The sequence below is a fragment of the Pinus tabuliformis genome, chromosome J (genome assembly GCF_031772625.1).
Source record: "Pinus tabuliformis cultivar Carrire ecotype Pingquan chromosome J, CPIR1, whole genome shotgun sequence".
Lineage (NCBI taxonomy): Eukaryota > Viridiplantae > Streptophyta > Pinopsida > Pinales > Pinaceae > Pinus > Pinus tabuliformis.
The window spans coordinates 41820345-41892433 of NC_142295.1; the positions used below are offsets into that span (position 1 = coordinate 41820345).

The 72089-nt window shown below is 35.9% G+C and overlaps 3 protein-coding genes across 3 annotated transcripts; 1 reads left to right on the forward strand and 2 right to left on the reverse strand.

The window, feature by feature from the left end:
* The first annotated feature begins 22838 nt into the window (after positions 1–22838).
* Positions 22839–23525, forward strand: LOC149225386 (uncharacterized). The gene has a single exon (XM_089379921.1). It carries the CDS (start codon positions 22839–22841, stop codon positions 23523–23525), a length of 687 nt encoding a protein of 228 aa, XP_089236047.1.
* Positions 23526–30316: 6791 nt separating this feature from the next.
* Positions 30317–33311, reverse strand: LOC149225387 (bark storage protein A-like). The gene is made up of 6 exons (XM_089375081.1): positions 32953–33311; positions 32798–32865; positions 31591–31746; positions 31148–31396; positions 30874–31050; positions 30317–30756 (listed from the first exon to the last, which is right to left on the reverse strand). Exons 1-6 carry the CDS (start codon positions 33284–33286, stop codon positions 30604–30606), a joined length of 1137 nt encoding a protein of 378 aa, XP_089231207.1. The 5' UTR covers positions 33287–33311; the 3' UTR covers positions 30317–30603.
* An 11674-nt stretch (positions 33312–44985) lies between these two features.
* Positions 44986–45945, reverse strand: LOC149225388 (bark storage protein A-like). Its single transcript, XM_089379922.1, has 3 exons — positions 45745–45945; positions 45402–45593; positions 44986–45284 (listed from the first exon to the last, which is right to left on the reverse strand). Exons 1-3 carry the CDS (start codon positions 45943–45945, stop codon positions 45132–45134), a joined length of 546 nt encoding a protein of 181 aa, XP_089236048.1. The 3' UTR covers positions 44986–45131.
* Positions 45946–72089: the final 26144 nt, after the last annotated feature.

Sequence of the window (72089 nt, forward strand, 5' to 3'; positions counted from 1 at the left end):
TCACAGCTTTGAAGCCAGTTTTGTCTCATAAGAAATTAGCTCCTAGATATGTCCATAAACAGTCCCATAAAAAAATATACATATAGAGATATCCTTAAGCATAGGAAGTGATAAAAGTATGGCTAAGAAGATATCTTGCTTCATAAACAGTTTTCAAAAATGTCAATATGACAGCCCTATCATGGTCATTCTGACATATATTGCAGGTTTGAAACCAATTTTGTCTCATAAAAAATTAGCTCCTAGATATGTTCATAAACAGTGCCATAAAAAAATATACATATAGATATTCACATTTAAACAGTCCCATGATTATATCAAAAGTGTGTCAAGACATTCCATGAGCTACCCTTCCACTTTCTCTTGAATGATCCAAGCTCGTGCTACCAAGTGTAATCTAGCTTTTGACAGTCCATCAGTTTCCATGTTCCTGTCTTTGTAAACATGTTGAAAGATAATGTGTTAAATACTCTGTTCAAGCAAGTTGAATCTGCTAAAATATAGGCTGAAATTTATAATTATCCAATGAATTTGTTCCATTCATCCAATTCACCACAATTTGTGAATCATCAAAGATCTGTAATTTTTGGGCATCTTTTTTCACGTGCCACAATTGGCAACAGTCTTGGGACAATTTGCTCAGGTAGACTGTTGCTGTGTTTGCCAAAGCTGTCCTTTGAACATATTACATGTTCATCATTTATATGAATCATACCTCCAGCATCACATAATGATGGATCTTCTTGACAAGCCTTATGGAAGTACGCTTATGCACTACTCATATCTGGTTCTCAATGGCTTGTTTGGGTTCCTTGATCCTTGAATTCTGTTTAGATCCATATAGTATAACCATACTCTGATACCGAATAACAGGAAACTTTTTACCTTGAAATATATTGGAGTTGCAACCTAGCACAAATTGGAGACAATACTTTTTATATTTTGACAGTTGAATTGGTGCACCACTTATGCAAAACTCATAAATAGCCTCACAGTTATTTTATTTCACAAATGCAATTGACAATGATGTTAACTTTCAGAAATATTCTTAAAGTTATGCTGCATTTCTTCATTTTTTCTTTCCATTGCTTCCTTTTGTTAACTTCATTTTGTCTTTCCATTGCTTGCTTTTGTTAACTTGCACAAATATTCTTAAAATTATGCTCCTTTTTTTCATTATGTCTTTGCATTGTTTCCATTTCCAACTTCTTTGTTATTTATAAATATGGCTTCTTGCTAGAAATTTGATATTTGTTTAGCAACATAATGCAATAGCCTATTTTTTTAATATACATACATTTTGTTCAAAACAATCATGTTCAGTTTTTGCTAACTTCATCAATATTTTTTGCAAAGTTGTACAAGACAATTGCGAAAGGCAACTCTGGTAAGCAATTGCAAATGATGGAAGAAATAATAGATGCTGACAATTACAAATTCAGATTGCAATGCATTTTGTCTGAGAACATTGATATTGTATTAAAAAGAAATGGTCTTTTTAGACTAAATGCATTTTCATATACTGTAGGAGATTGTCTATTTGACTCATTCGAAATGCTTCTACATTTTCGTTATACTTCAAATGAATTGCGAAATGGGTTAATAGACCACTTTCTTTTTTGCTTAAAGAACAATGACGTTGAAGCAATACAGTCATATCAGTATGAACTAGCACCTGACTTCCAATACAAGTTACATGGTGTTAATGATATTGGTACATATCTTCATAAAATGCGTTATTCTGCATCTACAAATATAAAGGAGTCTGACCGAGGTTTATGGGGTGATACCTTTTGCATACGTTGGTTAGCTAAATGGCTAGATATATCAATTGCAGTTTGGTCATTGACAAGAAAAACGAGATATTTGCTCTTTAATCAACATGAAAATGCAATTCCATATTGCATTCTCTTTCACGATGCAAATCCTGTTAGTGGTCATTATGAACCATTGGTTTACCAAAAGTTTCCAATTTGCATTTGCAACCAGTCTAATATCTACCTGTCACCTATTTGCAAAGATATTGAAAGCCATTGGATGCACATTGCAAATAATATGCTTTTAAATGGACTAACAATTGCAAAGCAAGTGACATCTAATTGTGGTGACAGTCTCTTTAATGCAATTTGCTATTTAGTAGCAACATAATTCAATGCAGAGTGTTTGTGACTTTACATTGTGCAATCTTTTTGCAATGCACTTATGCATAAGAATCAAGAGGCATTGCATTGTTTAGAGCAATACCTAGTAGTTGATGCGATACACTATACAATGAATAGCAACTGGAAACAATATCTGATAAATCTGGCAATGCCATATGAAAAAGGACAAGTGGAAGGCGGACCATTTTGTCTACAATGGATATGTGTGATATTCAAAGTCAATATCCAAGTATGGTCCTCTGTTGCTAATAACTTTGTCAATTACAGTTCCGCTTATTCGAGATGCAATGATATTGTTAACATCTTGTCATTCATGACAAATACATCACATATTCACTACCACGCAATGATACAAGAATATGTTCACAGTTCTCAAGAACTGCACATGGAAGCAAATGACGTTTGTAATCAATTGCGTCATAAGCATATAGTAGAAAAAGAGCAATGTATATCTCAAGTACATTTTAGCAATAATATTGCATTTGAGATAGCATGTCATTTAGATCAAATGCAACCAACTAAGGATTGTAGGCTGAATTATCACAAGCTAAAGCAATTCATACGTACAAAACGCAAATGCAATGACAAATGCAAAAAACCAATTTCTAATAAGAAGTCAAGAATTACAAGCAAGAAAAATGCAATACAAATTTATATGGAAAAAGTTGAAGACACGCCTAGGAATACATGTGCAGTTTGCAACAAATTGCATTTTGCAAAAAATATTAGATTCTTCACTATAGATTTGCAAGAAAAGCATATGAATTTGACGTTGAACAATAGGACCTTTAGCAATGAAAACATACGTGTTTCTTGCAAGAAAGTGCTCGAGAATGGAAAGCTACCACAATTTGTAACACCTGAACAAATAAGACGTAACATTTCATTGCCAACTGTAAATATACTTTTAGACCTAGAAGAAAGACTTGTGTCATTGAGAATTGCATTTGCACAAATCAGACAATGGGGACCTTAACAGGATCAATTATCAATGTACCAGTTCATATGGACATTGTGCAAAAAGCATTGCCACAATATCTAAATGATACAATGACAATTGCAGTTGCATTGAAAAGACGATTGCAATACAAAAATGCATACCAAACAGGTAAAGTATGTCCAATTATTGTCATGAAGGCATTGAACGAACTATGTTCTAGAAGTCTTTATAAAGCTAGCGACATTTGTATAAATGAGAATTGGACCCATGTTTTACAAGAGAATAATAAATACATTGTACAAAATTCAAACAGTGACAATGAAAGTGATACAGATAGTGATGCAAATAATGAAACACCTACTGAAACATTGGTGCATGGATTAATAGAATCACAACGCATCTACGATTTGCAAGACAAGATTATTGAATTGGCACCTGCTGAAGGACAACGACCATTAGGCATTTTCAAGGACAAATATGCAGAAGAAATGAACTTTCCAACATTATTTTATGGCAATGCACGTGATCATGACATCACAAATAGGTTTAGTTACCAAAAAATTGTGCAATGGGAATTGTTACAAGCAAGTGGTGACTTCCAATATCATACAACAAATTTGTTTTTCAAGACAATGCAAATAATAATTGATAAAGTGCTTTGTTGCATATGGGTACGAATAACAAAAGGACAACTAAAAGGCAGGAAAATATTAGCAAAAGATGTCAAGTATCGAGTAAATTTGGAAAATTTATTGAAGTCTGACATTGGATACATAGATTTCAAAAACATTCGCATATCTTCTGACCATTTGGAACAAATTAGGAAAAACATATTTGCAATGATACGACAACTGGGGCCTCCAACTTTCTTCGTGACATTAACAAGTGCAGAACATCGATGGAAACCATTAGTAGATACACTCGTCACATTGTTTAGAAATAAAGCAAATAAAAATGCTATTGATATATTAGAAGATGATGACATTGACTACCTTATAAGAAAATATCCAGTCACATGTAGCCAATACTATAGACATAGAATTAATGCTATAAAGCAATTGATATCTCAAGATACTACATTCATTGGAAAAATATCTGATTACTATTTCGTAACAGAATTCCAAAATAGAGGAACTGAACATGAACATGGACTGTTATGGATAGAGAATGCTCCAATATATGGAAAAGAAAGCAATTCAGAAATTGAGAATTTTCTTGACAATTACATCACTTGTAATACAGATCATTTGGAGCCAGATGTTGCTAAATTGCATAAACATCACCATACAAAAAGTTGTAAGAAGCGAAAAAATTCAAATTGCAAATACAACTTCCCCATGCCACCAATGAAATCAACAATGATCATTGAACCAACCAATGCAGAAAATAAAAAAATCGTAGAGAAATCAATATTGTTTTTTGCATTCTTGGAGCAAACAAACTACAATGATTCAATAACACATGACAATTTCCTCCTAGAAATAGGGCTACTAGAAAATGAGTACATAGAACTATTACAACATACAATAAAGCAACCAACAATTTTCCTGAGACGAAAACCTTCTCACATTTGGAATAACAGTTTTGCGAAGGCTATGCCTACTTTATGGAATGCAAATACAGATGCACAATTTGTGCTAAATGCATATGCTGCAGCGTCATATTGTAGTTCATATATGACCAAAATTGACAAGTCTATGACAAATGCATTTAGAAGAATACGCAAAGAGCATCAGAAAGATGAAATTGATGCTATGAAAATGATTCGTAAACTTGGAAATACATTACTCAATCTACAGCAAATGTCATCTCAACAAGCAGTGCATATAGCACTTTCATTGCCATTGAGTTGTAGTTCGAGGGAATGTATATTTGTAAACACGTCTCCAGTTGATGAACGCACATTTATGCTTAAACCGCCTATTCTTTTGAAACAAGAACCTGATGATTCAGAAGATGTTATGTGCCATTCCATTGTTGACTACTACATTGGACGACCAAGTTCCATTAGCAAAATCTGCCTTGCAGAATTTGTATCAAATTATAAGAAAGATGGCAGACCCATATCTAAAAGGAAAAAACCAAATGTTATACGATTTGTCAAATATAACAAACACAATGATATTGAAAACTTTTGTCAAGAGAAATTATTGTTATATATGCCATTTGAAAATTGTGAAGATACATTGAAGCAAGAATTGCCTACATGGCTCTCTGCATATACATTACATGAAAAAAAAATTCAAGTCAATGAAGCCAAATTTACATATAACATCAATCCAACATGGGGTGATTTAGAGACTACAACAAATGAGCAAATTAGTTCTTTGAATAGTAATCAAATGAATATGCAAAACCAAGAGAACAATTCCCATTATGAGGAATATGATTTGCAATCGGACTTGCAATTTCCAAAACAATTTGAAATGAAGAAAAAAATCAATCTTGGATTTCAAATTACTGCCCATCCATTTTTAATGGAGAACAATGAATATTACAAACTTAGAAGAATCTTGAACAAAGAGCAACAAGCAATTGTAAAAGACATTGCAATTAAAAAAAAAAAAACCCCAAGGAACCAATTTACCTTTTTATTATAGGTGGAGCAGGTGTAGGTAAAACGCTCACAGCAAAAGCGATTTTCCAAATGCTTATACGAATTTATGATTCACAAAACACAACTGATCCTATGAAACCAAAAGGTCTAATATTAGCATACACAGGAAAAGCTGCATATAATGCAGGTGGAACAACAATCCATTCTGCATTGCTAGTGCCTTTTAACAAGTCTCAACTATTCTCACTGAGCAAAGAAGTATTGGACAACTTATCAAAGCTATATCAAGAATTGCAAGTAGCTTTCATAGATGAGATATCGATGATTGGAAGTCGGTTCTTATATTCTATTGACAATAGACTCAGAAACATAAAACATGTCCATACGAAATACTTTGGGAACATTGACATCATATTTTGTGGTGATTTCTATCAAGCACAACCTATTCAAGACTCTCTTATTTTTGAACAACCAACAATCAACAATCAAACAATAACACATGATTTCTGGAAGGATAATGTCAAGTGCTTCCAATTGCATATGACGATGCGACAAACAAATAAGAGATTCATATCAGTGTTAAATAGAATGCGAACAAATTGTCAAACATATGACGATATAACATACATGAATACAAGTTGCATGCGCCCTGTACCAAATGATCCAACATTTCCCTATTTATTTTACAAAAACAAAGATGTTGCAATGCATAACAAGAAAATGTTGATGCTGATGCCTGGCAAAGAAATTTTAATTAATGCAATTGACGAAAATGAGAAGAATAACGACAATTTCCCAACTCATCAACATACGGCTATTTTGCCTCCGCACCTTTTGATAAAGTTGAACATGTTAGTTGAAATGTATGCTTGCAATTATGATGCACCAGATGGGCTAGTGAATGGTGCAGATGGAATAGTTAAAGCATATACCCATACAGATAAGGTCGATGTTCTATGGATTAAGTTCCATGACCCTAATATTGGTCGTCGACAATCTAGAAAACTAGCTCATTTGTATACTTCAGAGATAGCACATGATTGGACACCAATATTGCGAATATCAAAAGCAATGCCTATGACATCAAAGATGGCGCCATTGAAAATACGAAAACAATTTCCAATTCAACTTGCATGTGCACGCACAATACATAGATCACAAGGCTTAACCTTGGATAGGCTTGCATTCGACCCTACTGGAGTACAAGTGCATGGCCTAGTATACACAGCACTATCACGTGTCAGAAACATAGAATCATTGTATTTGCTTAATCCTCTTAAACATAATAATTTCAAGGTCAAGCAAAAAGTAAATTGTGAAATGCAACGTAAGCAAACCACTGCAAAATGGCAATTAGAATATGACTCTTCATCAATACAATCATTGCGATCCATGTTTATTCTTTCATTGAACACTCGCAATCTTCATGCGCATCTTGCTGACATATGCAATGACTATGACACAATGCAATTTGATATCTTGTGCTTACAAGAAACACATATGTTGCTGTGTATGGAAAATGAATACTTCAAAAATTTCAATTGCATCTCAAGTTGCATTAAGCATGGAGTAATGATATTGATAAAGAAAAATATCATTATCCTTGAACATACCCATTTTGAAGATTGCTTTGTAGAAGCATTGCTCGCAAAAATAAAAGTTCACACATTACAAATTGCAATACTCAATATATATGCATCGCCACATGCAAACCTAAACAATATCCTCAATGTCATTGCAAAATCTTTATACCACTTAGATCTAAACAATATCATAGTTATATTAGGGGACTTCAATATTGATATGGTGCATTGCAATCAAAAAACAAAGCAGCTAGAAACCTACATGCAAAACTACAATCTTCATTTCCTAGTTGACAAAACTAATAGCATGCACAAATCATTGATTGACCATGTTTGGGAAAATCTAGCTAATATAAAATATAGAATTTTCGTATTGGATACATATTGGTCTGACCATGATACAATATCTCTTGTCCTTCAACTATGATATACACATGAAACAGTTTACAAAATTCCAAATTTTGACATTTTTGCAATACCTCATTGGTTTTACCATATCTATTTTACTAAAGCATACTACAATATCCTTTTTGTACTAAACAAAGTGATAACATCATACATACTATGCATTCTATTGTACATTTACATATATGGCGTTCTGTATTGATCAATGCAAGTTATGCCAAAGACAGCCTTTTCAATTAACCAACACAAGTATCCTATCATAAATTTGCAGATATGACCTCATCTATTTATGAATGTAGATTCTGCTAGTAAAACCCTTTTCAATTGAACAGAACGACCAAGAAAAAAGAACAACAACATGCAACATAAACAAACAGAGTATATTCTTTTTGCCTTTCCTTTCCTATGGATCTTCTGTTCTTGTTCAAGTTTTACTTTTATATGTTCTTTTGACTTGCACTAAATATGTCTTACTATTCTATAACATAGCATAAATCTTGAAAAAGGAAATGAAACAATTGAAGAAATAGACTGCATAAGCCAATTAGAAAGCGCAACCCAACCACTTGTCTTGCAAAGGTATGTCTATGAGAACTACACAAATATGCTAATTTGTATTTAGAATATTAATGTTTACTATATATGCATTCTATTTTTATTTTTACATATGTATGGTTCTATGGTTTTAATGTTCTTGTTCACTTTTTACTTCTAATTTGCACTAAATATATGTTACTATTCTATAACATAGCCTAAATCTTCAAAGACGAAAAGAAACAATTGAAGAAATAGAATGCATAACCCAATTAGAAAGGGCAAGCCAACCACTTCGTTTGCAAAGGTATGTCTATGACAACTATACAAATATGCTAATTTGTATTTAGAATAATAATGTTCACTAAGGTATGTCTATGACAACTATACAAATATGCCAATAAGTATTTAGAATATTAATGTTTACTATATATGCATTCTATCTTTACATATGTATGGTTCTATGGTTTTAATGTTCCTTGTTAACTGTTTACTTCTATGTGCTCTTTCAAATTGAACTAAATATATGTTGCTATTCTATAACATAGCATAAATCCTGAAAAAGGAAAACAAACAACTGAAGAAATAGAGCGCATAACTCAATTAGAAAAGGCAAACCAACCACTTGCTTTGAAAAGGTATGTATGACAACTATACAAATATGCAATTTTCTATTTAAAATATTAATGTTTACTATATATATCTTCTCTTTTTACATATCTATATTTAAATGCATATATATCAAATTAATGTTTACTATATATATATTCTCTTTTTACATATCTATATTTAAATGTATATAAATTAGAAAATCTTGGACGAGTGAAGAAAGCACTAGTAGTAAGTCCCCCCAAACAATGCAGCAAGAAGACATGTACAGGTTACATATCACAATTTCTTTATTGATTGCTTATCACAAAATACACGTGATAATAACCACATCATATTGAACCATGCCTTTGCCTGTGTTAGTCCAATTAAAACAATCATAGCCAAACTTCATTCAACAAATGTACAAAATGATACATCAAAAAGGTATGCATATGAAACACAACACTCTAATCTATTTCTACTTATTCAGTCTTTAGGAGAAACATACTATTCTACAAATGTTTATAGCAATTTCTAACTAAGCAATTTTAATAGGCAAAAACAGATACTGCCAATTAAAGTATCAATTGAAGATCTCAATAGTCATAAAATTGGGCAGCGATTTGTTGGAGACATAATGGTTGTCTATACTGCATTCCTTGATAAAGCAAACAAATCACGTCAAGTATTGCGAGCTGATTTGACAGATGCTCAAGGAATGATGACTATAATGTTGAGTGTACCTGCACATTTGGTGGAGCGACATGAACACAAAATTTTGCAAGGCAACAGCATCTCAATTACAAATTTTAGGATATTGCCTAAAATTGTTTATGATCGCGGTGACTGTGACAAAATAATATTGCTTAATGAATCAAGTATCATAGAAACTGTACCTGAAGTTTGCAAAGAATATTGCTTCATTCCCAATACAACCACTAGGCAATTTGCAAACAAAAAAGAAATGTACCCAATTGGCACAATCGCTGCCGTCGTTACACTTGCCAAACGAGTTGGATTGCATTACATACTTCATATCAAAGATGGAGATTTTGAAAACGACAATGCAACTGTATGTATTCAGATGTTACTTATTCCTAATTTTCAGTAGATAACATGCATCACTTCAATACATAGTTGTTGTAATTTTTCTATAGTTTTTGTAATTTGTCTAGTGCAATTGCAATTTTTCAATGCATACGAACAATGTATTTGCATATTACTTTTTGTATTTTTCAATACATAACAATTTATGTTTTGCAGTTGCAACTTTTTGACACATATGAACAATTTTTCCTTTCAATGGAAAAACAATTGCAAAAAGGACACTTTCTGCTCATCCTTTTCAAAAATTTAACAAAAAAGGTAAACACAAAAGAAACAATATTCAGAGCATCGAAGTCAACGTTCATGACTGAACTTAACACAGATGCACTCAACAATCTCAGAAAACTAACTACATCTACCTATGCTGTAAGTATAGCAATAATAATGTTTTTGCTGCCTTTGCATTTGCCATGTAATAATGTAAATTAACGCTTGAATGTCTTATAAACACGTCGAAGGTATTCTGATCGCAACAAATCCATATTCAACTCCTTTCGAACCTGTTTGTGCAACTTGTAACTCCCCAGTGAATTCATCCATAGCAATAGCCAATGCAACAATTTTCTGTTCACAATGCAATGATAATTGCCCTTTCCTCTACAAGCATTGTATAAATGCTGTAATAGAATCCATTACAAATAACTTTGTCCAATGCATTATCAGGGAGCCCTTATTACATGGCTTGCTTCCTGATTTAAAATCAATGTCATATGAAACATATTTGCAACAGAAAGCTACCACTGTTTACATCTTATGTGACTTCAAAATTCAGAGCAAGTTCACACTCAATGAAGATAGTGAGCTATTACATGTCAACTAACAAATGGAAGGTACATGAACATATGCCTTAACATGTTTTCTCTCAAATATGTCCTCTCTTCAATTTACAATGTTATCATTTTGTTCTAACTAACCATTTGTTATACAGATTACAAAATCCAGGAACATGGCAGCCTTCACATCCACAACAAATGCAAAAGTAATATGAATATGTTTCTTCATATTATGCTCTTACTATAATACAAGTATTTGACTTGCAATTTTGACTCATTTACAAAGAATATGTAACGCAACGGTTGATGAAAAAAGGCTAGAAAGTCTTTATGCATCTGTGTTTGTACTGTTTCTGTTTCTGTTCTCTATCTCGAATGGAACACATTCTGCATCATGCTTTATATCATTGAATACAGCAAATGCAACATCAGATCAGCAATAATTTTGTATCTACAGATGCTGAATGCAAACACCAAAGATTCCATAGATTGATTAAACATGGCACTTATTATCTACTCAAGTTAAATGACAAATTGTATATTGAATCGGCTAGTCATTTCTGTCTCTTCCTATGTTATGGCTGAATGCTATGTTAGTTTTTGTTTCTTGCATACTGTAGGTAACGATTTAGGAAACAGGGCTAGAAAGTCTTTATACATGTCTGTTTGTACTGTTTCTGTTTCTGTCATGTATTTGAGATCGAATGCATTCTGCAACATGCTTGAAGCTAGACTTTATAAATAGCACCAAACTATATGGACTTTAAAATGAATATATGTTGTTTGAAAATGGAATTATGGCATAATGCATTTGGTATTATTAGTCCTTCCCTGGGACTATATGCAATTGATCAATTGCTGACCATTGGTTGACCGACATGATTTTTCATTATAATAGCATTATAACCTAAGTCGAACGAAAGTTTTGGGCTCGAAAGTTTTTGTTTTATTTTACCTATGTTTCTGTTACCTATATAAGGAATGAAAATCTCATCTAAACATAAGTTTCATAGAGGAAAACAATGCTGGCAATGTTGCTGCAGCACTGATGACTTGGCTGGCTCCAAAGAGCAAGGTCTGTTCACTATCTTTTGTATGAGTGGCAGCCCCAATATTTTCAGTTTTCTATCCTGGTTTTTGAGGGGAAGCATGTAATTGGATGTTCAGAATCCTCTTAAGATCATGGGTGCTGCAGTTTTAAATTCCTTGGTCAATGACTTAAGACTTTGAACTTAACAAGTTCTCAGAGATGGACAATGGAATGAAGAAGATGCAGCAATGCTTGTTCTTGGTGACATAATCAGCATCAAACTTAGAGATATTGTTCTTGCAGATGCACGTCTTCTTGAAGGAGATCCTTTAAAGATTGATCAGGTCTTAATCCAATCCTTTTCTTTACTTCTTATTTCTGATTACAAGTGCTCAAATTTTCGGTATGCTTTTATATCGTTTCTGGGATTAACTTCAACTGTTTTGGTACTTTTCCTGAGCCACGCTTTATGACAATATTTTTGAATGTGTGTAGTCAGCCCTCAGTGGTTAGTCATTACCAGTAACAAAGCGTCCTGGCAATGGGATTTATTATGGCTCTACTTGCAAACAGGGTGAACTTGAATGTGTTGTCATTGCTACTAGGATCCATACCTTTTTTGGTAAACCAGCACCTATTGTCAACAGTACAAACCAAGTTGGCCACTTCCAAAAGGTTGGTATTTATTCTGGACTTCTGATTCTTTTTTTTTTTGCTTTCTCTTATTTCATAAATACATAATTTTTGGTGATACTGCAGTTGTACTAAATTGGCTAGTTAAGGTTCGTGGTAATATCGGATGATCCAGTACTGTTAGCTTCCTTCAAACAAGTATCAATTACTAATTGTTGTCATGCATAGGTTTTCACGAAAGGATATGACAAGGATGTTGTTGTCTTGATGGTTGCAAGAGCATCCAGAACAGAGAATCAAGATGCCATTGATGCAGCAATTGTTGGGATGCTTACAGATCCTAAGGAGGCAAGTATTTTTTTTATGTCATCATATTAAATCTTAGTTGATAAGGAGGCCTATGCTTATTTTACTGATTTGTATCTTTTTTTGTGGATTTTAACATCCATGCATCTAAAACGCACGGGAAACCATTCAAGAGGTCCATTTTCTTCCTTTCAATCCAACTGACAAGAGGACAGCTCTCACTTATATTGACAATGAAGGGAAAATGCATCGAGTTACTAAACATGCTCTAGAGCAGGTATTATTCTTTAGAAGTTTGACCTTCTTCATTAGACCTCTTACATATATGGATCATTTTCTGGATCTTTAAATGAATCAAAAGAATAAACAGCAACAGGTCAACAACATCTCAAGTACAACGTATTGATATTTTCCAATATACGGATATTTTCCAATTTTAAAATGATAGAATTGATATTTTATGGCCTAATATAGATGTCCTTTACCAGATATCCTTTATCAAATATAGAAGCCTTCATTTAACATTATCTTTCAATGATTGTTACCCAGAAATGCTTAAATTCTCTCAGTTATTATTATACACAAATACTTACGAAACTTCAGCCATTATTATACATAAATACTTACGAAACAGGGGAGGTTATGGATGATGATATAGTAGACAACCATATCCTTCAATGCGATGTCAATATAGTCTGATACATTAATAACTCCAAAATGATGCAATGGCATTAACAGCTTCCTTCTAAAAGAAAGGTTTCCACGAAATATCAATTATTTTTATCTTTCACACAGAAGTAATGAATAATATAAATTTTCACAGGAATCATGAATAATATTCTTCCTTCTATAAGAAAAATGAATGAATTAGGGAGATAGATTTAACCCAAAGGTCGGTGTTTGGCTCTGCAGTTGTGGGTGTCTCCCACTAGAAATTTGTACATAACATTATACATAAAATTACTAAGATTCATAATACATAGCTCTCTATTTCAGGAGAAGGTGCAATCTTTGCATCACTCAACCATTAGATATCAATTCCAGTCTTATTTGTATTTTTGGGCTAAACAACATAAATTCTCAACTGGGACGGATGGAAATCTATTGGAATGCATACTTTCTCACCGGGATATCCAAGTCCTATGCTATAAAAACGGGCACTAATGCTTTGTGAATGACCTGGTAGAGTTTATGTTTATTGTTATTGCTAACTTGTCTCTAATTGGAGCATTTCTTACTGATCAAATTTACCTACTGCTCAAATTATGATTGATCATTGCTTACTGTGTAAATTATGACTCATCAATCTTTTTTGAGAAACAGAGTAAAATAAATTGAATTAAGAGGATAGACATTTGCTTAAATAAGTTTTAATAAGTTGAGAATATAATATATGTCACCTTCATGTTGTTTATGTTTCCATGGTTACTACTTTCTCTTCTGCGGTTAAGCTTTCAATGCTTAAGTGCTCCATTATATAATTTACATGGGTAAATGTCATCCTTTATAACAATAATTTCATCTAAGAAATATGTATAACAATAATTTCATTTATGAAAGATGAAGACCTGTAATTTCTAACCCTATGATGGCCAAAGGTGTCAGTGGAGCAGAGTCATTTTGGATACCAGGTTATCCCCACCCTGAACTCCTAATCTTGTATTCTATGGGGATTTATACCTCTGGAGGTACAGAACCCTTTCCTCTATGCTCTCCTTGGCACATCCTAATGAAGCGGTTCCATATCCCCACTCGTGGAAGCTGCATTGTGTGTTACAGATCGCCTGATCGATCTCTCTTTCGACATTCCCTAACTGTTGGTTGGTATTTCTTTCCACACCAGCAAGTTTTTTTTGTCTTTTCCTCCAAATTCATTAAACAGACCTCGTCTTCCGCATTTAGGCTCCTATCAAGAAACTACCTTTGGAGTTCTTTGGCAAGGGGACTTAAAGGTTTTTATGAAACTCGTGCCTAGAATTTCTAGTTGGCTGTTTGCATTTTCTTGCACCATTTTGCCCCTTTGTTGTATACTAAGACAATGGCAATGACATGGTGGTCAAAACCGACATTTACGGAAATTTCCATAAAACCCATGCAGGTAAGAGAAACCCTCAGTATTTAACCAGAATGCCATTAACTTATAATGCTCAAATAACCATGGACTCTTGAGGGAGAACAACAGAACCGCAACCAAACGTTTGCTATACAGTTAACCGAGCAGGCAGGAACCGCATTCTGTTTTCACCACAGACAATACAACAAATACAAAGGAAAAATCGCAGAGACTGCAAAGCTAAACAACCAAGTAACAATAATAACCCAAAGGGCGTGAACAGGGTAAAACCCAAGCCGAGTAACTTTCCAGGATCTCGAGGAGGGACAGTTGTCCACCGATAAGACCACCACAGTACATGTCGTCCTCAACAGTCTGGAATATTTTGAGCCAATGTTTGTATTAGATCTCGTTGAAAAGCAGGCACTCCAAGCCTTATTTCAGAAGTTTATGACTTTGTAGCCTCATGGTTTTGATCTCTCCTTCTGCATTGTCATGTTTAGCTAGTTAGCGTGAATCTGAAGTTTGATGACACATACAGTTCTGTAACCAGTAATAGGATTGCATGTGATAAAGTACCTTTGAACAGCTTGATCTTATTTTGAAATTTTGTTATCTAATTAGCAGCGCTGCTGCAGTGACTTCTGAAATGATGCACACAACAACTGCCAATATTAGAATATTACCAAGAGAAGACCTTCCTCGGTGTGCTTTCGAAACTGATCAGTTGGTTGAGGTATATACAATACTCAGTTTCTAATAAATTGTTTTTGCAAATTAAAAGAGATCTCGTCAAGATTGGAAAGCTACAACAAGCCATGTTAGAGATCTGTTTTACTCTTATACAGCTTTAGTCAATCAAATACTCTTTTTAATGTTAAACAAGCTTTTGACACATTGTACATGATATAAGGATTGCACAAGAAGCTTTAGTTCACATAACTCCTTAAGATGTTTTGTCTCAAATATGTCCTCTCTTCAATTTACAATGTTATCATTTTATTCTAACTAACTATTTGTTATACAGATTACAAAATGCAGGAACATGCTGGCCTTCACGTCCAGAACAAATGCAAAAGTAATATGAATATGTTTCTTCATATTATGCTCTTACTGCAATACAAGTATTATGACTTTGTAGCCTCACGGTTTTGATCTCTCCTTCTGCATTGTCATGTTCAGCTAGTTAGCGTGAATCTGAAGTTTGATGGCAGATACAGTTCTGTAACCAGTAATAGGATTGCATATGATAAAGTACCTTTCAGCAGCTTGATCTTATTTTGAAATTGTGTTGTCTAATTGGCAGGGCTGCTGCAGTGACTTCTGATACGAGGCACACAACAGCTGCCAATATTAGAATATTACAAAGAGAAGACCTTCCTCAGTGTGCTTTCGAAACTGATCAGTTGGTTCAGGTATATACAATACTCACTTTCTAATAAATTGTTTTTGCAAATCAAAAGAGATCTCGTCAACATTGCAAAGCAATGCGAAACCCGCAATAAGACCCCAAAACCTTTCCACCCCAAAACTTTGGTTTGACTTAGGTTATAATCGCTTGGTTCAATGTATCATGTTTCAATTTCAGAATTTTAGCAAATGACAGTTTCTGTCATTTTCAGAATTTTGCAGTGGATCAATTTTTGACAAGACCTGTTCTGTATATTTAAAACTGTTGCCACATACTGGTTCCTGTATACCTTATGAGTTTTCTATTTTGAATATTCTTTTGCCCCAATTAAATAACATGGCAGCAGTATCAGATTAGCAATAAATTTGGCTTCAATGCTAGAGCAAATAACAATGTGTTAAATGGCTAGTGATTGAAGCTCGATTGTTGATACCTTGCTATGAAGATCCTTTATTGATCAATCCCATTCATCATCAAGCTATCCGACTATGCAGTCTTCACCAACCCCATGGTCATCAAAGGTCAGCTTTGTTTAAACATTTTTATTTATTTTCATCCACTGTTAATTAAAACAAGGTTTTTTGTCTTTGACGACTGTCATCAACTATTCGACATTATTTCTGCTGTGGTATTTGTACTGGATCAATTTTTGACGGGACCTGTTTTGTATATTTAAAACTGTTGCCACATTTCGCCGCAATGAGATAACATGGCACCAGTATGAGATTAACCATAAATTTAGCTTCAATGCTAGAAGAAATAACAATGTGTTAAATCGCTAGTGATTCAAGCTCAATTGTTCATACCTTGCTATGAAGACCCTTTATTTACTGATTATGTTTTCTTTGTATGGTCAGATTTCTCATGCCAAAGTTAATCTTCTTGAAGTTACACTAGGAACATCTGAAGCACTGGTTGAAATTTCAGGCACTCCACAGCAAACAAGTGCACCCATTTTGTACTTGGAATGAAGTGTTGTCATTGCTGACAAAATGACATTGTACTGACAAAATGACAAAATGTTACAGCACAAAATTTGACATTGTACTGACACAATACTTCTTTATCCAGCCTATAAAGTGCCATTTCTTTGACTTGACATAAATGTATTTTGCAACAAAAATGACAGAACGATTTTGATAAACATGAACTGCATTATATTTTGAATTTGGATTCTACTGCCACTGCTTACGCTCCAAAACCAATGTTCTCTGCGTAAAAAATATATATTTTTATATATATTCAATATATTATTACACAATGTATTAGCTTATCAGTTTAAATTATAAATTATATTTTTTAATTCGAATACTATGATATTGCAGAAAGCAAGAGTATAGAACACCAAAAGATAATGGATTTTTTCTTGGAGATCATGATCAATTTACATTTCAACTCGTAAAGTTTAAATGTTTTTTTTAATTTTAATTTGTTTATTTTAATTTTTAATTTATAAAATAAACTTATCAAAATTATTTTATTATTGTACTTAGATGCTATATTTACTAACCCAAAACTATAAAAAAGGCCAAAAGTCATGTCTTTTTGCATCACAACAAATTATTAATTAAATGCAACAAATTACTAATTAGAAATTAGATGCAGGGTTTATTTTCTTTGCTAATTAGTAATTGGACAAATTTAAAGTTCACACTAAAGTTATGGTAAACAATATTTTTAAATAAATATATCTTTTGTTCTTTTGACCATGGAATAATTCCTCAATCATTGAGATTAACCTGAATGGTATCATTTATGTCCAAACATGTTACTAGATATGTAATCTTTCAATCATGGGTTCAAGACTCCATAACTATAATTTTTAAATGCTTAAGTTCTTCTTTGACCTTCGAGAATGATCTATGTAAATATTGAACACTCTCCACCACGAATTTAATTAACAAATTTATATTCATAGTAATGTTTATTTGGTCATTATCATTTTATGAATATTTCCATAATATTCAAATGTAAAAAAATAAGAAAATTCTATGTTTTGTGCACCATGGTTATTAAAATACATAATTTACTTTAACACCTTCCTATTATTTTAATATGTTTTGTGCACCATGGTTATTACAATACATAACTCACTTTAACACTTTCCAATTCTTCGTACATTATAATTCATTATTATGCATTTCAACATATTTTATACCCCGTGCTTATTAAAATACATAACTTACTTTAACACTCTCTAATTCTTCATGCATTATAATGCATTATTATTACCTTTTATAGTTTTTTTCCCTCAAGTTTTCTATGATTCACTGTTAAATTTTATTATATTTTAATTATTAATCTAAGCATTTTTTAAATCATGAGACATTGGAAAATTATATCTAAAACTAATCTTATTTTAAGAAATACAAACTCAACATTATAAGAAGATATATGACAAGTGCCTTTTGAAAATTATTTTTAATCATAATAAGAAAATATAGGACCAATGTTTTTTAAAAATTACTTTATAATTGAAAATAATAAGACAAGTGATAAGGTAATTTTACTTTAGACTTTTAAAAGATATTTTAAATATATATGTTAATGTATTAAGATACAAATTAAATTATTATTTTAAATAGATGGATAGATTTGTAATATGAAACAAAAAATTTGAGATATATTAAAATTGTAACAAGCATTTATCAGTTCAATGACATTTATGATCATTCTTACTTAACAAAGGCAAAGTTCATTATATTTCACTCTTCGCATAAAGTCAAAAAGTTCATACAACAATTGGCCATCCAATTCATTAAATCTTAATACAAGTAAGCATGCCTACAACACATTACTAATAGAAACCAGCGCTCATGATAACGCAAATTAAATCTCATAATAATAACTGACCAAACTGTTTTGTTAACCGGGACTAGCCCCACAACAGTGGCTCCTTGTTCAATATAATGTAAATAAAATGATCAACATTTACTTATTATATCTTCCAAACACAGAATAGTACTATCATATCTCTGCAATTCACTATCGGATCACATGTTCTTAGTACTATCATATCTCTGTCCTATCTCGTGGATTTATGCCCAACGCAATAAACTACTCTCATAACTATCGGTCTAATAATATCGCGGGTGTTTGAAGGAGTTGCGCAGTGGCCCTTATTTTGTGGAATAAAGTCCGTATGCATTCGGAAAAAGACCACATTTCCTCGTCGCTGGCTAGCATTGTATTTTCAGGCACTACTTCACGATTGTGACTGGATTAATGGAGGCAGCAGTCTACACTTCTGATTGAATTTGTGATGATTTTTCTAGGTCCATTCTCATTTAAATAACTCGATATTGCAATTTCAAGTTGTAATTTTCATAATTGATAAAAAATTGTACCGAATTTGAAAGAAATCAGCGTGAAATATAGAATCCTTTTGCAACATAAATTGTGTGTATAGCAAAATGCATTCCCATGCCATCGTGCTTCGCATAAATGTTCCGCATGTACGAGTACTCGGAAACCATGTAGCTCGTGGCGTCACCTGCAAAGGTGGGAAATACCTTTACTGTGGGTTAGCTTTATGTATTTTCAGAGGCTTTTGACACGTTTCACACCTATTCTCTGCCTAGAACCTTACAAATGTGTAAGATCTCAAATGTGACCAGTTAGATTTTCCAACATATTTTTTTCTGTAAAACAGCTTAGTACAATGCTCTGTAGTGAGCAGGAGCGACTAATAAAGCACTCTGCACTGAGCAGGGATTAGTAGCTTACAGTGCTCTTCAGTGGACAGTGACTAACAACTAATCATGTAAACAAGCTTAATATTAGTGTTAGAACATCTAGCGTTGTATCAATTCTTCCAGCGTTAACACCAATAAAGCGCTGCGCTGAACCGGGACTGATTCCATGCAGTGATTTGCAGTGGACAGGGATTGATCTTTTTAAAACAGTTGTTTTTAGTGTGATTTTTTGGATGTTTTTGTAGTGGTTTTTTTTATCTAATTTCTCTAAAATTGGGCAGGAATTTATTGAAATCACAAATTTGATGGGTAACCTCTACAAAATCTAAGTACCTCAGGTGTTGAATCCATATATAAAATCAAAAAATCAATTTAGATAATACAAATCAAAATTTCACCTCACACTAAATTTTTTTTTTTTTAAATATATAAAAACAATTTTTTTTTTTAAATATATATAAAAACAATTTCTTTTTAAAAAAATATATATTATGATGATTCAATTAACCCAATTATTACATGAAAACATTTAAAAAAACCAACTCTAGGTAATATACCATACAATTTTTTTATTATTATGAATTACAATTATACATTAAATAAAATTCATTTATAAAAAAATTATTAATATCTATTAGAATCAAATATACATATTATAATAAAGACATTGGAGCTCTGCAACCAAAAACCTAATGGCGGCAAGGCGGTAAACCCTCGGGGAGGAGCGAAGGATCGGCTAGGGTGCAGACATCAGAGTGCTATTGCAGAAGCAAAGGCTGACATCTGAGAGACAAAAGGCATGACAGAAGATGTCAGGAGGGGAGAGATCCCCTCCTATCGGGATACTGTGACAGGAGACGGTCAGAGCAGTCAGGCTACAAAGGATAAACAGAGGGTTGGACCGGTGCTGGGAGCAACCCGGTCGAAGGGGAAGATGCCTGCCATGTGCAGAGGAGAGACCCAGGTTCATGATCCCATCGAATAAACTGAAAGGATACAGAAGTTATATGAAGGACCATGCCCTTATCTGCAAGTTCGTGGGCGTTTGGCCATCAGAAAGAGAACTTACCAAGTGGATTCAGCAAAAATGGCAGCCCCAAGGCCACATTGAGCTCAAGCTGGGAGCGAAGGGTTTCTTTACGGTAATCTTCTCAAACCTAAAAGATAAGGAATTTTTTTTTGAAAATGGCCCCTATTTCTATTATAATGCTGGTCTGTTTATGCGTTATTGGGAGGAATGTTACAACCCTGATAAGGAAAAATTTCTAGCAGCCCCAGTGTGGGTCCGACTATTCGGGCTTCCCATAGATTTCTGGGACTCGGAAATATTGGAGGGGATATGAAAATCAATAAGAAGTTTTGTGAAAATAGCAGAAACCACGAAGAAGGGAAAGTACACCTCGTTTGCTAGGATTTGTGTCTATATGAACTTAGCAAACCCCATCCCAGATTCTGTGGAACTAGAGTATCATGAAGAAGTTTGGCAGCAAAACTTAGACTACAAGCACATCCCATTTAGATGCCGTAAGTGCCATGACCATGGCCATCTGGCAAAGGAATTTCCGATTACACGGGAAGAAGAAGAAAGGAAAAGTAACCTACAGAAGAGAGGGCCAGCTGACCAAGAAGGATTCCAAGAGGTGAAAAGTAAACAAAAAACGAACAAAGAAATCTATAAGGAAGACAAGAAGGAAAAACAATCAACCCCAGAGAAATCAAACAATTTTGAAATATTACAGGAAGAGGGCGAAGAGGAGGACCAAACCATGGAAAATCAAGAGGAAAAGGAGTGAGACAATAGCGTGAGTAGTGAAAGAAACCACACAAAAAGGAAAGCCCCAAGCGAGACCATGGACAAAGGTAAGGAACAGGAAGAACTAATAAAACAAATGGAGATGGATTTAGAGACAAACATGGAAGATTTAAGTCAAGAGGAAGAAGTCCTAAGAAAACTCCTGAATGAATGGAGGAACTTAGATGAAAGGTTCATCCCGGAAGATCAGAAGAGGTTGTACGCAAAAACCTTTCAGCAGTATAAGGCTAAACTAGAAAAAGGTAAAGCTACGCCAGAAGAATATCCAGAGAGCCAGAGGGAAAGCAGAACAGATCAGCAAGGTCAAGGAAAGGGGGGGAAAAGAGGAAGGAAAAATCTTAAGGAGTCCATCCAATTAATGGGAGAAACGCTGGTGAATATAGGGAGTGTGGTACCACTGTCAGCGGTGTTTCAAAACCTATCCCAAAGTAATCAATGATTTTGAAATCATGGAATATTAGAGGCCTAAACAGCAGAAGGAAACAGAGACATTTAGCGGCAAGACTGAGGAAGGACAAACCCCAAATCATGCTTATTGAAGAAACTAAAATTTCAGGTCAAAAGCTAGAGGAAATTCTTAATAAAATAAAACCAAGATATGGACAAGTTACCATGGACGCCAAAGGAAGTGCAAGTGGGATAGCATTTATTTAGAATCCAGCAGAAATCCTACCAGACTGGTGGATAGGAATGCCAAGAATCCTAACTGGAAGATTCAAACTCATTGGGCAAAGTGAATGGGTGGTGGTGTCGGCTATCTACGGGCCCCATAACTAGGCTGATAGAGGCCTATTCCTAACCCATTTAGAAAAAATTAAAAACATGCACCAGGAGTAGTGATGGATTATTGCAGGAGACTTTAATGTGATAACATCAAGAGAAGAGAAAAAAGGAGGAATAAGTAGAGAAGATCCGGAGATGGAAAGATTTAGAGATTTCCAAACAGAATTAAGGCTGATAGGTATTCCCACTATAAACGGGAAATTCACCTGGAACAATAGAAGAGGTGGGGCCAAACAAATCGCGTCAAGATTAGATAGATTCCTAGTTTCGGAGCACATAATAGGGATGGATATCTTCTATGAAGCCTCTATCCTACCCTCTATAGGGTCCGATCACTGGCCAATTAAGCTAGAAATAGCTTTGAATGATCAGAATAAAAAGAGACCCTTTCGTTTTGAATCCTTTTGGCTTAGAGCCCCAAATTTCATGAACAAAGTAAAGATCTGGTGGTAGGAAAGTAAGATGGGAACGGAAGGCCGGAACAAACTGCATTCGTTCCAGCTCAGAATTAAGGAAATAAAGAGCAAAATCAAGAAATGGAATAGGGAAGAATTCAGAAATATACAGCAGGAGAAAGGTAGGCTTCAGACTAGACTGGAAGAAATACAACAACAAATCATTAAAGATGGAAGGAATGAGGAAGTAGTTGAGGAGGAAAGTAGGGTATTCAACCAACTAGAGGAAAGACACAAACAGGAAGAAATTCTGTGGAAACAGAAATCTCGTGTCCAATGGCTAAGAGAGGGAGAAAAGAATTCCAAATTCTTCCACAAAGCGATGTTGAATCACCGGCATCACAATAGAATCTTCTCCCTGAAAGATAGTCAAGGAAACAGAGTGATGAAGCAGAAAGATATGGAAAGGCTCCTGGTGGAGCATTTCAAAGGCGTCTTAACAGAACCAAACATTAACAGAACAGAGGAAATAGACAGGGTGTGCCAACACATCCCTAAGAAAGTCACCAGAGAACAAAACATGGCTCTGCTCAGGGTAATCACCAAGGATGAATTAGAGGAAGTGGTTAACAAAATGGCAAAGAATAAGGCACCGGGCCCCGATGGCTTTACCATTGAGTTTTACCAAGCAGCCTGGAGTTTTATAGGAAATGACCTGCTGGACTTGGTGGAGGAATCAAGGTGTTCTAAATGAATGCACCAGGGATTGAATGCCACTTTCTTGGCCCCGATCCCAAAGAACGGCAGTTCGGAGGAACCGCGGGGATTTAGGCCCATATCCATGTGTATTGTAGTGTATAAAATCCTTGCTTCAATTATGGTAAATAGACTCAAGTTTATTCTGCCGGAGCTCATAGTGCAAGAACAAACAGGCTTCGTCAAAGGGAGACAGATTATGGATGGAATCATAGTGGCCCCAGAAGTGATTCATTCCCTAAAAAATTTCCAAAACCCAGGTATGCTTATCAAATTAGACTTGGCTAAGGTGTATGACCGCATTAGCTAGAGATATTTGGAAAGAATTCTGAAAGCCCATGGATTTGATCAAAGATGGGTAAATTGGATCCTGTCAATGGTAAGCTCCCCAGTAATGTCAGTCTTGTTGAACGGTACTCCCTCCGAAGCTTTCAACCCATCGTGTGGATTAAGGCAGGGAGATCCTCTGTCTCCTTTCCTTTTCATCCTGGCCGTGGAAGGTTTGGGTAGGCTGGTCAAGGCCCAAGTAGCCAGGGATCAGATAAAGGGGTTACGAATATGTGGGAATGATCTCCCTGTTTCACACCAGCAATTCGTCAACGATGTTATGTTATATGCCCAGGCCACGCTCCAGGAGGCCTAGAAGATTGTTACAACATTATCAGAATTTAATCAAGTGTCCGGGACAGAGATTAATAAGGAGAAATCTGAAGTTTTCTTCTTTAACACCCAGCTAGCGATCCAAAGATTCTTGGCGCGCACCATGGGGTTCAGAATTGGAACCTTCTCGACAAAATACCTGGGCATTATGTTGAATGAGCACCAATACAGGGCCGTTAACTAGGAACCCTTAAGTAAAAAAAATAGGAACAAGATGGAAAATTGTAAATTTCGCTCGTTGAATTCCCCCAGCCAGCTAATTCTATTAAAAGTTGTTCTGCAGGCTATCCCAATCTACCAGATTTTGTGTCAAGCTATTCCCAAGTCCATTAGTCAAAAGATGGTCGCCATGTTCAAGAAATTTCTTTGGCAGGGTACCAGCAAGACCAGGAAATGGGCCTTAATTTCATGGGAATGGCTAAGCAGGCTATCTAAAGATGGAGGGTTAGGATTAAGGGACCCCTTCATTCTCAACCAAGTGATGGGGGCGAAGCTTTGGTGGAGATGGACTCAGGGCGGCCAAGACTTGTGGAAGGTGATATGGTAAAGGAAATATGAGGTAACAAGGGAACCCAAAGATAAAATGAGAAGCCAGACAGAGGCTAGAGGCTCCGCAATTTGGAACCTGACAAGCGGCAACAAAGATCTGATAAGAGATTATAGTTTTTGGGAGATAAGAGCTGGAGATAAAGCAGGATTTTAGGAGGAATCATGGCAGCAATGTGAAAGGCTCATCCATAAGGAGAACCTTAAAGCCATCCATGATTTCACGTCCCAGATAGAGGGGAAGGCTGTTGGAAAATTCTGGAAACCAGGGGTAGGAGGATACTGGCGTAACTGGAAGTAGAAAGAAGACTGGGAAAGCGCCCCTGCCACAAACAGATGGCAAGATTATTACAAATAGATGCCCTCTCGAAAACTAGCAAGGAAAACGGGGGCAGATATTCTAAGATGGGGCACCCGAATTCAAGGCACTTTCTCAATAACGGAAGGATATTATCACAAAGCTAAACAGAATCAACAGACAGAGAAAAAAATGGAAAAATCTTTGTAAAATTAAACATTGGCCGAAAGTATCCTCCTTCGTATGGATTACGCTACATGGCAGGGCGCTTACCTGGGACCAGATACAGAGGAAGGGGTGGCAAGGTCCGTCTCGCTGCGCGCTCTGTAATTCACAGGAGGAGACTATGGAGCACTTGATGAACTGATGCGTAGTAAGCAACACCCTATGGGAAAACCATTTCAAATTGTTTGAGCGTCGCCATAGAAACTATCAAAACATCATTAAAACCATAGAAAACTCGCCAAGGAAACCTTACCAAAACCCGGTGGTTAATTGAGCGTGGATCCTCTCCGCTGGTTTCATGATCTAGAACATATGGAAGGCACAGAATAGTATCATTTTCAAGGCAGAAAACCGAGCTCCAGCAGACATATGGGAGCAAACCCTCAGGAATATGAGAGAAACGATTTTAATGGAGAGTTGGAAGGACGAGGACTGGCAGGCATCGCAAATGGAGGAGAAAATTATGAAGAGACTAGAGGTAAACCAGAGTATGGTAAGTGGGAGTGTCCAAAGAAAAGCCCAAGTCAGAGAGGTGGCAGAAATCACAAAGTACAGACAACCCCCACAGGGATTCATGAAACTAAATTTCGACGGTGCTGCCAAACACAACCCGGGAGAAGCAGGTATCAGGGGAGTCTTCAGAAATGACTGTGGTAATACCCTGAGAATATATGCAATGGACTGTGGGGAGGCGACTAATAATGAAGTGGAACTGCATGCCTTGAAGCGAGGCCTGGAAATTGCGGTACAGGTAAAAATTAAGAGTCTCCAAATTGAAGGAGACTCAAAATTGGTGGTAGACATGGTAAGGCAATTACAACAACAAAAACCAGTGGAAAAAATCAGTAAAAGCTGGCGAACGGCATGGCTCATCGGAGAAATAGGGAAACTCCTGACCAAGATCGACTATCTCATCCCGTCCCATGTTAGGCGCTCGAGAAATAAACCAGCTGACTGGTTGGCGAACTGGGGTAGTCAGAATCGCGGCAAGTCGATTGACAATGAAGGAATGGATGTGCTACTCCCGGAGGAGCGCGAAAGATTACAACAATTACTTGACGATGATAAGGGTGGCAATGGTAATCTCGGGGCCATCGCCAAAATCAGATAGGACGTAATAGTTGCAGGGAAAGATTGCAGCGAAAGGACAGCATATTCATAAGAAAGGACAAGAGCGAAATAAGTGATGGAGCAGGGCAGATGACGGGGCAAGGGCCACCTAACGGGGAAGTAGAGAGGACCGAGGCATCATTAAGGAATGATCTGGAGGGAGTGTGGGAAGTTGGGATAAATGGAAGAGGAAGGACGACAGGTGGCATCAGGGGTACAGAAAGGGTATGGCAGGAGCAGCTGGGAGAATGTAGGAGTAATGAAAAATAAAGGAGGACAGATAGGTATCGCCAAATCCCGAGGAAGGGTTGCGGGGATGAGAGCCGGGCAATCAATTGGCCAAGTGGTGGTCAGGATGAAAGGACAAAGGAGAGTTTACAAGCAAAGGCCGGAGGTGGAAAATAGAAAGTTCATGCAGCATAGCATGAAGAATGAAGGATCGGCGAAAGGTGGCAGCAAGGCTCAGCGTCCAGCCCTCATCTCAGGTCTTGGCGAAGAAAGGTGGTATTTTTTCTTAAGCCCCGTCTTTCAGACCTTGTGTTAGATAGAAGTAGAATCGCCTGTTCTTTAATGAGAATGTCCAGAAAAAGGGAGCCTGTAACCAAAAGATGGATTGGAGGTGGTCATCCTGGCCACGGGAAGAGTAACCTTTCCCCCATCAGAGATGAGGAGAGTTTTGCTGGAGAAAACCGCGGCCCCCGGAGATGGGTTCAATTCATGACCAGAAAGGAGAGGTGGGAGGGGAGGGTGGCCTTGTCGGGTCTCGCTGTGAGCCATGTTGGGTACTGGTACCTTAACTTTGTCAGCTGCCCGGATAATCCACAAACGGCTATGCGCAAAAATCCTTTGGGCCACTGGGGGGTACTAAGCCTTCCCCATCAGATGTGAAGTCGAGGGAGGATTGCTCTGTTTACTGAGACCAGCCATGCTGGTCAGCGCGGGGATTAAAGGGAAGTAGAGAGATGGGGGAGGGCCTCGGGCCGCATATAGGGCAACGCTGTGAGGTGGCCTAGGACTGCCTACCAGAAGCTTCGACAGGACCTTCAGGCCAAGGCTAGGAGGGTAAGTGATTGGAATTCCGCGGATAGTCAAATTAAAGGCACTGACTTGTGTTTTGTTGTCTTGATAGGTAGACAAGCCACAATAAAATCAAGGTTTCAGGACCGCAACACGATGGCTCCGAAGAAGGTAAAGCAAGCCTGGACCAAGGAAGAAGGCACAAGCATCAATCCAAAGTAGAGAGGAAGGCAACCAGACTCTGAGAAAAACATGTTCATGATAAATGCGTATATGGCAAGGAACTCCCCGGAAACTCGCGCTCAAATCCATGGGTGGGAACGGGAGTTGAGGTCCATTAGTGAGAACAAGGAAATCCCCAGAGGGGAATGGGAAGATCTGATTCAAGACCTTGGGACCACTAGGAGCAGAAATTCTCTATTTAATAAGACGTTACATCAGTATTGGATAATGAAACACTTGGTCGCTCGGGCTATGGAAATGAACCAGGCAGTCCGAGAAGAAGAGGAGGAGGACAAAAAGCAGAGAGAGGAATAGGAAAAAAGCCAGACAAGGGAGGAAACAGAAAATCTAAAGGCTTCCCTCCTGAAAGAGATTGCGGCCGTGCAAGTCCAGACCGCGAGAAACCACGTGCTGCTGCGGAAGATGGAACAAATGTTACAGGAAATGAAATGGACTATGGAACAGAAGAAGGTGAAACCTGGGTGCAGCGCCACGGAGCCCACCCCGGTTAATTCGTCAGATGAGGATTGACAGAGATGAGTCTCTGGTTTTTGTGCTTAAAATGATGTTAAAAAAGAACTGTGCCTGGTTATTTTGTTATGGTCATGTAGTTAGTTCAGTTAGCAGTAGTCAAAAACTTGGGTATGACAGTATGAAGGAGAAAAACATTTTTAAATTTTGGTCTGGTTATAATGCTGATAGGTGGCGGTCTGGTTTCCTACGGGCAGACTAGCCACCTAAACAGTAGTTTGCTCTAAGTTTTTGTTATCGTAATATAGAAAGAGGAATGCCTAAGTTTACAAAAAAAAGAATATACATATTATAATAAAAAATACCATAAGAACAAGGGAAGGTTAACCATGTTGGGTACCAGAACCTCAATGCTCTCTCGCTTTATGGGAATCTAAAACTTCTTTCCATTCAACCGTACAGTTTTGGTGAATTTGCCATTAAATGCAGCTCCTTACTGAATTAAGCGAAGCTTATGCTTCAATATACTGATCTACACATTAAATAAACATTCCACATTTTTGCAATACAAAACCAAAACACAAAAATGCTACACATTAAATATTCCAATTTTTGCAATACAAAAACAAGACATAAAATGTTACAAAATAGAGTATATGTTGTGGACTGCTTATGAATATGGGATTTCTTTGAGATCGTACCATATTATCAAGAGGCTCCTTTGCTTGGTTGGAGCAAAGGTGTCTAGGTTCTCCATGGCTTTCATGGCGGGTGGTGTTTGTTCATTACGAAGGCCAATTACATTTATATATATAAATATTAAAAAAAAAAAATTAATACCTTAAGCTTTAATATAGTGATTAAATGTCTTAAACTAAGTTTAAAAAGTATATCCTCATAAAGATGGTCAACCAAATTTGTCGTTAAACCTATGTCTTACAATCTTCCCTATCCTCTTAAAAATTGGTACCACCTGGCCCCTTTTTAGATTGAATCTTAATCTTCACAATATCAGTGTGCCTCGTTTCCTCATGTACTCTCACTTGTACTCATCTGCACACCTGTGCCTAGTTGCACACCTGTGCCTCGTTTCACTTGTACTAAGCATCTCATATGGACACATCTTTTTCATGGCTTGTAAGTTTTGTTATGATAACGGTATTACTTCATCAATTTTAAAAGATTATTATATTAGTTGACCTTTGATTCAACAATACTTTTTCAGCATAGATTTATAATTTCCAGAAGTAATGGGATGCATAAGCCAATTGTAAGGTAATTAATTTTAAGTTTTTTTAATAAAAAATATTATAAATTAAATTATATAAATAATAGAAAATAAAAATAAAAAATCTTATTTTTTATTCAGATAATAAATTAAAATTGAAAAATTATATTTTAAAATTTTACAATTTTCAAAACAATATGATTTAATTAGTAGTACTCTTAAGTTTCTTTTAACATAAATTAATATTAATTCACTAATTTTAAAATTAATTTTTTTTTTCATTACAGATTATCATAACTCTTTCCTCCTTTATTAATTTAATAAATTTATAAATATATTTAAATATTCAATTCACATAGTAATCTAAATTTTTCCAGATTACAAATGATCGAAAAAATCTCTGCTCCTTTATTAATTTAATACCTTTATAATTGTTCTTGAAATAAATCTTTCATAAATCTTTTCACTCTTTATAAATATATTTAAAATAACTTATAATATTAACGATTACCACCTTTATTAATTTAATACATTTATAATTATAAATTAAATAAATTTTATATGATTCTTTTTACTATTTATAGATATATTTAAAATAACTTACAATATTGATAGTTCCAATTTAACTTTCATTCATTTATAATTTAATATTCCTGCCAATGCAATCTCTTTATTTCTTTTATTAAGTTAAATAAAGTAATGAAACTATACCAAATTAATTGAAAATTAAATAAATGATAGGGTACAAACCCAAAGAGGCCCGGCATTTATGATACTTTAAAATATTGCTTTTAACCTCTGCTCTGATCTGAGAATTCTCCAATCTGAAAACTAAAAATATTAAAAATCATTATGCTTAATGCTACACTGGAAATCATTTTAATTAATGCTAAAACGTTCAAGGCTCCATCTCTGTAAGTCTAACAAAACAGAAAATTCCATTGAACATCCAATCTGCAATTTATATCAAACAAAACATGTGAGTATCTGACCTACGAGCGAAATCTGTCCGTCAAGATAATTTCTCTCATAAAACCCTTTTTTAACAAATCATCACGATCATATAGAAAAAAAATTATTATACAGGAGCTTTCATATCAGTTCCCCTGTACTTATCATTTACTTTTTGCATAGAGACGAGTACTCAGCAGCAGCTGTTTAGTACACTTTTATAAAGCAGTTCGATACATTGAAACTACTAAACCCTATATTAAGAGAGGCTATGCCTTAGAGGGCGGAGAAAATGACTGATCTATTTAGATATGATTAACAGAGATTAATCATAATCATTAATCATAATCATAGTAGATTAATAAATTGGGTAACGACTTTCACTGCGTTTTCAGCTGCTAAGTTAGTGAATATCGCAGCTTCGTTTTCTTCGGTGGATCCTCCTGCCAAATCAGACAGAGCTCTCATAATGATGAATGGCTTCCTCTGGCTCTGGCAAACCTGCAAACATACAAACAAAAATCCCCAAAATATAAAGAGAAAACACTACAAAATAACATTTATATGATCAGATTAATGTCACCTTTCAAAAACGTAAAATCGAATTACTGGTATTACCAGTGCTATCCCTGCACTCTCCATATCCACGGGAGTTACATTGAATTTGGTGTGAATGAAGTTCCTGTAAGCGGCATTATCCACGTAAATGTTCGCACTGCATCCTCTCTCCACTCTCACAATCCTCGGCTTATGAGAAAGACAAGTGGAGTTCACGCACGCCTCTAGACTCACATTCTGTTCAATCCAACGCCCTAATTAATCATTAATATTCACGATAATGAACAGTGCATTGCTTTCATCTGTTTATTCCATTAAACGACGATTGTTATACCTTTTCGATCTGCTCTGCAAGTTTATAGTAGGAGTCGGAGACATTGATCCAAAATGCATGTTCTCGGACTTCTGGGGTTCCGTTCACAGGAAAGATCTCGTCTCGCTGGTACCACAAGTTATTCAACAGATTGTCGGCGTCCTCCCCTCCCGGACTATTGTATGTGGAGAATTTTAGATAGCCAAGCTCACGAGAATAGTCACCATTTTCCTCTAGGGGGAGTTCATCCTTCGCTCCTTTTCCATATCTCTGAATAATGAGCCATAGCATTGCAAAAACATTTTATAGTATGTACCGAAAGGAAGGAATGATGGTATAAGATAGGAAATACATATTAATGGGATTGTAGATTTTCAAATATTTCGAAACATTGTCAAAAATATTTCAAAATCTGAATAAAGATAGAAATGGGAAAATATTATGGCACTAAGAAGTTGTGGTACCTGCCAACTCCATAGGCCTGTATGTGCCCATTGACGAGGAATGGTAACATCACCGATGTGAAAATCAGAGTTTGCATTTCCAGCTATTCCATAGTGTATAACTCCGCTCACTCGAAAGAAAGAAAGAAGCAACTCAGTGGTTATTCCTGCGTTCATCTGTAATGCACCCATACAATACAATAAACTGTAGAAATTTGCAGGGTAAGTTCCTCAGACAGAACACCAAAGGACACCCCTCACAAACAAATAACAGATCAATACACCAGTGTTGTTGACGTGGTTAAAACCAAGTTATACTTAACTATTTCCTATGTGTCGGAATATCATAACATAAACTACTCATCTCATGTTTGCAAAGAGAGAAAAGTGTACTCTGTGTTAAAGAATAATCTCTGCTATTAACGGAAGGAAGTTATGAAATATTATGAAGTATAGTTATGAGTTTCAATGATTTTTAAAAAGTTAAATTTAGCAATGGTAAATCATGTATTTGTGATTAATAATTAATAATGTAAATTATGTAATTTCAATCAATTGAATGAATGTGATTTACTGGTCAGCTATTCATATCTAAATGTGTATTAAGTGTGTTTCCTTATTCTCTATCTCATTCTCAATATAAAAAAATCTTAATATATAAAACCCAGAAGTGAATACAAAACCAAATGTGAATGGATCATCAACACTGGATGAAGTTTATTTTTCCCTATGTGGTTAACTAATAGTTGACCCCAATATTTATATCAGGCAGATCCACCTGAAGAGATCCTAGAAATAAGTGACCCCAATATTTATACTAAGCAGATACCTGAAGGGAACCCAGAATACAAAACTAAATGTGAATGGATCATCAACACTGAATGAAGTTCATTTTTTTTCTATGTGGTTCACTAATAGTTGACCCCAATATTTATATCAGGTAGATCCACCCGAAGAGATCCTAGAAATAAGTGACCCCAATATTTATATTAAGCAGATACCTGAAGGGATGGCTTCTTGCTGAGAGCTTAACTTAGAAATTCTCTACTATAAAACTTGACCCTAGAGTGTAAAGAAAAAATGAACCCATGCCATCTAGATAGCAAAAATACTTTAATAACTAACTAGACTCTAGACTGATCTGTCTATTGACCTAACCCTCCAAACTTGCACTAAATGAAATTCATATTATAATAAAGGTAATATTAAAGAAAGATATCAAGATTACCATCCCCAATCCTGTCATCACCACAATGACACTGTGATTCATGACAGTACCCATGTGAAATCTCCTCCCTGCAGTGAACGAAGTAGATTAGATATAAACAGAGCTGAACAGACGAACAAAATCTACAGGGAAATATGTAATAAATATCGACAAACCAGAAATATCGATGTAAGGCCTGTGGCTGTCAGCTATAAAAGTAGGAGGTTGGAGAAGGGGATCCATTTCGTAAGCGTTGGGAATAACTAAGCCCAGATGCACCCGAGATTGGTTGATCTTTTGAACACGGCGGAGAAGCTTAGGGGAGGCGTATGCATCGGATAGAGGGGTAATTATGACCAACATTAGAACGGGGAAAACCATGACAGTGTAGCTATGTGGAGACATCGCTATGCTTGAAGCTGTGCACTGCAACTGTGGTTCTGAATGAGAATGAGATTCACGTTCATCAGTTTTTATAGGCGAGCGATGAGCACCTGGTTGGTTGGGCATATACCGCAACGTTTAAGATATTGTATTTCCCAAGGAGGACAAGAGCCTTAGCTGCTCAGGGCTATGATAGAGGTGTTTTGTCCATCTTATCATAAACAAACACCTATATCTATATGTTTAATTTTGGTCAAGTAAATATTAATAGTTATGTATTAAGTTAATGGGTGATTTAATGTTTTTCATTTTTTCTATTGTTTATTAGGTAAAAATAAATTAATATTTAATAAACAAATAATTAATTCAATACTTTTGTCCATAGGTTTTGGATTGAGGATGAATGGATGCACTGTTAAGTCACTACTGGCTATAGGTTACAGTTTCAAATCCCTTGTGGATACTTAAATTAATTTTAACTAGAAAATAAAAAATAAAAAAATAAAAATTCAATACTTTTCAATCTTATCCATCAAATCAAATAAAACCAAAATAATATTCAACCAAAAAAGCCCAATTATTCAATTTGTCCCCTTCTAATTTATCAAACAGGCATGTGTTCGATTCAATGATCTCTTGGGTTATTGTTTACCAAAAATTTACAAATGTGTTCAATTCCGGCCATTCAGTGATTTATGGAATTGCCTTTACATTTTTTGAAAACAAGCTTGTGCCAATCTTGCCATCCAATAATTTATGGGTTTATCTTTTTACAACAAATAATTAACCAATTATCACTAGTTTGTGGTCTTGGTTATATTTCATAATTAAAACATTTTAAATATTTTGTATTTAAATTCTTTTAATACTTAGCATAAAATATATATTTATTAACATAATTATATTAATTTTTTATTTATTAAAAAAATATATTAAAATTATTTATTTTTATTATTATAATAATAATTTAATTTTAAATTGAAAATTATAATTAAGTTAAATATCAGATTGTTGAGATGTTTTTTCATATACTTTTTTAAAAGATAAGAACCTGAGATGTTTTTTCATATACTTTTTTAAAAGATAAGAACCTCTCCATATTTAGATTTTAGATTTGATTTGATGGTTAAAGACAATGGAAGTGTATATATGTTACAACTTTTTGTTTAGATTTATAACATTTATAACATATATAATATAATATATTTTATATATATATATATATATATATATATATATATATATAATTATTAAACTTAAATTTATAATTATTTAATTTGTTTTATATATATATTTTGATCAAATTCATGTTGTTAAGTATTTTCTTTATTGGAAAATCATGGGTCAAATCTCTTCGATACTTTTGTTTGGCCGACTTTAGGTTGAACTACCTGGAATTTCACATGGATATAGCCCTCTACCCTTAAAAAAAATAAGAAATTATATATGAAAAGTTTCAAGTAAAAATTTAAATATTAAAATTTAATTATTTTTTTAATAAAAAATATAACATAATTTCTTAATTAAAAATTTAAAAAATATATAACAATGCAAATTATCCACTTCAAAAATTTAACCAAAACTTTCAAACAAAAATGATTTGCTCTCCACAATTTAGTTTAATTAACTAGTATAGAGGGATCAAATTTCTTTAAGTGCAAATTTATTTTAGAGTGCAAAAAACAATGTATAATTTTTCATTGTTTAAATTTTACTTTTGGATGCTAAGGACATTACATAACTTAAGCTTGTAAGTACAAAAAATCTTTAATTTAGACCAAAAAAACATATACCTAAAAAAAGATTAAACCTTAAAATACTAAGCCCACTTCAAACTTTTTAACCCCCCCACAAACACATATATATTACAGAACATATACATTGAGTCATTTTATGAACCCATGTTAAAACAATTTTTTTGTTATTAATATATATTTTAAGTATACTTCAATATTAATTCATATTAAAATATTTTATTTAGAGAATAGTTTATTTTTGTTCTAGGATGGATATGTGTCAAGGATATGTGCCAAGTCTAAATTGAGCATGAACATACTTACACATGGCCTTCACACTGGCTATAGAATAAGTCTCTCAGCTCAATGAACCTCTCAACTCAATAAATTTAATAATTTTTCTAAATATATTTTTATGAACAATTTTATTCTAAATATGATAATTTAAAAAAATATATATAAAATATAAAATATATTTTAATTTTTTTAAATAATATATCTATTTATACTTTTAAATTCATTTTAAATAACATTTTCCTCAAAAATTGTATCACTCAATTTTGAGGAAAAAAAAAAAAACAACAACTCGTCTCTTAGTTAAACTACACGCTTCTCTATTCTATACCTTAAATTCTTAGAATGATACATTATCAAACTTAAAATTATTTAAATTTCACCATACAAAATTAAACATATATACTTTAAATTCTTAAAATTATACATTATCAAACTTAAAATTATTTAAATTTGACAATGCACCACTAAACATATAAATCATTAAATACTTTATAATTTGATTAATTTTACAAACAAAATATATCTTCCTGACTTTACAAGAGCATATACATTGAAATATATTCATATAACCTATATTCCCCGTTGATATTTCTAAATTCAATGGACTCCCCCATTCCATGTATGTTTTGTTTTGTTTTTTTTTTTTTTTTTCTTCTTTTCTGTTTATATAAATAATTTGGAGTTAAAATTAATTTTTGTTTTTGGTTTAATCTCACATATATACCCTCTTGATAGTTCTAAATTCAATACACTCCTCTGCCTTCTATGTATGTGTTTTTTTAAATTGTATGTTTTTTTAATATTTTGAAGTTAAAATTAAATTTTGTTTTTGGTTTACATTTAGGAGGTGTGATTAAATATCTATAAATGATAATAGAGGTTATTAAGATATCAATAATTTTAGGAAAGGAATTGAAAGTGAAAATTGATTACATTTACATTTATATGTTTAGGATTTTATGTGGTATCTACCAAAATGCAATGATCAACAATTTTGAAATATTTTTACAAGAGACATTATTATTCAATATAGTGTAAATAAAAAGATTAACTTAAATAAAATGATCAACATTTACTTATTATATCTTCCAAACACATAATAGTACTATCATATCTCTGCAATTCACTATCGGATCACATGTTCTAGTACTATCATATCTCTGTAATCATGCTCCTATCTCGTGGATTTATGCCCAACGCAATAAACTACTCTCATGACTAGCGGTCGAATAATATCAGCGGGTGTTTGAAGGAGTTGCGCAGTGGCCATTATTTTGTGGAATAAAGTCCGTATGCATTCGGAAAAAGACCTGCACTCACCCACATTTCCTTGTCGCTGGCTAGCATTGTATTTTCAGGCACTACTTCATGATTGTGACTGGATTAATGGAGGCAGCAGTCTACACTTTTTTTTTCAGTAAGAAAAAAGGCTAAATTACTATCTTCCAAACACAGAATAGTACTATCATGTCTCTGCAATTCACTATCAGATCACATGTTCTAGTACTATCATATCTCTCCTATCTCGTGGATTTATGCCCAACGCAAAACTAGTCCTAACTATCGGTCGAATAATATCAGCGGATGTTTGAAGGAGTTGCGCAGTGGCCATATTTTGTGGAATAAAGTCCGTATGCATTCGGAAGAAGACCTGCACTCACCCACATTTCCTTGTCGCTGGCTAGCATTGTATTTTCAGTCACTACTTCATAATTGTGACTGGATTAATGGAGGCAACAGTCTACATTTCTAATTGAATTTGTGATGGTTTTTTTTTCCAGTTCGAAAAACGCTAGGTTACTATTCATTTCAAAAAGAGATAACAGTATATCATTTGGTGAATATGCTAACATATAGGTGCAGCCCGAATAGGCAACCAAGCCAATTCAGTGAGATACAAAAACTAAGCCTTATAACTCAAAACTTCATCAAAAAATATGCAGAATAATATGGAGACCAAGCCAATTCAGTGAGATACAAAAACTAAGCCTTATAATTCAAAACCTCATCAAAAAATATGCAAAATAATATGGAGACCCAGCCAATTCAGTGAGATACAAAAACTAAGCCTTGTAACTCAAAACCTCATCAAAAAATATGCGGAATAATACGGAGACCATTAAAGCATCCATGAAAGTATGCAAGATCAGAAAATCAAGAGCAACCAGAGGAGAAAAATAGGGGTATTTGATACATACCAGAATGGAAGAGAGATAAAAGAGGATTAAGTACCTGGGATTATGAAGTCCTGAATTTGGTGCATTTCATCCCCCACCATTATGCTCATCTTTTACTATTAGTTTTGTGAAGAAAGACCTTTTTTTTTTTTACAGTGAATCAGCGTCTTTGTTTTTTGTTCTGTCAATATGGCTGATAGAATAGTCCTTAGAGATTTCCAGATAGAGTCAATTATGTTTAGCCCACCCGGAAAGATTGTGGTTTTTTATGGAGTGAATTGACTTTACATGGTCAATAATGATCTTGGAATCTCCTTGAATTTGCAAAACCTGAATGTTTAGATAGTCACAAAACATAAAGAGACCAGAGAATGCCATTGCCTCTGCGTTGCTGTTAGACCCTTTCCCACAATTCCAAAAAATTCCAATATGTTGGTTCTCCATTATTATAATATAGACATCACAAGCACAAATACCATTTTGAGCAGCCACATCAAAATAAACTCGTTTTGCTAGTTCCATTCTCATTTAAATAACTCGATATTGCCATTTCAACTTGTAATTTTCATAATTGATAAAAAATTGTACCGAATTTTAAAGAAATCAGCGTGAAATATAGAATCCTTTGCAACATAAATTGTGTGTATAGCAAAATGCATTCCTATACCATCGTGCTTCCCATAAATGTTCCCCATGTATAGTGATTGCATACAGTGACAGTGATTTGCAGTGGACAGGGACCTGTCTTTTTAAAGCAGAGTTGTTTTTAGTGTGATTTTTTTGAAGTTTTTTTAGTGGATTTTTCTGGTCTAATTTCTCTAAAATAGGGCAGGAATTTATTGAAATCACAAATTTGATGGGTAACTTCTACAAAATATAAGTACCCTAGAGTTTTTGAGGTACCCTCGAGTTTTTGAGGGTATTGAATCATCTATAAAATCAAAAAATCAGTTTAATAACACAAATCAAAATTTCACCTCACACTAAAAACAATTTCCTTTTTAAAAATATATATATTATGATGATTCAATTAACCCAATTATTACATAAAAATATTTAAAAAAAACCAACTCCATATAATATACCATAAATTTTTTTATTATTATAAATTACAATTATATATTAAATAAAATTCATTTATAAAAAAAAATTATTGATATTTATTGGAATCAAATATACATAATATAATAAAAAAGACTAAAAACAAGGAAAGGTTATCCATGCTGGGTACCAAAACCTCAATGCTCTCTCGCTTTATGGGAATCTAAAACTTCTTTCCATTCAACCCTACAGTTTTCGTGAATTTGCCATTAAGTGCAGCTCCTCGCTGAATTAAGCGAAGCTTATGCTTCAATATACAGATCTACACATTAAATAAATATTCCACATTTTTGCATTACAAACCCAAAACATAAAACGCTACACATTAAATATTCCAATTTTTGTAATACAAAAACAATACATAAAATGTTACAAAATAGAGTATATGTTATGGACTGCTTATGAATATGGGATTTCTTTGAGATCGTACCCATATTATCAAGAGGCTCCTTTGCTTGGTTGGAGCAAAGCTATCTAAAAGACTTTAGGTTCGCTTATCAAGAGGCTCCTTTGCTTGGTTGGAGCAAAGGTGTCTAAAAGACTTTAGGTTCGCCATGGCTTTCATGGCCGGTGGTGTTGGTTCATCACGAAGGCCAATTACATTTTTATATATAAATATTCAAAAAAAATTAATACCTTGAGCTTTTATAATTTAGTGATTAAATGCTTTAAACTAAGTTTAAAAAGTATATTCTCATAAAGATGGTTAACCAAAATTTGTGGTTAAACCTATGTTTTACAATCTTCCATATCCTCTTAAAAATTGGTACCGCCTGGCCCCTTTTTAGATTGAATCTCAATTTTCACAATAACAATGTGCCTCGTTTCCTCATGTACTCTCAGTACGGAAAAACGATGTATATATTATATAATTTTGATGCAGAAATTTCTGGTATAGAAGAGTATGTTATAGTGAAAAGTAAAAGCAAAATTTTCGCTTCCGCCCTATAACATATGAGAACATGTCAACCATATGCAGAAAGAACATATACAATAGGAAAATAGAGTAGTAAACCCATAATCGGAGATGAGAAACAAAAAGTGTACCTGAGCATGTGACAATTGATAATTTGACAGGATCATGATACATACCAGGACTTTGTCGCTCTTACATACCCGGCGGTGAGAATTGTTGAACTTGATGCGAGACGGACCCGCTGTGATGCTCAAATTCCATATTCTGCATTGTGTAAACAGGCTTTTCTTTGATAATACTTCAACGACTATGTTCTGGGATCGATTTACATGAGTGATGGAGTATTCCTTTGAAGGTTTCCAGATAGAGGAAATCATATGCATCCATCCGGAAAGGTCGGCATTGTTAATGGAATGCTTGCCGATAACATGATCAATAATGATTTTTGAATCCCCATAGATCCGAAGGCCGCCAATGTTTAGGAAAGAGCAGAAAGCCAGAGGACCATATAATGCCATGGCTTCAGCTTTATTGTTCGTCCTTGCACCTCCGTTCCAAAATATTTCATAGTGCTGGTCCTCCATAATATATATGACCACTCCACACGTGCAAATACCATCTTGTGCAGCACCATCGAAATGTGTCCTCGGATAAAACAATAGAGGATTGGGAGACACATTTGGTTTTCCGTTCACTTGCTGGGAGATATTGGGAAGGAGAGTGAGATATGAGGAAATAATATGGTCAAATATGTGCATGAAATTTTCCTTATAATCTTGAAAAATAACCCTGTTCCTCCATTTCCAAATGAACCAGCGCACAATTAGAGAGATAGGCCTCCATATCACTTTCTGTTTATTCCACCAAACAAATGCATCTTTTATGGATGAATGAGTATTGTAATAGAACCCAAAATGTGTGGCTAGCTTCTTCCATAGAACCTGTGTGTGGATGCATTGTAGAAAGATGTGAAAATTGTCCTCCGACTCAGAGAGGCAAATAGAGCAAATAGCAGGACCGTGCCAATTACTCTTTTGAAGGTTTTCCCAAGTGAGATTTTTGTTGCAATATACAAGCCATGAGAATAATATAATTTTGTATGGGCATCCAGACTTCCAGAAAGTGAATGGATAAATGTTATTGGCACCTGTAAATTGTTCCTCTATAATGGAGAGCTATATATCTTTAACGAGAACATTAATCTTACCACCCTTACCCCGCCAGATTATGCCATCCTCTTCTTCTGTTCTGTAAATACCGCAGAGCTTCATTTTCCAGATAATCATATTCCATTGAGATGTGGTTGTACCATTTAGGCCCAAATCATAAGGAGATTTCCAAATTAGAATAGCACCCTGCCATTCGTTAATAACCTGTGCCCAATAGAAGACACCTTTTTGTTGGAGCATGAGTAAGAGCTGATGAGGAATATGTGAAACTTCTTCTCCGCCTATGAAAGGGTCGAGACCAATAAGAATTCTATTCCCGGACTGAAATTTCCACATAAGGTTTTTGAAAAAGAAATTTCCTCATGTATTCTCACTTGTACTAAGCATTTCATCTACACACCTGTGCCTCGTTTCACTTGTACTAAGCATTTCATATGTACACCTCTTTTTTCATGGCTCGTAAGTTTTGTTATGTTAACTGTGTTCATCAATTTTAAAAGAATATTATATTAGTTGAGCTGTGATCCAACAATAATTTTTTAGCATAGATTTATAATTTCCAGAAGTAATGGGATACATAAGCCACTTGTAAGGTAATTAATTTAAAAATTTTTAATAAAAAATATTATAAATTAAATTATATAAATAATAAAAAATAAAAACAATCTTATTTTTAAAAATATATATATTATTATTTAGATAATAAATTAAAATTGAAAAATATAAATATTTTAAAATTTTACAATATTCAAAACAATATGATTTAATTAGTAATACTCTTTAAGTTTCTTTTAACATAAATTGATATTAAGTCACTAATTTTAAATTTTTTTTTTTTTCTTCATTACAAATTATCATAACTCTTTCCTCCTTTATTAATTTAATAAATTTATAATTTTTTTTAGATATTCAATTCACATAGTAATCTAAATTTTTTCCAGTTTACAGATGATTGAAAAACTCTCTCCTCCTTTATTAATTTAATACCTTTATGATTGTTCTTGAAATAAATTTTTCATCTCTTTTTACTCTTTATAAATATACTTAAAATAACTTATAATATTAACAATTACCACCCTTGATCAATAAGATGTAAGATAAAGTCAGAAAATGGACCATCAGATCTTTAAATATCGCTGGTAGATTAGTGCTAACAAAGGCGGTGCTCCAATCAATCCCAATTTTCATGCTATCAGCACTCCCAACTCCAAAAGGAGTCTTGCAGCAATTCAGAAACATCCAAAGAGACTTTCTCTGGGGCAAGGAGGAGACAAGGAAGAAATGGGCCTTAGTCTCATGGGAAAAGATCTGTAAACCCAAGAACCAAGGGGACCTAGGTTTGGATGATCAAGAGATTCTCAACAACGTTTTAGGGGCCAAACTATGGTGGCGTTGGGTTAAAGATCCAAAGGCTCAATGGGCAAGTATCTGGAAAGAAAAATATGCCAGCTCTTGGCAATCTACTGATCTCATAAGGATGTTTGGAAATATAAAGGGCTCATCCATCTAGAACAAGGCCTGGGAGAACAGAGGCTTAGTACAAAAAAACAGTTTTTGGGAAATCAGAGAGGGAGATCTAGCACTATTCTGGGAGGATAAATGGCAACAAGAACCAACACTGTTAAAAGAGGACTTTTTGGGCCTTAAGCACGAGACAGATATCCAAGGATTAATAAAGGTAAAAGACTTTTGGAATCATACTCACAATACAGGAAAATGGAGAACCTTGAGAAACATAGATTGTAGGGATGATAGACCCTTGAAAACAAAAGCAGAGGCTCTTATGAGAATATTGGAACAAAGGATGATTTTAGTAACTCGGGGGCAGGACCAACTAAGATGCGGCAACAACAAATAAGGCACCTTTAATATTAAGGAAGCAAAAGGTATTCTACTTGAGCTGGATTCCCATGCTCTGGATAGGATCTGGGAGAACCTATGGAGACACCAAAGCTGGATGAAGATCAAACTCTTCATGTGGCTGGTTCATTACAAGAAAATATTGACTTGGGACAATATTAGGAAGAGGGGTGTGTTGGGGCCTTCTAGATGCCAACTTTGTGAAGCCCAAGAGGAGACAATGGAACATCTTCTCAATAGCTGCATTTTCACCTCCAGGTTATGGGATACATTTGCCACCATTTTCCAACAAACCGACAGGGACAAAGAGAGTATCACTAACACCCTAAGCAGTTGGAGAAGAAATTTTTCAGATAATGAAGTTCTTAACTCTGCTTGGGCTCTTATGCCAAGCTTCATTATATGGAATGTTTGGAAAGAAAGGAACAAGAGAATCTTCAAAAATGAAAAGAATCCCTCTCTTCGCCTATTTGAGCAGATCTTAAAACAACTTAAGGAGACGGTCGGCACCACAGTGAGGAATCACCCCAAAAATCCTCCCTTAGAGGCTGAAATGAGAATTCTCAGGCAGTTGGGTATGCAGGGGCTCATTCCACAAGGCCTGGATAGGAAAGTAATCAAAATGGAAACTGAGAAGGAGTTTTGGCATCCTCCCCCGAAAGGTTTTTTGAAATACAACATAGATGGAGCTTCAAAAGGCAACCCGGGAACTGCGGGTTTTGGAGGGGTTCTTCGGGATGAAGAAGGAAGCATTCTCTTCCTCTTCCATTGTCATTTAGGAAGAGCCACCAACAACATGGTGGAATTAATGGCTTTGGAGCAATGCTTAGAATTTCTGAAGCAGGATAACTGCCTAAATGTGATTATAGAAGCTGACTCTGAGTTAGTCATTAACTCAGTCAAGAGAATTAGTTGTGGAACAGGGCCGGAGAAAGTCTCAAAACACTGGAGGTTAATCCGGGTATTCCAAAGAATTCAGGGTCACCTTCAGGGACTACGCACGGTAAGGTTCAACCATGTGCGTAGAAAGGCCAACAAACTAGCAGATATTCTGGCCAACCAAGGTGTGAGCTGTAATGAACGCAGAGTTTCGATGGGGTGGCAAGTATTTCCTCAGGGCAGCCTAAAAGTACTTTGTCACAACCAAGCGGAAGAGGATAGAGAAGTGTATCGAAACAAAGCTAAAGAGGCAAGGTCTCAATGATTAGCTCTCTGTATGATTCACTAATTTTTGTCAGAGAAGTGTTTAGCGGGAGGCAGGCCACGGTCGGCTTCAGCAGCACTGGTAATTTCAACTTCAGAAATCCCCAGTGTATGCTGGACGAATTTCTCAGTTTAGCGGGTGGTCACCCAAAGGAAAGGACCAGCACTAACCATGGTTTCGAGTTCAGGAGTAGTGGTGAGGAGGCAAAGGACGGGAATCTTGACTTTTCCGGCAGCCATTTTACCCATAATTTCCCTTTTCGGGAGGCAAAACTGCTTCCTGAGTGGTTTGTGGTTGATCGCACCCCTCTCAAGCAGGAAGTGGTATTAGCAATTTGGAAGTGATTCCATACAACACGTGGCTGGGGGCCGGGATCATAAACCGCCCTCATCGCACACTAAAGTTCGGTGCCCTTGAACCGTGCGATATTTCTCTCATCCGTTGGATTTCGTGGTGCGGATCTATGATCAGGAATTATCATGCAGTTTGGTGGGGCCGGGGCGTTAATCAACGAGCGTCTTCACGGGGCGATATCCTCCTTCGTCGTCGGATTGAGAAAGTGGAATGGACAGTGATGATTAAAGAGGCAAGTCTGGCGAGCGATCGCGCGGGTAATTGCGTGGAATTTCACAAGTCCTGCTAACCATTTAGCACAAACATTGTTTGTATTCTAAAGGGTTCGGAGGTTACATGTGTTGGATTGGGGGTTCATGCCTTAGGCGGTTAGCAATCTTTTTTCTTTTTCTGAGTCCACAATGCTTTGGTGAACGGTTGTACACTATGTAAAATATTTTTGGCTTAATGAAACAGAAGGAACGACTCTTACTTAAGCAAAATTTTTTGGCTTAATGAAATAGAAGGAACGACTCTTAAGCAAAAAAAACAATTACCACCTTTATTAATTTAATATATTTATAATTATACTTTAAATAAATTTCATATAATTCTTTTTTACAATATTGATAGTTGCAATTTAACTTTCATTCATTTATAATTTAATATTCCGGCTAATGCAATCTCTTTATTTCTTTTATTAAATTAAATAAAGTAATGAAACTATACCAAATTAACTGAAAATAAAATAAATGATATGGTACAAACCCAAAGAGCCCCGACATTTATGATACTTTAAATTATTGTTTTTAACCTCTGGTCTGATCTGAGAATTCTCCAATCTCAAAACTAAAAATATTAAAAATCATTATGCTTAACGCTACACTGGAAATCATTTTAATTAATGCTAAAACGTTTAAGGCTCCATCCCACGAGCTTTCATATAAGTTCCCCTGTATTTATCATTTACTTTTTGCATAGAGACGAGTACTAAGCAGTAGCTGTTTAGTACACTTTTATAAAGCAGTTCGATACATTGAAACTACTAAACCCTATATTAAGAGGAGCTACAGCCATGTAGGGTAGATATTTAAGCCCTATATTAAGAGAGGCTATGCCTTAGAGGGCGGAGAAAATAACTGATCTATTTAGATATGATTAACAGAGATTAATCATAATCATAGTAGATTAATAAATTGGGTAACGACTTTCACTGCGTTTTCAGCTGCTAAGTTAGTGAATATCACAGCTTCGTTTTCTTCGGTGGACCCTCTTGCCAAATCAGATAGAGCTCTCATAATGATGAATGGCTTCCTCTGGCTCTGGCAAACCTGTAAACATACAAGCAAAAATCCCCAAAATATAAAGAGAAAACACTACAAAATAACATTTATATGATCAGATTAATGTCACCTTTCAAAAATGTAAAATAGAATTACTGGTATTACCAGTGCTATCCCTGCACTCTCCATATCCACGGGAGTTACATTGAATTTGGTGTGAATGAAGTTCCTGTAAGCGGCATTATCCACGTAAATGTTCACACTGCATCCTCTCTCCACTCTCACAATCCTCGGCTTATGAGAAAGACAAGTGGAGTTCACGCATGCCTCTAGACTCACATTCTGTTCAATCCAACGCTCTAATTAATCATTAATATACACGATAATGAACAGTGCATTGCTTTCATCTGTTTATTCCATTAAACGATGATTGTTATAGCTTTTCGATCTGCTCTGCAAGTTTATAGTAGGAGTCAGAGACATTGATCCAAAATGCATGTTCTCGGACTTCTGGGGTTCCGTTCACAGGAAAGATCTCGTCTTGCTGGTACCACAAGTTATTCAACAGATTTTCGGCGTCCTCCCCCTCCGGACTATTGTATGTGGAGAATTTAGAATAGCCAAGCTCACGAGAATAGTCACCATTTTCCTCTAGGGGGAGTTCATCCTTCGCTCCTTTTCCATATCTCAGAATAATGAGCCATAGCATTGCAAAAACATTTTATAGTATGTACCGAAAGGAAGGAATGATGGTATAAGATAGGAAATACATATTAATGGGATTGTAGGTTTTCAAATATTTTCGAAACATATTCAAAAATATTTCAAAATCTGAATAAAGGTAGAAATGGGAAATATTATGGCAGTAAGAAGTTGTGGTACCTGCCAACTCCATAGGCCTGTATGTGCCCATTGACATGGAATGGTAACATCACCGATGTGAAAATCAGATTTTGCATTTCCAGCTATTCCATAGTGTATAACTCCGCTCACTCGAAAGAAAGAAAGAAGCAACTCAGTGGTTATTCTTGCGTTGATCTGTAATGCACCCATACAATACAATAAACTGTAGGAATTTGCAGGGTAAGTTTTTGGGACAGAATATCAAAGGATACAACTCACAAACAGATCACAGATCAATACACCAGTGTTGTTGATGTGATTAAAACCAAGTTATACTTAACTATTTCCTATGTATCGGAATATCCTGACATAAACTACTCATCTCATGTTTGAAAAGAGAGAAAAGTGTACTCTGTGTTAAAGAATAATGTATGCCATTAACTGAAGGAAGTTATGAAATATTATGAAGTATAGTTATGAGTTTCAATGATTTTTAAAAAGTTAAATTTAGTAATGGTTGTGTTGGCATTATGGTTCAGGTGTTGTCCTTGATGGCAACCCTCTTCATGTCAGCAGCAAAGATTGATGATCAGCTCTTAATTTATTGAAAAATTTAAGAAGGACGCAGGTACACCTTTCAGAAAGTGCGTACCCGCAGGTAATCCATTCATAGACCGCGTCCAGGGACGCAGTCCAGCCGTTCAAAAGGTGCGTCCACCCAGTGCACACTTTTTAAGGTAGAGAAAAGCACACGTGGGGGTTTCTTGTGATTTACTCCTGGTATCTAGCCGACGGTATTGTGTTTTTAAGGTGTCGACTCGTGGTATTGTTCCTTGATTTGAGGAGGAGCTTGCCTATATAAAGCAAAGGAGATCATTTGGTTTGAGCATGTCTTTGTTGAATATCTTATGGGGTGAGATCTGGTCTAGATCTAATCAAGGCGAATCTATTAATGGACCGAGATCTCTTGGCGCATGTTCAGATCTGTGGATCTGATTGTCTGGGTTACTTCTGAAGTCTTGAAATCATCTATGCCCGGAGGGACGCAGGTGCAGTAAGGGTTCAGGTGCGTCCGGGACGCAGGAGCGAAGCGTTTCAGGTGCACCGGGACGCAGGCGCAGAAGGGTTCAGGTGCGCCGGGACGCAGGCAGTTCAATAGACTCAGTGCGAGGGACGCAGGCTAGCAGTTGAGCAGGGTGCGTCCGGGACGCAGGCTAGCAGTTGAGCAGGGTGCGTCCAGGGACTCAGGCCAGCAGTTGAGCAGGGTGAATCCGGGACTCAGGCTAGCAGTTGAGCAGGGTGAGTCCGGACTCAGGCTAGCAGTTGAGCAGGGTGCTTCCTTCTCTTAAAATCTTTGTTTATCACTGTTGTGTTCTGGGTTTGGTCCTATTATTGTTGATCTGGTTACTACAGTTGATTGGGTAATTCTCTTACACTTGATGATCAATTGATGCTTATGGATCCAGTTTGAAAATTTATGAAAAGTGGTCCTTGTATGAAAAGAAGTAGGGGGTTGTAGCTCCCTTCCAGGAGAGACTGGAAAATGAGAGAGAGTTGTAGCTCTCTGCAGGTTGCAGCCTGCATACTGGTAAAGGACTGCACCAGTACAAGACCATTGTAAAAGGAGTTTCTAATTTGAAAGAAGATAGAGACATATTGCAGCAGGTGGTTTTCTCCCACATTGGGTTTCCACCTTACATCTTGTGTTCTTTGGTGTGACTATCTGTTTCTTTTGTTCATGTTCATTATTTTATGGTACTGACATGCAAAAATAATTCAAAGAAAAAATAAAGAAGATTTATTAAACGAATTATATAATACTGATTCACCCCCCCTCTCAGTATTATTTCCAACAATTGGTATCAGAGCAGGTCCTTCAGAGAAGCTTGATCGCTTGAAGGTAGATCGTTCATCATGAGCAACTACGAGAGAGAAGCATCAATCAGGCCACCCGTTTTTGATGGGACAAACTTCAATTATTGGAAGGTAAGAGTTACTGCATATCTTCAATCTCTTGGTACAGAAGTTTGGGACATTGTAGAAACAGGCTACGCTTTTCCTTCAGCTACTCCTACAGATGCAGCAGAGAAGAAGAAGTATGAAACAAAAGCGAAAGCAGTCAGTACTCTATTAGGAAGTATATCCCAAACAGAATTCATGAAGGTAATGCACTTCAAATCTGCAAAATAGATATGGGACAAAATGGTCACAAGCTATGAAGGAGATGAACAGGTAAAGCGTGCTAAACTTCAAACTCTCAGGATTCAGTATGAGACTCTCAAGATGTATAATGATGAAAGTGTGGCTAATTATTTTCTTCGGGTAGATGAGATTGTTAATTGTATGAAAAATTTGGGTGAAGAAATAAAAGAGGCTACAGTAATTGAAAAGGTTCTAAGATCATTGTCCCCCAAGTTTGAATCTAAAGTGTCTGCAATAGAAGAAAAGGAAAATCTCCGAATTCTCACTATGTCTCAGCTACATGGAATTCTAACTGCTTATGAAATGAGAAAGGGAGGTCCATCAGATAGAAGGGAAGCTGCTTTCAAGGCATCAGGCAAAGAAGATTATTATGAAGCAAGCCATGTTCCAGAAGAAGAGGAAGAAGAATCAAATTTTGTCAGAAATATTCAAAGGGGTTCTGGAAGGTTCAGAGGTAAGCTACCTTTCAAATGCTTTGCTTGTGGAAGAGTAGGTCATTATGCTGCAAAATGTCCCTATAAGGATAAAGGAAAGGAACCTGCTAGATGGAACAAGAAACAAAGTGCAAATAAGAAAAGCTACTACACCCATGAAGATAGTGATGGTTTATCAAACAGTGATGAAGATGAACAAGGTAATAAATATAAGTTGTTAATGGCATTTGAAGATGATGATTATGAGGATGCTGTAGATGTGAATAACCTCTATGATGAAATTACTAGACTCAAGAGATGTATAGAAGAAAAGAATGTGATCATTGATACTCTACAATTTCAAATTGATGAAAAGGAAAAACATCTTGAAAAACTAGAAGGTGAAATTGTTGGTCTCAGAAAAGAAATTGAGAAAACAAAAGCTATTAATCTTAAGTTTGTCAAAGGATCTGAAACTTTGGATGAGATTATCAATGTGCAGCGGTCTCCTCTAAACAAGACAGGTTTGGGTTATAATGGAGAAACCTCTCAAGCATCCACCTCAAAAAGTTATCTTGATGCGGCAAGAAGAAATGAGCAGAAGAACAATGAAGATAATCAGGTAAAGCAGGGACGAAATACAAACAGAAACTATCAGGGGCAATCCATCTTAAGGGTGAACAAAAGCTACAACCAGCCACAGGTAAAATCTTCTCAGTTTGGTTCAAGAATAGATGAAAATAGAAATTACAATCAGTTGGCAGGTAGATTCAATAACCGCAGAAGCTTCTTCAATGGACAATGCTTTTCTTGCCATAACTTTGGTCACAAAGCAGCTCAATGTGTTGCATATAAAATGATCATGACTAGGGAAGCTCAAAAACAAAGAAGTATGACGGGGATTACAAAAAGGACATATAACAACTTTTCGGCTCTTGAAAATGAAGTTGAATGTTCCATTTGCAATAATTTTGGTCATGAAGACTCTGAATGCAGGAGCAGGTTTCAGGAGAGAAAGGAACAAGAGCGGAAAAAGGAACAAGCCTCAAGCACCAAAACATGGAGAATAAAGGAACCTCAAACAGAAAGATGTGGGATTGCATTTTATGCAGAGGGACAGGAAAATCTATGGTACATTGACAGTGGATGTTCGAAGCATATGATAGGTGATAAAGAAAAACTTGAGTCTTATTCTACTTTAGAAAAGGGAAAGAAAGTCTCTTTTGGAAATGATACTCCTGCAACTATAAAAGGAAAAGGTATTGCTCCTTTAAAAGAAAATGTCAAGGCTGGAAATGTTTTGTATGTTGATGGATTGAAGCATAATCTACTAAGTGTCAGCCAGATGTGTGATCAAAGAACCGAGGTTATATTAAGATCAAATGGATGTCTTGTTCGTGATCTTGATACAGGTAAAACAGTGCTCAAAGGTAAAAGAACTCCAAATAATCTGTACATATTTGAAGAAGGACAACAACAATGCTATCTAAGCAAGGATGAAGAGCACTGGTTATGGCATCGAAGGTTGGGACATCTAAGCTTCTCACAAATAAGGAAAGCATGCAAATATCAGGCAGTTCGCGATCTTCCAGATATCAAAATTCCTGACAACACCATATGCAAATCATGTCAGTTTGGAAAACAAACCAGAACTAACTTTCCAGAGAAAGAAGGATCAGCTAGCATGCCTCTTGAGCTAGTACATACAGATACATGCGGTCCTTTCAGAAAAAGGACACCTCGAGGAGAAGAATACTTGATATTATTCATTGACGATTTCTACAAGTTTGTTTGGTTAGGACTTATGAAGCACAAAGATGAAGCATTCGAAAAATTCAAATCCTTCAAAGCCTTGGTTGAAAATGAATCAGGTCACAAAATTAAGTGCCTCAGATCCGACAGAGGTGGGGAATTTACTTCAAATGAATTTTTCGATTTCTGTGAAGAACATGGGATAAGAAGAGAATTCTCTACAGCAAGAACTCCCCAGCAAAATGGAGTTGTGGAAAGAATGAACAGAACAATCCAGCAAATGGCTCGTGCTATGCTTGATGAATCAGGAACTCACGCAACTTTCTGGGGTGAAGCTGCACATGCTGCGGTTATTATTCTCAACAAAACAAATGTCCGGGTAAACAGCACTCAAACTCCTCATGAGCTCTGGAGTGGTAAAACTCCTTCGGTAAAGCACTTCAAAATCTTTGGGAGCAAATGCTATATCAAGAATACTGATGAGCAGCTTGGCAAACTTGAACCTAGAGCAGATGAAGGCATTCTTCTTGGTTACTCTCCACATAGCAAAGCATACAAGTGCTACAATAAAAGACTTGGCAGAATTGTTGACAACATTGATGTGGTAGTTGATGAGAAGGGATACATTCCTAGGCAAGTACATCGGGAAGATATCGAAGAAGATGAAGGCTACCCTCAAAGACAGAATGATGAAGAAGAAGAACCTCAAGAAGAACCAGAGGAGCAAACAAGAATAGAAGAAAAGACTCCATCCAGATATGTTCAGAAAAACCATCCAGAATCTCAGATTATGGGACAGAAAGAAGCAGGTGTACAAACTAGAAGAACAGTTGCAGAAGCCTCAAGCTATTTGGCATTACTCTCCTCGACTGAACCACAAAATGTGAAGGAAGCATGCAAAGATGAATGTTGGGTGAAAGCAATGGATGAAGAACTTGAGCAGATCGAAAAGAACAACACTTGGGAGCTGGTTCCTAGACCAAAAGATAAGAATGTTATCGGGACAAAATGGGTCTTCAAAAACAAATTGAATGAAAATGGAGAAGTAATTAGAAACAAAGCCAGACTTGTTTGTAAAGGGTACGCACAGCAAGAAGGAATAGACTTTGAAGAAACTTTTGCTCGTGTTGCAAGACTTGAGGCCATCCGAATGTTCCTTGCTCTCTCAAGTTTTCAAAACTTCAAAGTATTTCAAATGGACGTGAAATCAGCCTTTCTGAATGGAGACTTGGAAGAAGAAGTGTACATTGAACAGCCAGATGGGTTTATTCTTGGAAATGATCCAAGCCTCGTATGCAGATTGAAAAAGGCCCTCTATGGTCTCAAACAAGCTCCAAGGGCTTGGTACTATCGCTTGGACAAATATCTTCATCAACAAGGGTTCTCAAAAGGTTCAGCAGATATCAATCTTTATATAAAAGTTGAAAATGAAAAATTGCTAATTCTTGTTGTGTATGTAGATGACATTATTTTTGGCAGCAATGAAGAAGCTATGAGTCAAAGCTTTGCCTCGGTCATGCAGAAAGAATTTGAAATGTCCTTACTAGGAGAACTGACATATTTCCTTGGTTTGCAAATCCAACAAAAGGAAGAAGGAATATTTTTATCTCAAACCAAGTATCTCAAACAGATTTTGAAGAAATATGGCATGGAAGATGCAAAACCAGTATGTACACCCATGGTCACAGGATGTAGCCTCAGTGCAAATGATGAATCTGCAGCAGTACATCAACCAACCTACAGATCTATGATTGGAGGTTTACTTTATTTGATAGGTACCCGACCAGATATCATGCATGCAGTTGGAATAGTTGGAAGATTTCAAGCAAATCCGAAAGAGACTCATCTTCAGGCAGTGAAGAGAATTTTCAAATATCTTCAAGGGACTCAAAATTATGGCTTATGGTATCCTAGAGATACAGATCTTACACTTCATGCTTATACAGATGCAGATTGGGCCGGAAGCGTGGATGACAGGAAAAGCACAAGTGGTGGTGCGTTCTTTATGGGTTCCAGACTGGTATCTTGGTTCAGCAAGAAACAGAGTTCAATTGCCTTGTCTACAGCTGAAGCGGAATATGTTGCTGCTGCATCTTGTTGCACCCAACTCCTTTGGATGATGCAGACACTACAGGATTTTCAAATCACTTGTACACCACCAATCCCTATCTTATGTGACAACACAAGTGCAATCAGCATCTCAAAGAATCCTGTTATGCATTCAAAAACCAAGCACATACCAATCAAGTACCATTTTCTCCGGGAACAAGTACTTGAACAGAAGGTCAAATTGGAGTATGTTCCTTCTAAGGAACAAGTTGCTGATATTTTCACCAAACCATTGCCCAGGGACACTTTTGAATACCTCAGGCAAAAGCTGGGGGTTGTTGATGCATCATCTTATTGTTGAACCTCTTCTTATTGGTGATACAGGCTCAGGGGGAGCACATAATGCATTGTTGGCATTATGGAGGATGGTCAGAAGGAGATCTTGGAAATTGCTGCAATATGTCTCTATCTCTTTCATGGTAGATTATGGTTCATCGCTGCAGATCTGGTTCATATTCAGGAGGAGCATGATCTTAGGGGGAGCATACCCTTTTCCCTTGATGTCAAAGGGGGAGAATGAAGCTGAAGATTATGAGGTTGCCATCAAGTCCAAAGGGGGAGATTGTTGGCATTATGGTTCAGGTGTTGTCCTTGATGGCAACCCTCTTCATGTCAGCAGCAAAGATTGATGATCAGCTCTTAATTTATTGAAAAATTTAAGAAGGACGCAGGTACACCTTTCAGAAAGTGCGTACCCGCAGGTAATCCATGCATAGACCGCGTCCAGGGACGCAGTCCAGCCGTTCAGAAGGTGCGTCCACCCAGTGCACACTTTTTAAGGCAGAGAAAAGCACACGTGGGGGTTTCTTGTGATTTACTCCTGGTATCTAGCCGACGGTATTGTGTTTTTAAGGTGTCGGCTCGTGGTATTGTTCCTTGATTTGAGGAGGAGCTTGCCTATATAAAGCAAAGGAGATCATTTGGTTTGAGCATGTCTTTGTTGAATATCTTATGGGGTGAGATCTGGTCTAGATCTAATCAAGGCGAATCTATTAATGGACCGAGATCTCTTGGCGCATGTTCAGATCTGTGGATCTGATTGTCTGGGTTACTTCTGAAGTCTTGAAATCATCTATGCCTGGAGGGACGCAGGTGCAGTAAGGGTTCAGGTGCGTCCAGGACGCAGGAGCAAAGCGTTTCAGGTGCGCCGGGACGCAGGCGCAGAAGGGTTCAGGTGCGCCGGGACACAGGCAGTTCAATAGACTCAGTGTGAGGGACGCAGGCTAGCAGTTGAGCAGGGTGCGTCCGGGACGCAGGCTAGCAGTTGAGCAGGGTGCGTCCAGGGACTCAGGCCAGCAGTTGAGCAGGGTGAATCCAGGACTCAGGCTAGCAGTTGAGCAGGGTGAGTCCGGACTCAGGCTAGCAGTTGAGCAGGGTGCTTCCTTCTCTTAAAATCTTTGTTTATCACTGTTGTGTTCTGGGTTTGGTCCTATTATTGTTGATCTGGTTACTACAGTTGATTGGGTAATTCTCTTACACTTGATGATCAATTGATGCTTATGGATCCAGTTTGAAAATTTATGAAAAGTGGTCCTTGTATGAAAAGAAGTAGGGGGTTGTAGCTCCCTTCCAGGAGAGACTGGAAAACGAGAGAGAGTTGTATCTCTCTGCAGGTTGCAGCCTGCATACTGGTAAAGGACTGCACCAGTACAAGACCATTGTAAAAGGAGTTTCTAATTTGAAAGAAGATAGAGACATATTGCAGCAGGTGGTTTTCTCCCACATTGGGTTTCCACCTTACATCTTGTGTTCTTTGGTGTGACTATCTGTTTCTTTTGTTCATGTTCATTATTTTATGGTACTGACATGCAAAAATAATTCAAAGAACAAATAAAGAAGGTTTATTAAACGAATTATATAATACTAATTCACCCCCCCTCTCAGTATTATTTCCAACAGGTTGTTGGGGATTTTTCTGAGAAAATCCCAAAAAAAAAAAAAAAAAAAACTGAAACTCAACACACAGAGACATGTTTCCTTTACTCCAGGATCTTTTTGCACAGGGAAGCTTTAAAAGGAAAATTTCTGAGAACAGAGTTTTACACCACCATAAAAACATTTCTATTCATTAAAACAAAAGGCTTGATACAAACTTCATCCTCTTTGCTGAGAGGGATTCACCAAAATATTTCAACCAATAAAAACTACTCTGTCTCCTCCTGAGAATTTACTGTGCTGGGTTTACTGCAGTAAAACCCCTTTTTACTTTACTGGTGTAAAATTATTTTTACACATACTGCTGTAAAAATATTTTACACATACTGCTGTAAAACAAACTTTTACATATGCAGTAAACTTTTACATTACATTCACAATTTCAAAAATACCTGTGCGCTCTTTTCTTTTGCATTTCAATGCAAATCCAATACATTAAAATAAAATCAACACTGAACTATGCACTGCTGTGCATCTCCCTTGGTTTTTTTCGCTGCTACCTCGTTCTTCAAATGGTCAATACAAACAACAACTATCTGCTGCTCCCCTGTTCTTCTTGCTGCCGTGAGCTCATTTCATGATGGTCAACTCCAAGAAAATACATGCGCTCCACCTGATTTCTTTTTCTTGCACTGCTGTGAAAATAATACATAGTTCTTCGCTGCTCCTCTATTCTTTTACAATGGTCAACATATTACAACCCACCAAGCACTTTTTACTCGTTCCATGTGTTAATGAAAAATAATACAACCACACGCATTTTTGTTTCATTCATTATATTCATGAACCCAAAAAATATATTTCAAAACAAAAATAATTCATGCCGTAAAACTTAAGAGTTTTACCAACCCTCTGCAAATCCCATTTAATTCTCAGCATGGCATTTAATCAATTTAATCGGCGGTCAACCAGAATTCCTTTTACTCCACGCAAAGCATTTAAATGCTGGCTCGTATGCAAGTTGAAACGATGGACGGCGGAGATCGATGAGCTGCATCGGACGGTGGACGGAGATATCGGGAACCATTACATGACCGAACAATAGCACCCGAGAATGTCAGACTTGCTTACGTATGGGGAGAGCCATGCGTATGCACCATATTGCATCGGGTTCAAATATACGGAAAATGCTTTTGCCGGAAAGTGATCCGAGAAATTTCAGGTGGGTTTGCTGAACGATTTTGTGCTCCCGTCGTTGTGCTTGCTGAGTCGGCATTCGTTGCTACCGACGTCCGCCTGCAGCCTGCAGTTGGAATTAACATTCCAACACTCCCCTTTAATTTCAACTGCTGGGCGTTCAAACATACCCAAACACTTCCTCACATAGAGGGATTCACCATCTGCTGTTACAAAAATATCTTCCTCACATAGAGGGATTCACCAACTGCTGTTACAATAACATCTTCCTCACGTAGAGGGATTCACCAATACTGCTTCTGATGCAGTTCCACAAACAACAAAGTTGTCTTCCTCTTAACAGAGGGATTCACCTGAGACTGTGTTGAAGAGCACCTTCCTCTTGACAGAGGGATTTACCACACTATGCTGAAAAGCATCTTCCTCTTGACTGAGGGATTCAACATGACACTGTGCTGAAAAGCACCTTCCTCTTTAACAGAGGGTTTCACCAAGAACTTCACTTCCTCTCACAGAGGGATTACAACTAGACACTGCTTTAGATGCAGTTCCAAAACAAAACATTCATTGCACTGTTGTGCATACCCATTACATTGTTCTTTTATGCTGCTGCATATTCTCTGTTGCACTGTTGTGCCATCCTCTTTGCTGTGTCTACCCCACACTGCTGTGTCTGCTCCACGCTACTGCGTCTACACCTGCACTGCTGTGCGTTTCACTACTTGCTATTGTGTTGCTGCACTTCTCTTGCTCTGGTTTCATTTTCTTTGCACTGCTGTGCTTCTCCTTCTTGCCATCACATTGCTGCCTTTTTCTTATGCACTGTTGTCCATACCCATAACCATAGAGTCTGTCTCCCCTGAGTTTTTACTCGCTGCTGCGTTGCCTCTGCAATTTGCATTGCTGTGCATATTTCATTTCATCACACTGCTGTGCCCATACACTAACTCTTTACTCTGCATTACTTGCATATAAAAAGAATCATCCTCACACTGCTGCGCTTCATTCTCCACACAAAAAAAAATTAACACGGGCTGCCCCTGTTCTTTTTTTTACACCCTTGCTTCACACAATCTTCGTCTTCATTTTTTTTATTTACACAATGCACTGTTGTGCATCTAATCCATGTTCTCCACACACAAAAGTTTCCACGCTGCCTCTGTTCTATGTTCTGCCTTCGCACTATTGTGCGAGTCTCCTTGCTTTGCATTTTTTTTATCGCGCTGCTGCACTTCACATTTCAACTGTTGGGTTATCAGTCCTACCCAGACACTTCATCAAAAATTCGAAACTTTTCTGATCCAATGGTTTGGTCAGAATATCAGCAACCTGCTCTTTCTCTGCTCTCATGGGAGATTTAATTTCATATCTCTCCCCTATAAGAAGATTCATTCGATAGAGTTCTACCAGGGTCTTCATCAAATCTTCAATCTCTTCCTCTGTCATATTGACAAGGGTTTTGGCTGTGAAGCCCATCTCAGCCATCTTGGCAAGAGTTACATATCGAACTCTATATTCTTTAAACAGATCTTCAAGGAACTTTAATTCCTTTCTCCCATTCATGGGTTCTGCCCATTTCCTATCTTTAACTCCATCTTTTAAATAAACAGGGTCATCAACATGACTGGATAAAGCAAACAAAGAATTCATACCTTCATTTGTTGCCTCTTGTTCATTTCTCCTCAAGGGTGTCTCTTGGTGCCCTTGCGTTGGCACTGCTGTTTGGGGATGTACTTCAGCCATCTCCTCATCATCTTCATTATGAGACAAACAGTTTTTATCATTCACTGTTTTCTCTAAGCTTTCATCACAAGCTTCTTCCTCAATGAACTGAGGTTTTGCTGTCTTCACTTTCTCCATGCCTTGATAGGTTGTCTTGAGAGTTTCCCATGCTTCTTTGGATGTCTTAGCTGTTGCTATCCTTGGAAATACACTCTCATCCACTGCTCGATACAAGAAGTAGAGGGCCTTAGCATCCTCCTTCTTATAGTTCTTCAACAGCTCTTTCTCTGCCTGAGTTAAGCTATTAAACTCATCATCATTTGCTGGTTTTTCAAAACCATCCTCAACAAGTTCCCATAAATCTTCTGAGAAAAGAAAAGCTTTCATAACTATTGCCCAATAGTCATAGTTCTTTTCATTAAGCTGTGGGAGCTGGGTGTTAAACATACCCATGCTAGTGCTGGTGCTAGCCATTCCTTGCATCCTCAACTATGCTTCAATTTCTTGACTGTGTATTTTAAAATCACTGACTGTTTCTTCAACAGCAACACAGAAGAACTTGAGAAATACCTTAATCCTTTTGGCTGAAACTTCACACTGCTGGAGAAGCTTTCTCTGCTGCAACAAGAATCTTTCCTTCAGCTTCTTTGACACTTTTAAAGAGCCTGAACCAGCTCTGTCACCATCAAAGAGCCTGGACCAGCTCTGATACCACTGTTGGGGATTTTTCTGAGAAAATCCCAAAAGAAAACAAAAAAAAAACTGAAACTCAACACACAGAGACAGTGCTCTGTTTCCTTTACTCCAGGATCTTTTTGCACAGGGAAGCTTTAAAAGGAAAATTTCTGAGAACAGAGTTTTACACCACCATAAAAACATTTCTATTCATTAAAACAAAAGGATTGATACAAACTTCATCCTCTTTGCTGAGAGGGATTCACCAAAATATTTCAACCAATAAAAACTACTCTGTCTCCTCCTGAGAATTTACTGTGCTGGGTTTACTGCAGTAAAACCCCTTTTTACTTTACTGGTGTAAAACTATTTTTACACATACTGCTGTAAAAATATTTTACACATACTGCTGTAAAACAAACTTTTACATATGCAGTAAACTTTTACATTACATTCACAATTTCAAAAATACCTGTGCGCTCTTTTCTTTTGCATTTCAATGCAAATCCAATACATTAAAATAAAATCAACACTGAACTATGCACTGCTGTGCATCTCCCTTGGTTTTTTTTCGCTGCTGCCTCGTTCTTCAAATGGTCAATACAAACAACAACTATCTGCTGCTCCCCTGTTCTTTCTTGCTGCCGTGAGCTCATTTCACAATGGTCAACTCCAAGAAAATACATGCGCTCCACCTGATTTCTTTTTCTTGCACTGCTGTGCAAATAATACATAGTTCTTCGCTGCTCCTCTATTCTTTTACAATGGTCAACATATTACAACCCACCAAGCACTTTTTACTCGTTCCATGTGTTAATGAAAAATAATACAACCACACGCATTTTTGTTTCATTCATTATATTCATGAACCCAAAAAATATATTTCAAAACAAAAATAATTCATGCCGTAAAACTTAAGAGTTTTACCAACCCTCTGCAAATCCCATTTAATTCTCAGCATGGCATTTAATCAATTTAATCGGCGGTCAACCAGAATTCCTTTTACTCCACGCAAAGCATTTAAATGCTGGCTCGTATGCAAGTTGAAACGATGGACGGCGGAGATCGATGAGCTGCATCGGACGGTGGACGGAGATATCGGGAACCATTACATGACCGAACAATAACACCTGAGAATGTCAGACTTGCTTACGTATGGGGAGAGCCACGCGTCTGCACCATATTGCATCGGGTTCAAATATACGGAAAATGCTTTTGCCAGAAAGTGATCCGAGAAATTTTAGGCGGGTTTGCTGAACGGTTTTGTGCTCCCGTCGTTGTGCTTGCTGAGTCGGCATTCGTTGCTGCCCATGTCTGCCTGCAGCCTGCAGTTGGAATTAATATTTGGGTATTTTTCATGGGAAAATACCAAAAACCAAACAAACAAACACCACAGAGCCAATGCTCTGTTTCCTTTCACCAGAATCTTTGCACAGGGAAGCTTTAGCAAACAAATTTACTGAGAACAGTCCATTACACAGCCATAAAAATCCTTGTATTCATTAAAATATAAAATGCCTGAAACAACATTCATCCTCTTTCACTCAAAGGGATTTACCAAAAATACATTCAGCCAACTCTGATACATATTCATCCTCTTTGCTGAGAGGGATTCACCAAAATTACTTTCACCCATCAAAAACAAAACTATGTCTCCACCTGAGAATTTACTGAGCTAGGTTTACTGCTGTAAAACCCCTTTTACATTCACTGCTGTGAAAAACTATTTTACACTTACTGCTGTAAAAATAAATTTACATATATTCCTGTAAAAAGAACTTTTACATTACATTCGCTGTGAGGTGAAAAACCATTTCTTTACCCACACCATTTACACTGCTGTGTAATACATTTCTTCATCCGCTCCTCCTCGTTTTCTCTATTCGCACTGCTGTGCATTCATCCTTGCAAAAACAAATCAACACATAAAAACCATCTGCCGCTCCCCTATTCTTTTCTTCATGCACTGCTGTGCATTTCCTTGGCTTTTGCTCCTGCTTCGTTTTACAATATATTCAACTGCATAAAAATTACACACAGGAACATATGCGCTCCACGTTTTTCATTTATGCACTGCTGTGCAAAAATTACATGGTTCTTCGCTGCGTGGTTCATTACAAAATGGTCAACGCACATTCCTTTTTTTTTAAACATATTACAAAAAACATATGCATTTGTTTTTGGCTTTTTAATGCATATCCAATACATTCCCAAAAAAGATAATACGTGAATATGATCTTTTATGCCCATACCTCTCGTTGATATAAAAATAATAAAATTAAATGTTCTACCATCCATTTACGAACCACAATAAATTCAATTTAATTCCTTTTGCAGACAGGACCGGCAGTGAGAGACAAACGTTTGATTTACTCCACGCAACGCTTTTAATGTTGGTTGTATGCAGGTTTTGTTGATGGACGGCGGAGGACGATCAGGCAGATCAGACGGCGGACAAGAATATCGGGAGGCCTTACTTGACTGAACGATAGCACCCGAGAAATGACGTTTGCTTATGTATGCTGAGAGCCACGCGGCAGCACTATATTATATCGGGCTCAAAAATACGGAAACAACTTTCACTCAAAAGCGGTCCGAGATTGAAAGGTGGTTTTGGAGGAGCGGTTTCAAGCGCTGTACGAGCCTGCTGAGTCAGCTGCCCACGTCTGCCTGCACGGTGTCTACAGCCTGCAGTTGGAATTAACATTCCAACAATGGTAAATTATGTATTTGTGATTAATAACTAATAATGTAAATTATGTAATTTCAATCAATTGAATGAATGAGATTTACTAATCAGCTATTCATATCTAAATGTGTATTAATTGTGTTTCCTTATTCTCTATCTCTCTACGGGTCATTTAAATATAAAAAGATCTTAATATATAAAACCCAGAAGTGAATACAAAACTAAATGTGAATGGATCATCAACACTGGATAAAGTTTATTTTTTCTTATGTGGTTCACTAATAGTTGACCCCAATATTTATATCAGGCAGATCCACCTGGAGATCCTAAAAATAAATGACCCCAATATTTATACTACGCAGAAAAAACTAAAGGGAACCCAGAAGTGAATACAAAACTAAATGTGAATGGGGAAAGACTGAGTTGGAACAGGGCGAGGTGGTTATACATGCTGTAGTACTCCCCACTTATCCATATCTCGACGGTGCAGTTTCGTATCCGGATCTTTACTAGGGGTTAGTTCTTTCTGGGCATAGTGGCCGCTGGTCTGTGTGTCGACTGTCGGTGCACTTTATATTATAACAACGCTCTCTTTGTGCAAACACTTCATCTCTTTCTGTATAGGCCCTCTCTCGCACACCCACTATGGACTTATCCGCGCCTGCTCTCCTCTATCTCCTCCTCTATCAGATTTGTATGACCGAATGGATCATCAACATTGGATGAAGTTTGTTTTTTTCCTATGTGTTTCACTAATAGTTGACCCCAATATTTATATCAGGCAGATCTACCTAAAGAGATCCTATAAATAAGTAACCCCAATATATATACTAAGCAGATACCTGAAAGGATGGCTTCTTACTGAGAGCTTAACTTAGAAATGCTCAACTATAAAACTTGACCCTAGAGTGTAAGAAAAAAATGAACCCATGCCATCTATATAGCAAAAATACTTCAATAAATAACTCACTAGACTCTAGACTGATCTGTCTATTGACCTAACCCTCCAAACTTGCACTAAATGAAATTCATATTATAATAAAGGTAATATTAAAGAAAGATATCAAGATTACCATCCCCACTCCTGTCATCACCACAATGACACTGTGATTCATGACAGTACCCATGTGAAATCTCCTCCCTGCATTGGACGAAGTAGATTAGATATAAACAGAGCTGAAGAGACGAACAAAATCTACAGGGAAATATGTAATAGATATCGACAAACCAGAAATATCGATGTAAGGCCTGTGGCTGTCAGCTATAAAAGTAGGAGGTTGGAGAAGGGGATCCATTTCGTAAGCGTTGGGAATAACTAAGCCTAGATGCACCCGAGATTGGTTGATCTTTTGAAGACGACGAAGAAGCTTCGGGGAGGCGTATGCATCAGATAGAGGGGTAATTATGACCAACATCAGAAAGGGGAAAACCATGACAGTGTAGCTATGTGGAGACATCGCTATGCTTGAAGCTGTGCACTGCAACTTTGGTTCTGAATGAATGAGAATGAGATTCACGTTCATCAGTTTTTATAGGCGAGCGATGAGCATTTACCGCAACGTTTAAGATATTGTATTTCCCAAGGAGGACAAGAGCCTTAGCGGCTCAGGGCTATGATAGAGGTGTTTTTTCCATCTTATCATAAGCAAACACATATATCTATATGTTTAATTTTGGTCAAGTAAATATTAACAATTATGTGTTAAGTTAATGGTTGATTTAATGTTTTTCATTCTCTCTATTGTTTATTAGATAAAAATAAATTAATATTTAATAAATAATTAATTAATTCAATATTTTTCATCTTATCCATCAAATTAAATAAAAATAAAATAATATTCAATAAACAAAATAAAAAAAACATAACCAATTATTAGCGTTTAACTTTGCAAACAAATAAACATGTATTCAATTTATTCCCTTCAGTCATTTATCTTTAAAAAAAAAGGCATGTGTTCAATTTGGTTCATTCAATGATCTCTTGGGTTATTGTTTACCAAAAATTTACAAATGTGTTGAATTGAGGCTTCTATGATCCATAACAATTATAAGAAGGGTTTCAACATAAATCACATGTAGAAAACATTTGTCGAGGCGTTTCAACCAGTGTGGTTCATCATCGGGACAAGTTGAAGAGTCAAATCATGGCTGCATATTAAATAGAGAGAGCAGATCTTCCAAACGGCTAGGTGGCTAGGTGTGACCATCAACGGCTATATAAAAACGGCTAGATTTGTAATATTACATTAAATTATTCTTATAATGTTAATCACGACTTAATAAGTCAAAAGTTAATAACTAATAGTAATAATAAATAATATAATATTATAATCATAATAAATAATTTTCTTCTTAATAAATCAATTTAATAATATATATTTTTGTATTTTATTCTATTTTATTTTAATTATATATTTCTATTTAGTTATTAAATTAATTTATTTAATTTATTTATTCATTTAATATCCAATAAGAATAAGATATACTCAATCTAGGTAAATAAGTCTAGAAATCTTAATTCCTATACATATTAACAGTACTAGGTTATACAGGTAAGACATGTAAAGGAGGTGTTTTATAATAATATTGATTTAATATAACTAATAATCGAATGGAATTAATAAATTATTATTAAATATTAGTTAAAAAAAATTGGAATTATTAAGGTAAGGGTAAAAGCTTAATATCAAAATTATTAGTAAAGTCATCTAATGGATCTAGGGATGTTAGTACAAACCATGATTGATAATATTAAGATATTAATGTTATGGTATTAGTAATAAAAATATTAGAAAGAGAGACAAATTCTAAATTCAAGAAGGTCAAGAACAATACAATTAATAAAATAAATTAACCACAGGAGAAACCCTAGGAGGATAGAAAAGTCAAGGCTCAATGGAGAAGGATACGGGATAATACGGGGAAACCTAGAAAGCTAGAAAAGGTCAAAAAAAAGGGGGGGGGAGGGGAAGGCATGACTAGGAAGAAAGGCAGGGATCCAGCAACTACTGATCTTCCAGTCTTCATCTCTATTGAGATTGTTTGGCCTTCTTTCAATTTCAATAGCTTCCCCGAATTTACGGTGATGGAAGTGTGCAACCTTGGCAATAACCTTGGCCTCTTCAATACAAACATGATGCTTGGTCTTTTCCGCATGCTCTACTAATGTTGAAGACTTGGTTCTCCCATGCCTTAGGTCAGCTGCATGTTTGTTGATCCTTTGATTGATAGAGCGCCCTGAATGTGTTCAATTCCTGCGATTTAGTGATTTATGAAATTGCCTTTACATTTTTTTAAAACAAGAATGTGCCAATCTTGCCATCCAATAATTTATGGGTTATCTTTTTGCAACAAATAATTAACTATATCACTAGTTTGTGGTCTTGGTTTTATTTCATAATTAAAATATTTTGTATTTAAATTCTTTTAATACTTAGCATAAAATATATATTTATTAAAATAATTATATGAATTTTTTATTTTTTATTTTTTAAAAAATTATTTATTTTTATTATTATAATAATAATTTAACTTTAAATCGAAAATTATAATTAAGTTAAATATCAGATTGTTGAGATGTTTTTTTCATATACTTTTTTTTTAAAACATAAGACCCTCTCCATATTTAGATTTGATTGGATGGTTAAAGACAATGGAAGTGTATATATGCTACAACTTTTTGTTGAAATCTATAACATTTAAAATATATATATGTATATATGTTTTTAATTATTAAACTCATATTTATAATTATTTTATTTAATAATTTATTATTATTATTATTATTGGTTAAATTCATGTTGCTAAGTATTTCTTTTATTGGGAAATCATGAGGTCAAATCTCCCGGATGTTTTTAGTTTGGCCAACTTTAGGTTGAACTACTTGGGCTTTCACATGGATGTAGCCCTCTACCCTTAAAAAAAATAAAAAATTATGCATAAAAAGTTTCAAGTAAAAATTTAAATATTAAAATTTAATTAATTTTTTAATAAAAAATATAAAATATTTTCCTAATTAAAAATTTTAAAAATATATAGCAATGCAAATTATCCACTTCAAAATTTTAATCAAAACTTTCAAACAAAAATGATTTGCTCTCCACAATTTAGTTTAATTAACTAGTATAGAGGGATCAAATTTCTTTAGGTGCAAATTTATTTTACATTGCAAAAAACAATGTATAATTTTTCATTGTTTAAATTGTAATTTTGAATGCTAAGGACATTACATAACTTAAGCTTATAAGTACAAAAAAATCTTTGATTTAGACAAAAGAAACATATACCTAAAAAAATATTAAACCTTAAAATACTAAGCCCACTTCAAACTTTTTAACCATTAAAACATATCTCTCTCTCTCTCTCTCTCTCTATATATATATATATATAGTCATTGTATGAACCCATATTAAAACAACTTTTTTGTTATTAATATATATTTTAAGTATACTTCAATATTAATTCATATTAAAATATTTTATTTAGAGAATAGTTTATTTTTGTTCTATGACGGATATGTGTCAAAGATATGTGCCAAGTCTAAATTGAGCATGAACATACTTACACATGGCCTTCGCACTGACTATCGAATAAGTCTCTCAGCTCAATGAGCCTCTCAACTCAATAAATTTAATGTTTTTTTCTAAATATATTTTTATGAACAATTTTATTCTAAATATGATAATTTAAAATATCTATATATATATATATATATTTAATAATATATTTATTTGTACTTTTAAATTCATTTTAAATAACATTTTCCTCAAAAATTGTATCACTCAATTTTGAAAAAAAAAACCACCTCATCTCTTAGTTAAACTACACGCTTCTCTATTCTATACCTTAAATTCTTAGAATGATACATTATCAAACTTAAAATTATTTAAATTTGACCATGCAAAATTAAACATATATACTTTAAATTCTTAAAATTATACATTATCAAACTTAAAATTATTTAAATTTGACAATGCACAACTAAACATATAAATCATTAAATACTTTATAATTTAATTAATTTTACAAATAAAATATATCTTCCTAACTTTACAAGAGCATATACATTGAAATATATTCATATAACCTATATTACCTCTTGATATTTCTAAATTCAATGGACTCACCCATTCCAGGTATGTTTTGTTTTGTTTTGTTTGTGTTTTTTTTTTTAATTAATTAATTTATGTTTATATAAATAATTTGGAGTTAAAATTATTTTTTTTTTGGTTTAATCTCTCACATATATACCATCTTGATAGTTCTAAATTCAATACACTCTTCTGCCCTATTTGTATGTGTTTTTTTAAATTGTATATATATTTTTTAATATTTTGAAGTTAAAATTAAATTTTGTTTTTGGCTTACATTTAGGAGGTGTGATTAAATATCTATAAATGATAATAGAGGTTATTAAGATATCGATAATTTTTTATGAAAGGAATTGAAAGTGAAAATTGATTATGTAAAATAAAAATTATTTTTAAATTTTATTTATATTTTGATAATTTATTTATTTTATTAATTTATTTAAAAAATATAAAAATAATAATATTTTATTTTTAAAGGCGTATTTAAGATAGATATTAAATTGATGTATGATATTATTTTGGTTATGAGATAAGAGTCTTGTTTTTTTATAATTATTTGATTCTTAAAGTTTATAAAAGTGTATATACTCTAGTCTCTTTTGATTCTCAACATATGATTTTTTAGGAGGAAACATATGCTCTAAGTAACCATTAGTTTGGTCAAATTGTACTATCTCAACTAAAAATAAGGAAAGTTTACTTTCATTATTTACTATGTTGCATGACTTTTAATATGATATATTAAAAAAATAAAAAAATATATTTTAAATTAATATTGATTCAGTTCGCTTGGGGTCGCTCAATTGCCAATGGCCATGGAAATGAAGACTCACCGAACCAGAAGTCTTGGGTTCAAATCTTGTGTTATCCCTCCAATCGGGGTGAGAATTTGAACATGATGAACATGTCCTACCAAACTTACAAAAAAAAAATTATTGTTTCAAATACCCCAATGGGGGCGATGAACGTGGAAAATGTTGAGCCCCGAAGGGCATTCAATACTCCAAGAGGGATGAAGCGTGCTAGATAAGTTTGTATGTGCACCTTGGAAGAGAAGGCTCCAAAAGAAACTCTATTAATTAAGTTTGAGACGACACCAGAGGTCATTACTTTAAGGTTCTTTGTTATGGGAGGAGACTTGTTGTGGTCAGAATTCAGTGATCTTGCTGAGAAGGGTGGTTGCTAGTGCAAATTAATCCTTGGAGTCCCTACTGCCAAGATATTGCATTGTAGTTTTTCCATCATCTATTGGAACAACTGGAGGAGTGAAGTGAGGGGAGAATTTAGTGTTTGGGACTTGGGATTGATGCTAGAGTTGTGGCTCAAGGGATCTCCCCTGAGCTAGTGGAGAGGACGAGGCTCGCTTCAAAACAAAGAAACCACACAAGGAGCCGAGAGACCACTGCATCTTCAACTAAGGTAATAATTATGTTCATTGTGTGTTTTTTTACACAATAGTTCCACATCTCTAGTCTGAGTGTGTTTGGTAGAAGTTGATTGCGGTTGGAAGGGGATTCCCCAACCATAAACAATTTGTATTAGAAGGCCTGGTGCCTAACACCTCTAGACCCCCTATATTGGAAATGTAGATATGCGAAGGTGTGAACACTTTCTAATTTTAGTACGGGATTTTTTTTTGGAAATGGATCGAAGTCTATAGTGGAATTTTTTGTTTAAGTCAGGTGGTTTTTGGCACTCTGGAATTTAGTAGAGGCATTGGATGTTGGGGATGCAAAGCTCGGTGGCTGGGTGAAGATTTCCTTGGGAAACTGGAATAGGAGTGATAAGGAGAGATACATGGATTATTGAACATAACAAATAAATGAACAAAGACAACTGACTATGTACATGAGATAGGGCACAACCCTAGACTATCATTGAAAATATCATTTCAAATCTTGGCCATTTACAGGAAGAGAGTCAATCTTCTTGTCCAAAGATTGGAGACGATAAGTGTGATGGCCAAGCTTCTCATGAACAAAACAAGGTCCATTCCATAGGGAATGGAACTTGGTGTGTTTCCCCTTCTCTTTGTGGGATTTGTCCCACTTCAATACCAGGTTACCCACACTAAATTCTTTCTTCCATGCAAAATTATTATCAAACCATTTCTTGATGCAATTATCGTGAAGAGCACATTTTTCTTTTTCTTTCCTCCTTTCTTCCTGTAACTTTAAGAGCATGTCTATCCTACTCTGAACCAAAAGACAAGGTTTACCTGAGACACTTGTGACAGTTGAAGGGAAAGAAGGTAAATGTTTGGATGTAGGATTACTTCTTTTCCATACACCAAAAAGTAAGGGGAGGTGTTTATAGAAGGTTTAGGCGTGACATGGTTAGCCCAAAGAGCATTCATGATTAGGTGCTCAAAAAAATAGCTCAAAATTCAAAGTTGTCGGATTGGTGTGCAACCTAGACGACTGCATAATGCTCGTCAACCTGAATCTGACGCAAGCCATTTTGTGTGAAACGGACTCCGTATGCTCCCAAAAACAAGTTTTCTTCATTTCCCAAATAGGCGAATGTTTCAAAAAAATTGGCAACCCAATCAGCAGTCCATACTGCTGATGTGGTGTTGACTAGGTAGTTGTATGTGGTAGTTTGACTTGGTCAACAGATTTTCTCTGGCGAATGGAATTGTACCAAGTGGCACATTCTCATTAGATCGTTTTCGGCAGTTTTGATTGGTTGGAGTGATGGCCAACCACGGGCTGACACGTGGCCCAGCCGGAGGCCGCCATATGGCCGCTTAGGAGGCCACCAAAATTTTGGTTCATAGTTTGGGCAGAGGCAGCGAGGGTCAAACCCGCAACCTCCCAACACAACACCAAAGTTGTTTTCCAATACACCATGTAGTTGTTTCTTAACCATAAAGATCGCGGGTTCTATTTGAATTATGTTGGCACACTGTTTGGGGGTAGGGCCAACCCACGGTGGGCCAGCCCTTGGTCACACCAACGCATATGTCCATTGGTGGAGAATAGTGTGGGGGCCGACCGTTGGTCTTAGCCCCAGGCACGTGGCCACATTTTTCGGAAAACAGGGTTTAGCGGATATTTAAAGTGTCGGACAATTTCGCCCGATTTTCAACAAAATTTTCCCTCTGTTAGCATGTTTTTTGGGCGAAATTGTAGGATGATGTTGGATTTTGGGGAATTTGCGGTGCGGTTAACTGAATATTGGGAAAGGCCATAACTTCTTCAGTTTTTGACCAAACAGGAGCAGAAAGAGGTTACACAGGCATTTTTGGGCATTCTTGAGCCATTGGAACACGTTTCAGAGCTTTCTAAGCATTGTAAACTGATTTATTCACACTTTTGAGCATAATAGAGAGGGTCAAGCCATTGGAAGTTGGACCAAGGAGGTGAAGCCCAAGTGGGGTGAACTCCTTCATCATGTGTTGTTGTGATATTATTAATTGTGATGTTTATGTCTATTATATGTTGTTGTTCAGTCATTTGTTTATGTTAATTTGCACATAAATATTACATAAAAACACTCAAAACTCATGTTTTAAACTTGCAAACAATTTCATGAATCCTCAAGCATATTTAATATAATCTGAAAAGTAATTTTAGCACAAAAAAACTAATTTTCTCAATCAGATCAAGTTTTGTATCATAACCATTGGTTTTATTTGTGCAAGAAGGATTTAACTGTTTGCAAGTGAATTTCATGCTTACAAGGTTAAAACTCAAGAGAGGAGAAGGGAAGTTGGTTGAAGGCCCTGAAGTTGGGTCAAGGGGAAGGAGGGAAAGGTTGCCACAATCTCCACCAACAGTTCTTCCTCAAGTTGCAGTTGAGACTCCAGTGAGCATGTCTCATGAAGGAGAGCCTACAAAGATGACAGAGGATGAGAAGGTCTTCAAGTGACAAGAAGGCTTTATTTGATATGAGAGAGCTGGTGAAGGTTCTCTATGAAGAGAGGAATACCATAATGCAGCGTGAAAGCTCCAAACCTCCCAAAGGAGGAGTTTTTTCGAGACGAGGTAATGGAAATGGAGGTAAACCTCCACCCTCTCCACCATCTTCTTCATTTTCTTCTTCACATTCATCTTCACCTCTTCCGCTAACACAACTCTTACTCATACTCATCAACATACCTCAAAAGGAAGTGGTAAATAACCCTTATTAAAACTTGATGTTAAATTTAAACTACCCATGTATAATGGTGAAGTGAATGCAGAGAAGCTTAATAATTGGGTTCGTTGGTTGGAGGTCTTTTGCTGAATTCAAAACCTTCAAGAGGATGGGTTGATGGTTCTGGACCCACCAACATGTCAGAGGATCTCCCTGGTAAGAAGTCCCAACTAGGCCTCAGACTGTTTAGTGTAGGAGTCCCAGCAGTGGGGTACTACAATATCTCCTTGACCGCAATTGCATGCAAAGGTGAGTAAGATGTCCCTGTTGGTAGCAAGAGTGTGATATGCACAACAAGTCAAGGAAGGTGCATGAATGGGTCTAACACACATAATGGGGGTGTGAGTGTCCCATTAGAAACCTGTGATAACACACAACTTGACATGGAACACATGAGAGAGATACATCACAAGCTGGAAAGAAGGTTAGCCAACGATCCAAAGTGATGGTTAAACCAACAGCACATATCGATAAGATTCATACAAGCATATATATAAAATTACATACATACATGTGTAAACAACAAATACATATATCATTAGAGTAACCAAGATAGCTGAAATACAATAACAACATATGCCTGAAATGTGTTGGCTCTGTTATATTAAGAAAGTGAAAGCTCCAATCATACATACAACTATGACCAACCACTAGTCCCAACAACAGAATGTTACAATCACTACCGCCTGCTCCTCCAAAGAGATATATTAGCTCTGCACTATGGAGAAGTCGAGGCTCGTTACAATACACTCTAAGCTTTCTCTAAGATACACCTATAAGAAGCTTGGCTCCCAAAATCATGTACAATGAGTTACGAGGTTATATAAATAAAAAAGGGTGGGGTGACCCTTGACATTCCCCTTTGTGACTCTTCACCTACCCTCATGACTCTTCAACTACTACATGACTGTTACATTCTATCCTCGACACTTGGTCTTTCACTTTTACAAGATGTTACATTACAATCTGCAGATGTACCCATGTGAGACAAAATAGGCTTGAGCAAACCCTGCAAGCCATCACTAAGACTCAGACAGCTATGGGAAGACCAACTCTTTGACATCCTTGGGATGATCGAAGGTGGTGAAATGATGCCAAGCTTGGTATTTTGTGATGTTGTCTACATGCTCAACGGTGACATCCCGCTAAAAGCGAACTCTTGCCTTCGTTGCATTCGGGTACACTAGTTTGGAACTATGTCCAAATCGTCTTATAACATAAACATCATAGTCTTGAGTGCAGTCGAACTAGCAACATACTGATGAATAGTGTCTACGATGATCTCCAAGTCTGTTCTGGTGGCTACATGCATCAACTGATCAAAGTACATGTCAAGCTCCAGTCATTCTTTGTTCTTTGTCTTCGCCTCAATGAATGTGTCAATGGATGGCATCACGTGTGTGTGCATAATGACATCCATGCTTCTGGACACTCATGCATGTGAAGTCTGCAAACTGGTGATGAGTTGCAGGAGTTCCTCATAGTTCCGGATCTGACTTTGGATGTGTGTCTTCAACTATACCACCTTGGGCTTCATCATCTTTGGCGAGTGTATTGGGGCTCCTTTGTATCGCATTGTCCATGTCTTCATAAGATCGACAACAGTGTGCAGATTTGACAAGATGTGTGCTCTCCTAGCACAATGCTATTGTCAACCATTGAGATGGACAACAAACTTATGAACGGTGACGAATCTAGAATACAACATCTGCATGACTACCTCGAGGGAAGATACTTCATTTAGTATCTCTTTCTTTAATTCTGCTCTAGTGGATGATGTAACATGTTCTCCTCCTTGCTTGGCTGCTTATAACTCCTTAGCTAGGTGCTCATTCTCAGCTATCAATAATCAAACACTCGAGCTAGTGCCTTAGGAATATGCTCTTATAGCATCAGCCAATGTTGTTGGATGCTTACGCACATCAGATATGATCAGTCATTCTTCAAACTATGTAGGAGATATGTGAACATCTAAAGTGGGCACTTTGCGTGACTGCACAACTCTGTGTTGTGACTCGTCGAAAGATATGTTGTGCGTCTCCACCTCTGGATTATCTTCAAGGATATATGTGTCTCTTTGATCACTTGGGACTTGCTCTACTTCCAGATGTGGTTAGGTCAGTGGGGTGAGCTCTTGGTTTTGAGG

Excerpts from the sequence above, each read along its gene's own strand:
- LOC149225386 (XM_089379921.1), top strand. The coding sequence starts at position 22,839 with ATGGGAACGGAAGGCCGGAACAAACTGCATTCGTTCCAGCTCAGAATT.
- LOC149225387 (XM_089375081.1), bottom strand. The coding sequence starts at position 33,286 with ATGCCCAACCAACCAGGTGCTCATCGCTCGCCTATAAAAACTGATGAA. Across the intron at positions 31,747-32,797 it reads TGATGACAGGATTGGGGATG|ATGAACGCAGGAATAACCAC; the intron begins GTAATCTTGATA and ends GGTGCATTACAG. Across the intron at positions 30,757-30,873 it reads AGAGTGCAGGGATAGCACTG|GTTTGCCAGAGCCAGAGGAA; the intron begins GTAATACCAGTA and ends GTATGTTTGCAG.
- LOC149225388 (XM_089379922.1), bottom strand. The coding sequence starts at position 45,945 with ATGCTATGGCTCATTATTCTGAGATATGGAAAAGGAGCGAAGGATGAA. Across the intron at positions 45,594-45,744 it reads CTGTGAACGGAACCCCAGAA|CGTTGGATTGAACAGAATGT; the intron begins GTCCGAGAACAT and ends GATTAATTAGAG. Across the intron at positions 45,285-45,401 it reads AGAGTGCAGGGATAGCACTG|GTTTGCCAGAGCCAGAGGAA; the intron begins GTAATACCAGTA and ends GTATGTTTACAG.